Here is a 58,102-nt window from a genome sequence, read left to right on the forward strand (position 1 = left end):
TTTCACTTTATGTTTCTGTGTGGGAGCAAACTGTTGAAATCCATACTTAATGTATACTAAGCTGATCTTCTGTATATTAAGATAATCGAAAATGAATCTTGATGTGAATGGAAGGGGAGGGGGAGTGGGAAAGGGGAGGGTTGTGGGTGGGAGGGACGGTATGGGGGGAAAGCCATTGTAATCCATAAGTCGTACTTTGGAAATTTATATTCATTAAATGAAAGTTTAAAAAAAAATAACTGTAACTCTGTTTTTCAAATAAATAAAACAAATCTTTTTGAAAAAAAAATGTTTAAAGATGAAATACTAAGATTATAAAACAGGGGCTGGCGCCTTGGCTCACTTGGTTAAACCTCTGCCTGCGGTGCCAGCATCCCATGTGGGCGCTGGGTTCTAGTCCTGGTTGCTCCTCTTCCAGTCCAGCTCTCTGCTGTGGGAGGGCAGTGGAGGATGGCCCAAGTGCTTGGGCCCCTGCACCTGCATGGGAGACCAGGAGGAGGCTCCTGGCTTCGGATAGGTGTGGCGCCATCCGTAGCGGCCATTTGGGGAGTGAACCAATGGAATGAAGACCTTTCTCTCTGTCTCCCTCTCTTTCACTGTCTGTAACTCTACTTGTCAAATAAATAAGTAAATAAACAAAATTTTTTAAAAAAGAATAAAACAAATAGAACAGAAAGTATAAAAAGAATACTAGCAGAGAACTCATAAAGAATAAATGACAGGAAAATATGTTCAGCTTCAATGCCAACTAGGAACAAGCAAACTGAAAAATAGTAAGTGTTCATTGAATGATCATATAATTGGCAAGTTTACAAATAGTTGACCTTCTCCACTAACAGCAAGGACTAGGGACTACATTTTAAAATTTTCTTGAAATATAATTTACATACAAGCAAATACACTCATTTTAAGGTCAGTTCAATGAGTTTTAAAATAAAATAAACTTATAACCCACTCAAAATCTGGAAAAATTCCATCACCTCGCAATTTAGTATGAAAATTTACAGGCCAGCGCCACAGCTCAATAGGCTAATCCTCTGCCTGTGGTGCCAGCACACTGGGTTCTAGTCCCAGTCGGGGTGCCAGATTCTGTGCCAGTTGCTCCTCTTCCAGTCCAGCTCTCTGCTGTGGCCTGGGAGTTCAGTGGAGGATGGCCCAAATGCTTGGGCCATGCACCTGCATGGGAGACGAGGAGAAGCACCTGGCTCCTGGTTTCGGATCAGCGTGGTGCACACGCCGCAGTGCGCCAGACGCAGCAGCCACTGGAGGGTGAACCAACGGAAACAGGAAGACCTTTCTCTCTTTCCCTCTCTCTCACTGTCCACTCTGCCTGTCAAAAAAAAAAAAAAAAAAAAGAGAGAGAGAGAGAGAGAAAGAAAAAAAAAGAAAATTTACAATCAAGATTTCATCTCCTGTCACTAAGCTGATTTTTTCCTATTTGAATTCTATCACTGCAGATCAGAATTTTCTGTTTGAATTGTTTTTAGAGTCATTGTTAGGTTACACAAATTAAAAAAAAAAAAAACCAGTGGCAAGCATAGGGCTCTCACTCACTCCTTCCATTCCAGTTATCCTCGATATTAACACCTTGCCTGAGGGTGGGACATTTGTACAAATTATGATCCAGTGCTGACACCTTATTAATTAAAGTCTACAGTTTCCTAAAGGAAACTACGTTTTGTAGATTTGAACGGATGTATAATGATTTGTATTCACCAATTCAGTATCAAAAAGAATAGCTTCACCTCCTAAAAATCCTCCATGGCTTTTAAAGAACTTAGTCTGATTTTTCCAAAGGAGGAAAATTTACTCCCCTACCCTGAAATCCCCTTGGAATTGATATCCTATTTAAAATATAACTTGTTAATGACCTCCTTTTAAATTGTGCAGTATCCAGGTTTTACAGTCTTAAATATGTTTAACTCATCTATGCTCATTTAATTACAATCCAAGTTGCAAATTCAAAAACCTAAAATAGGCACTCGTGAGCATAAAATTCCATTTAGTAACAAGTTAATGTTCAGCCTTTAAAATGATAATATTTCCTTTCCTTCAAAGGATTTCACAAAAATAGAGTAACATCAAAAATGTAAAGTTTATTGATAACTTGCAAAATAGTGAGAAGAGGAAAGAAATACTTCACGAGTGAAGTATCAACTAGTATATAGTTATAAATATTATTTCACTGAATCATGATGTAAATGACAATATACCATTTTTTCTCATTGCAATGATGATTGTCATGAATCTTCACTTTGCAATATTAATCTGTTTTCAAGAAAAATAAAATGAAATGAAAAAAAAAAAACCTAACTCTGGCTCCCTCCCCAAGCTTGAGAGAACAACATTTAGGGCCCCAGGGATGACTTGAGTTCTTGAGTAAATACAAACCAAACTATTCTAACAAAACAAGATGAAAGCTCATTCTAGATTCAGGTCCATTAAAAAGGACAATGCAGAGGCAGGCACTGAGGCATAGTAGGCTAAACCTCTGCCTGTAGTGCCAGCATCCCACATGGGTGACAGTTCATGTCCTGGCTGCTCCACTTCCCATCCAGCTCCCTGCTGTGGCCTGGGAAAGCAGTAGAAGTTGGCCCAAGTGCTTGGGCCCCGCACCTGCATGGGAGACTCAGACGAAGGTCCTAGCTCCTGATTTCAGATCCGCCCAGCTCCAGCCTATGAGGCATCTAGGGAGTGAATCAGGGGATGGGAGACCTTTCTCTCTGCTGCTCAAATAAATAATTTTTTTTAAAAAAAGCACAATGCAGAGAGGAAAACACAAGATAAATTAAAAAGGTTAAGAGACAGAATGATGTGAGTGCTTTATAGAGAGATAAGTAAAAAAAATTTTTTGAACAACAAATCCAGTTTAGAAGTAGCAGGAGACTGAGGTGTTTGGGTCTTAGTCCTTGTTGACGTGGGAGGAGGCAGTATCATTTAAATTGCAGTTATTGTTTTAAAAACATAGATGATAAGTAAGTGGTTTAATAACTTGAGACCAAAGTTTCTATTAAAATATCATAAAATACGCCTCTTCAAGGTGACCTGAAATTCACAAAGAGAAAAAACTTTCCTAGCTGGTCACTGAGAACCCATTCCTGTGTTCAACTACACACTTCTCCTTTCTTACTTACTGAACAATTACATAGTGTTTCATTTAAACAGTTTCAAAAATAAGTCTGTATTAATATTTAAATATCAATAGATAAAATTATGTAATAATCCCAATCATCATGGGCAGAAGATGATTTTCTTTTTACAAATGACTCTGCCCAGGGCTCCCTTCATGTCTTGGTTCCTCAGGCTGTAGATGAAGGGGTTCAGCATGGGAGTCACCACAGTGTACATCATAACCATGACAGTCTCCTTCACAGTAGAATTATTGGCTGATGGGATTAGGTAGAGACCAATAACTGTCCCATAGAACAACGACACCACAGACAGGTGGGAGCCACAGGTGGAGAAGGCCTTACGGATGCCCCGCGCAGAAGGAACCTTGATGATGGAAGACACAATCCTTGCATAGGATGTGATAATGAGTAGGAAAGGGATGACGAGAATGATGCCTCCCATGACAAATATCACCAACTCATTGACATGGGTGTCAGAGCAGGCCAACTTCAGAAGAGCAGACATATCACAGAAAAAGTGGGGGATCACATTATCTGCACAGAAAGACAGCCTGGCCATGAGCAGGGTGTGCAGCAGGGCATGGAACGTGGTCAGCACCCAGGACAGCACCACCAGGCAGAAGCAGAGCTTGGGGCTCATGATGCTGGTGTAGTGCAGGGGGAAGCAGATGGCCACATAGCGGTCGTAGGCCATGGCCACAAGGAGGAAGCTCTCCAGGTCTCCAAAAAACAGGAAGAAGTACATTTGGGCCAGGCATCCTGCATAAGGGATGGATGGGACTTGGCTCTGCATGATCTGCAGCAATTTGGGCATTGTGACAGAGGAGAAGCAGAGGTCAGAGAGGGACAAGTTGCTGAGAAACAAATACATGGGCGTGTGGAGATGAGAGTCCAGGTGAATGAGGACAATGATGAGGAGGTTCCCTATGACTGTGGTCAGGTACATGGCCAGGAACAGGATGTAGAAGAGGTTTTTGTGCTGTGGCTGGATGGGCAGGCCCAGGAGGAGGAACTCTGACGCAGTGGTTTGGTTCTTTCATGTCATGTTGTGTGGCTAGTACCTTTAGGAAGAAATAACAGTGTCCCCTAAAGCTTGAATTTAAAAATCAACATATTTCTATGATACATTATTTATTAAATGTTCTGTCAAAATACTTCCTTTCACTCACATCACAATATCGATGTCTTTACTCTTGATGTATGCAATTACAATCCATAGACATAAATGCCTTATTTCTTCATTTCTTTTTACATGTTACAGTATTCCTTTGTTTCTCAAACATTATTATCTATTTGTTCCTGAGACACAAATTTATTAGTTTACTTTCTGACCACTTGAAAACTATGATTGGCTCCTACTCTGTCTGTTTCTTACCTGTTAATTTTCCTCAAGGTTTTCTAAATATCATTTTCTTTCAACTTTATGTATACCTACAAGCAGAACCATGCCCTCCACTGTATTAGCTTACCATTTAAACACTAGTGTAGATATCTATCTAACCCACAGAACTCTGTATCCCACCGCTCCATGATTATCTTCCTGTGGAGGGATCACAGACATCTTAAGCTCAACAGATCCCAAATGAAACTCAAGTCTTACCTAGTCCCTCTCCCAAACTTCTCCTTCTCCATTCTCACAATCAGTGAAAGGAATCCAGTACCAAATCAAAACTCTGTGAGTTTTATTTCATTCATTTCTCCTCTCATCATCAACTCCAATCTAACATAGCCTATAGATTCTACACTTAGCTCTCTGATCATCCACTCTGTATCCAAACACACGATCCTAGGCCAGGCCGACATCTTAACTGAAATGGATGGTTAAAACAGCTGCTCAATTCATCTCCCTGTTTCTCTGCTTCAGGGCTTTTCTCCTTCAACAATCTTTTTCTCCCATTGTGGTGTTCTTACATCTTTCTCCTGACTAAGTATTTCAGAGGATTCTCATTGCTCTTAAGATAACGGCAAAATTCCTTTCACGGGCAGGAGTGGTGCTCTAGGACCTGACTCTTGCCGACCTCCACACTATCATCTGACCCCACTCTCCAGCAGTGATGGACTTAAAAGTGATCATTTCTTGCCTCCAGCATTTTGCACCTGCTGTTCCTCCTAACTAGCATCTATTCCCTCTGCTCCCTTTCTACCTGATTTACCCCCAGTTATTCTTCTATGTAGATGACATTTACTCAGCTAAACCTTTCATGTCTCACCAGACTTCTTAAGATTTGCTCCTATGTTACCACTGTTCCCAGTACTCATCCCATAGCACTCACGTCCTAGATCACTAGTTTAATCTGACTTCCCCCCAGACTGCAAGCTCCGTGTAGGAAGGCCATGCCATGCCTGCAGTAGAGCTGGCAGCTGGCATGGTACCCAGATAGGACCTATGTTTCATTACTTACTTATATCATTTTCCTTCAAGTTGAGACATACTTATGAATTCCTCAGTCTTCAAAGGCTACAAACTCTCATTAAAGTTAGAATTAATAGTCCTACTAAATCCTCCAGAACTAAAACCAGATTTAAGCATTTGGGGCTAAATTTAGACTATTACTAGGTAGATGTAATTTTGTACCCACAGAAAACATGAGGGTACCTCAGTTATACCATTCATTTCACCAATGCAGATGACTCATTCTAAGCATCCTAATGTTTCTACTGCACACATCATTGGCATTGGCGTGGGAAAAAACAAATACAATTGTGGGCTCGGCATTGTGGTGCAGTGAGTTAAGGCACTGCCTGGGACTTCAGCATCCCAAACGGGAGCATCAGTTCAAGTCCCAGCTGCTCTGCTTTGATACAGCTCCTGCTACTGTGCCTTGGAAGGCAACAGGAGATGACCCAAGTGCTTGGGCCCTTGCCGCCCACATGGTAGTGCCACATGGAGTTCTTGGCTCCTGGCTTTGACCTGACCCAGATCTGGCTGCTGTAGCCATTTAGGGAGTGAACCAGCATATATAAAATCTCTCTCTCTCTCTCTCTCTCTCTCTCTGTGTGTGTGTGTGTGTGAGAGAGAGACACTTTGCCTTTGAAATAAGTAAATAGTTTTTAAAATAAATATGGTAATTTTAGAAATTATTGGAGAAACAGAAAGATAAATGATCATTTCTACCCTCAAGCTCTAAACTGAGTTCTATCTAAGATGTCCAAAGCCCATTGTAATGGTTAATTTAATGTATCAATATGGGTAGGTCCTTGTACCTTGTTTTAGACAAATACCAGTCCAGATGTTACTATGAAGGTATTTTGAAACATGATAAACATTTAAATGAGCAGACTGAGTAAAGCATATTAGCATACATAATGTGGTGAACCTCATAGAATATGTTGAAAGCCTAAGGAGAAAAAGCAGAGGTCCCTTGAAGAACAAAGAATTCTGCCTCCAGACTGCCTTTGGATGCAAGACTAAGGCTGTAACATCAACTTTTCCCTGGATTTCCAGCCTCCTGACCTGCCCTGCATATTCTAGACTTTGCAGTTCCAACAACTGCATGAGATAGAATTCCTGTGCATAAATCTCCCCCACTTGCTCTTGTTCTATCATCTATTATCTATCTACCTACCTATCTCTATCTATCTATCAATCACCCATCTATATGATATGGTTCTGACTTCTGGAGAATGCTGACTTAAATACTGCCCTTTTTGTATCAAAGCTGACTGAGAAATCAGAGGAGGATCATTAAGAGATGTTGGAATATCCTTCAATGAAAATATGTAACTGGTCTCACCTGCTGGGATCTTCATCCTCCTGACAGTCCTTAAGCTGCACTGACAGTTTTACAGTTGGACATTATGTTATGGAATTACACTGGGAAGAAACATTAGGGGAAATCATTCACCAGTTTTCTCAAAAGTAACTGAGTAAAGTAGTCAGACCCAACCTGGTGTCAAAAGTCTAACTAGGAATCACAGACCAGAGATATCCCTTGCAGGTGCTACCACTGATGGTGAAATTAGCTTCACTACCTTCCTCTCCTACACTGGACAAAAGAATAACCTAGGATAGAACTTCTAAAGTGTAATGTCTGTGAAAACCCACCAGGCATTCTGTAACAATGCTGATTCTCATTCTCTAGTTCAGATTGCAGATTTTTTTTTTTTTATTTTTATTTTTTTGACAGGCAGAGTGGACAGTGAGAGAGAGAGACAGAGAGAAAGGTCTTCCTTTGCCGTTGGTTCACCCTCCAATGGCCGCCGCGGCCGGCGCGCTGCGGCCGGCGCACCGTGCTGATCCGATGGCAGGAGCCAGGAGCCAGGTGCTTTTCCTGGTCTCCCATGGGGTGCAGGGCCCAAGCACTTGGGCCATCCTCCACTGCACTCCCTGGCCACAGCAGAGAGCTGGCCTGGAAGAGGGGCAACCAAGACAGAATCCGGCGCCCCGACCGGGACTAGAACCCGGTGTGCCGGCGCCGCTAGACGGAGGATTAGCCTAGTGAGCCGATTGCAGATTTTAAGTGAAGACCCAGATGATGGCAATGCTGCGGTCCATGGACTGCACTTGAGGAGTAAGGTCATACATTGCCTTTAAATTACAATACTGCGTTTTCCCCAGAGCAGTTTAACTACAATTTCTGAATGGAAGTCTGTTCAATGTTTCTTAAAACTATAGATTATTTTTAAATAAAACAAGACTTAATAGCTACTGCATTGAAGCCTACCTCACAGAACCATCGTTGCACTGAAATGATGCAATCCTGTAAGAACACATTGCACAGGAAGTTTTACGTAGGATGATATCTCTAAAACAGTGTAACTGGCCGACCTTAGTCAAAATACTTCCAGATTGCTGGGAAGTCTTGGCAGTCAGAGAAGTGGAGCAGAGGAAAGCTAATCATATCTAAAGAACTATCCAGCAGATCATACAACTCGGAAAACCAAAACCCACAGGTTGGATGGACACTAAGGCCCATTCCCCCTCCTGCCCAACTTACCCAGGCTGTTTGAGGGGGACTCCAGGGCCTGATCCATAATTCTACTCTACTTTATTCATTATGGGCATGTGATGTGACAGCCTCTGTGGTCACCACCAATGTCTGCACCATCCTCTTACATCTCTCGTTCCACTCATCTTAGGCCTAAGGGGACTTGCATCCTGGAGGAGTCCAGATCCAGGAGGAATTCATTAAAGACAAAGGAGCTGCCTGGGACCTCTCTGGGACAGATAGTCTGAGTCCTTCAGGGGAAACTGATTACAGCCACTGGTCGCACCTGACTACTTGGAAGAAGGTGGGGTGGGGAGAAACTTGTCATGGATGCTTGATCATTTCCTGTTTACACCTGGAGGCTAGTCCCGCGTGGCTGCAGCCTACATTTTATGGGTGAAGAAAAATGGTTGGAGAAGCCACAAAGTTAATCAGACTGAGAATGTTCTAAAATATCTCAAGAGTGTCAGAGTTTACACAAGAAGCTTTCAGTGGGCTTTAAGCCAAATACCACCCTGAAAGACACATACTTTGGAAAGATTTCCAGGAGGCAATCTCTCACTAAAACTCAATTCCCCAAAAACACAGCACAGGCGAGGTAAACCCGCCACTAACAGGAGTCAGACTTCTGTGGCCCAACCACATGCATATCTACAGAAAGGACAGAAATAAGAGAAAAGATGAACTCGCCAAGATCCCGCCCGATTCTTCATTAAGTCAAGATGGAAACACACACCCATTTTCCCAAGGGCCCTCTGCACGTCCCCTTCTCTCTGAGGAACTGGATTGTCTGCCTCTGGTGCACATAAGGCAGAATCTTCTTAACACAAGTGCGTGGATTGTTAATACCTCCATGAGTCTGAAAGGACCCCAGGTTCCTCTGCAGCTGTTTTCTAGCATTCGCCAGCCCCTGGATCTGGACTGATTGGAATATTTCATTTCCTCCCTGTGCCTCTGGCCCTCCCACCTCTCCTTCCTGCCTTCTACCACTCTTGGATGAATGGGTTTTGCAATTCTAGTGGTTGTGTTTTGTGCATTTGTTGTTGTTGTTTTTCTGTGAAACACATGCACTGGATGTGGGAGATAAAGGAAAACCTCAGTTGTTCCTGGTCACTCCCTTTATAACGATTACTATTTTGTTTCCTGTAACTCAGGGTAGGTTTTGTCTGTCCCGCTCCACTGGGATAAACGGACAACTAGCCTTAGAGATGGGAGGGGAGGAAGAAAACCCCACAGCCAGATCTGTGGATTTCTGAGGAGTGGGTTTTTTCCTCCCCTTGAAGTGGATAAAACTTTTTTCACTGTTACATTAAAGTTCCCCAGATGTGGGGAAGTGCCAGTTATAGGCAAGTGCCAGCACAACACAGAAGACTCACAGTACTTGTTAGTCACTACTGATTCTTTCTGCTATTTTTTTTTCAAGATTTTATTTATTTATTTGTGAGGTAGAGCTACAGACAGTGAGAAGGAGAAATGGAGAGAAATGTCTTCTGTCTGTTGGCTCATTCCCCAAATGGCTGCAATGGCTGGAGCTGTGCCAATCCGAAGCCAAGAGCCAGGTTCTTCCCCCTGGTCTCCCATATGAGTTCAGGGGCCCAAGGACTTGGGCCATCCTCCACTGCTTTACCAGGCCACAGCAGAGAGCTGGATTGGAAGAGGAGCAGCCAGGACTAGAACCAGCACCCATATGGGATGCCGGTGCCACAGGTGGAGGATTAACCTGCTATGCCATGGCGCAGGTCCCTGTCTGCTATTGTTAAAAAGTATTTATTTATTTATTGAAATCAGAGTTACAGAGAGGCAGAGGCAGAGAGAGAGAGAGAGGTCTTCCATCCACTGGTTTACTTCCCAGATGGCCAAAATGGCTGGAGCTGTGCCAATCCAAAGCCAGGAACCAGGAGCTTCTTCCTAGTCTCCCACGTGGGTGGAGAGGCCCATGGATTTAGGCCATCTTCTGCTGCTTTCCTGGGCCAAAGCAGAGAGCTGGATTGGAAGTGGAGCAGCCTGGAGTCGAACCAGCACCTATATGGGATGCCGGCACTGCAGGCAGCAGCTTTACACGCTACGCCACAGCACTGGACCTTTGCTATTTTGAGAAATATTTGGTGCTGCAATTAGGAACTGGAAGGATAAATTTATTAAATCTGTAAAAACAAAAGTCAAGGCTGGTGCTGTGGCATAGTAGGCTAAACCTCCACCAGTGATGCCAGCATCCCATATGGGCATCGGTTTGAGTCCTGGCTACTCTACTTCTGATCCACCCCTCTGTTGTGACCTGGGAAAGCAGTAGAGGATGGCCCCAGTGTTTGGGCCTCTGCACCCACTGTAGGAGACCTGGACGAAGCTCCTAGCTCCTGCTTTCAAACTGGCCCAGCGCCAACCATTGTGGCCACTGGGGAGTGAGCCAATGGATGGAAGACCTTTCTCTCTCTTTCTCTCAAATAAACAAAAACTTAAAAAGTCACAGACAATGTAAAGCAATTAATAGCTATACCATGAGCAAGTATTGGAAGATTCAATATTTGCATAATATTGGCTACTCTGAACTGTTCTAGTGAGTCAAAATGCCAATAAAACATTTTAGCAGGAATTTTCATGCACAGATTGATGATCTGGTTGTAAAAGTTATAACTAAAGGTAAAGAAACTAAAAAGTAAAATTTATTTTCAAAGAGAAAAAATAGAAGGAGTCACCATGTCTAGTTTCCAGATTATTAAATTACAATTCATAGGAAAGTGTAGTGTCAAAGAAAGGATAGTAATATGCATCAGTATTGAGTGTGTATAAGAGAATGGAGACAGCAGAGACTGATATACCCATGTATCTTCTGTTGATTTGCACCTTCCAAAGATGCAGAAAAGGAAATTCAATGGAATGTACCCTTTTCAACAAATGATGCTGGGAAAATGAATTTCTATAGGCAAAGAAATAGCTTCAATACATACCTCACATTCTTTACAATAATGAATAGAAAATGGATCACAGACCTTAATGTCTGTATGAATGGCAAGAATATTCCCCATCACATCCCCCTACTCTGTGAAGCCAAAGACCCGAGAGGAGAAGCAGGAAACGTGGAGCAGGGCTGAGCTAAGTTACTTTCCAGTTGCATCCGCTAAAGCCAGCTGAACGTGGTGCACAACTGCTTGCTGCAGCTGTGACTGTATAAGAAATGAGACTAAGGGAAGCTAAAACAGTGCCCTAGAAGCATGCAGTTCTCAAGGGATGCATTTTCTGCATGGGGAGGGATAATGACAGTTTCACTGAATTGGAATTTGAGTCCACCTTTCAGACATTATGGGGCCTTTTTTATGTAAACTTTTTTTTGTTTTTTTTTTTATATCTTACATATATTAAATTTTTTTAAACTTTTATTTAATAAATATAAATTTCAAAAGTACAACTTTCGGATTATAGCAGCTTTTTCCCCACATAACCACCCTCCCACCCACAACCATCCCATCTCCCACTCCCTCTCCCATCCTATTCGTCATCAAGATTCATTTTCAATTATCTTTATATACAGAAGATCAACTTAGTATATACTAAGTAAGGATTTCAACAGTTTGCACCTACACAGAAACACAGAGTATAAAGTACTGTTTGAGTACTAGTTATACCGTTAATTCACATAGTACAACACATTAAGGACAGAGATCCTACATGGGGAGTAAGTGCACAGTGACTCCTGTTGTTGACTTAACAAACTGAACTCTTGTTTATGGCATCAGTAATCACCCTAGGCTTTTGTCATGAGCTGCCAAGGCTATGGAAGCCTCTTGAGGTCACCAACTTCGATCTTATTTAGACAAGATAGTCAAAGTGGAAGTTCTCTCCTCCCTTCAGAGAAAGGTACATCCTTCTTTGATGGCCTGTTCTTTCCACTGAGTCCTCACAGAGATCTTTCATTTAGGTCATTTTTTTTTTACATGAAGAGATAGGATTGTATTTAGTGCAAAGAACAGTTAAAGAACATCTAATACAGTACAGGCAAATCTTTCCAACAGAAACTTCAAAAAAAGCCTATTGTTCAATGAGCAAATATGGGGAACATGTTCAGTGTTCTTGGTAATCATGAAAATTCAAGTGAAGTCACTACCTGGTACCACCATACACCAATAAGAAATATAAACAGAAATGCCATGGGACAGGGGATTGGGAAACCCACATTCCATGTAAAAGCACCTGGCTTTGAGTCCTGTGTGCGCTTCAGAGCCAACATTCTAATGCGCACCCTAGGAAGCTGAAGCTGGCTCAAGTACTTGGGTTACCCAGGGGAGACCTGGCTGGGGTTACAGGCTCCTGGCTTTGGTATGGTCCATCCCTGGCTCTTTGAGGTGGGTCAGCAGATGCAAGATGCCCCTCCTTCTTTCCCCTGCTTCTTTTGGTCATTCTGCCTTCCAAATAATATCTTAAAAATTAAATTAAAACAAAGTTAAAATGGCAAGAAGCATGGACATGGAGCACAGTGGTCAGGACACTGCTTGCCTCCCATATCAGAGTTCACGTCCCAGCTCCACTCCCAGTTCAGCTTCTTGTTAATGTGCACCCTGGGAGATAGCAGATAACGGCTCAAGTACTTGGGTCCCTGCTACCCATGAGAGAGGCACAGATTCAGTTTTAGCCTCTTGGCTTTGGCTTGGCCCAGCTTGGATTTGGTGGATATTTGGGAAGAGAACAAGCACAAGGAACATTTGTGTCTCTGTGACTTTAAAATAAAAATTTTGAAGTTTTAAAAATGACAGGAAATACCAAACTTTAGCAAGAATATATAAAAAACCAAAATCTCATATCCTGGTGAAGGTGTTAAAATTGGTACAAACATTTTAGACAACTGTTTGGTAGTAGCTACTTAAGCAGAATAGATAAGCCTACATACCAACAATTCCATTTTTATGGATATACTCCCAATTCATAAGTATATATCAATGACAAATTCCAGAACCTATATACCAGTAACAGTCATAATAGCCCCAACCTTAAGACCACCTACATTCCCATTAAGAATAGAACAATTCCATGAGGTTGTCACTGTGGTGAAATGCCTTATATACTCTCATGGGCTTTTTAGACAGATCCAAATGCCTTAAGGGCTGATTCTGAGGCCAGAGTGCTGTTTAAGACATCTGCCATTCTGTGAGTCTGCTATGTATCCTGCTTCCCATGTTGGATTGTTCTCTCCTTTTTAATTCTATCAGTTAGTAGTAGCAGACACTAGTCTTTTTATGTGATCCCTTTGACGCTTAAGCCTATCATTATGATCAATTATGAACTGAAACTGATCACTTTGACTAGTGAGATGGCATTGGTACATGCCACCCTGATGGGATTAGATTGGAATCCTCTGGCACGTTTCTAACTTATATTTAACAAGAACACTTTTCAGTTAAATTTAAACACCTAAGAATAATTGTGTGTTAATTAAAGAGTTCAACCAATGGTATTAAGTAGAACAAAAAAATACTAAAAGGAATAAAGTAGTAACTTGTTCCTTGACATTCAGGACAAGGGATGATCAAGTCATTGTTTCTCATAGTGTCCATTTCACATCAACAGGTTTCATTTTAGGTGCACAGTCAGTTGTCACTGATCAGGGAGAACATATGATATTTGTCCCTTTGGGACTGGCTTATTTCACTCGGCATGATATTTTCCAGATTCTTCCATTTTGTTGCAGATGACCGGATTTCATTGTTTTTTCCTGCTGTATAGTATTCTGTAGAGTACATATCCCATAATTTCTTTATCCAGTCTACTGTTGATGGCATTTAGGTTGATTCCATGGCTTAGCTATTATGAATTGAGCTGCAATAAACACTGGGGTGCAGGCAACTCTTTTATTTGCCAATTTAATTTCCTTTGGGTAAATTCCAAGGAGTGGGATGGCTGGGTTGTATGGTAGGGTTATATTCAGGTTTCTGAGGAATCTCCAAACAGACTTCCATAGTGGCTTTACCAGTTTGCATTCCCACAAACAGTGGGTTAGTGTCCCTTTTCCCCCATATCCTCGCCAGCATCTGTTGTTGGTAGATTTCTGAATGTGAGCCATTCTAACCGGGGTGAGGTGAAACCTCACTGTGGTTTTGATTTGCATTTCCCTGATTGCTAGTGATCCTGAACATTTTTTCATGTGTCTGTTGGCCATTTGGATTTCCTCCTTTGAAAAATGTCTGTTGAGGTCCTTGGCCCATCTCTTAAGTGGGTTGTTGGTTTTGTTGTTGTGGAGTTTCTTGATCTCTTTGTAGATTCAGGTTATTAACCCTTTATCTGTTGCATAGTTTGCAAATATTTTTTCCCATTCCATTAGTTGCCTCTTCACTTTCCTGACTGTTTCTTTTGCAGTACAGAAACTTCTCAATCTGATGTAATCCCAATTGTTAATTTTGGCTTTGACTGCCTGTGGCCTCCAGGGTCTTTTCCAAGAAGTCCTTGCCTTGCCTATATCTTGCAGGGTTTCTCCAATATTCTCTAATAATTTGATGGTGTTGGGTCATAGATTTAAGTCTTTAATCCATGTTGAGTGGATTTTTGTGTAAGGTGAAAGATAGGGGTCTTGCTTCATGCTTCTGCACGTGGAAATCCAGTTTTCCAGCACCATTTGTTGAATAGACTGTCCTTGCTCCAGGAATTGGTTTTAGATCCTTGATCAAATATAAGTTGGCTGTAGATGTTTGGGTTGATTTCTGGTGTTTCTATTCTGTTCCATTGGTCCATCCATCTGTTTCTGTACCAGTACCATGCTGTTTTGATTATAAAAGCCCTGTAGTATGCCCTGAAATCTGGTAATGTGATGCCTCCAGCTTTGTTTTTGTTGTACAAGATTGCTTTAGCTATTCGAGGTCTCCTGTGCCTCCATATGAATTTCAGCATCATTTTTTCCAGATCTGAGAAGAATGTCTTTGGTATTTTGATTGGTATTTCATAGAGTCTATAAATTGCTTTTGGGAGAATGGACATTTTGATGATATTGATTCTTCCAATCCATGAGCATGGAAGATTCTTCCATTTTTTGGTATCCTCTTCTATTTCTTTAAGATTTTGTAATTCTCATCGTAGAGATCTTTGATGTCCTTGGTTAAGTTTATTCCAAGGTATTTCATTGTTTTTCTGGCTATTGTGAATTGGGTTGATCTTAGAAGTTCTTTCTCAGCCATGGCATTGCCTGTGTATATCCTGCTACTTTGCCAAACTCTTCTATGAGTTCCAATAGTCTCCTAATAGAGTTCACTGGATACCCTAAATAAAGAATCATATCATCTGCAAAGAAGGATAGTTTGACTTCTTCTTTCCCAATTTGTATCCCTTTAATTTCTTTTTCTTGCCTAATGGCTCTGGCTAAAACTTCCAGTACTATATTGAATAGCAGTGGTGAGAATGGGCATCCCTGTCTGGGACCAGATCTCAGTGGAAATGCTTCCAACTTTTCCCCATTCAATAGGATGCTGGCCGTGGGTTTTTCATAAATTGCTTTGATTGTGTTGAGGAATGTTCCTTCTATACCTAATTTGCTTAGAGTTTTATCATGAAAGGGTGTTGTATTTTATCAAATGCTTTCTCTGCGTCTTTGAGATAATCATATGGTTTTTCTTCTGCAGTCTGTTACTGTGGTGTATCACATTGATTGATTTGCAAACCTTGAACCATCTCTGCATACCTTGGATAAATCATGGGGGGCCTTTTTAAAAAAGAATTATTGCTTATTTATTTGAAAGGCAGAGTTACAGAAAGATGAAAGATAGAGAGAAAAAGATCTTCCATCAGCTGGTTCATTCTCCAAATGGTTGTAATGGCTAGGGCTTGGCCAGGCCAAAGCCAGGAGCCTGAAATTTCTTCCAGGCTCCCACATGGGTTCAAGGGCCCAAACACTTGGACCACCTTCCACTGCCTTCTCAGGAGTATTAGCAGTGAGCTGTATTGGAAGTAGAGCAACCAGGACTCGAACCAACATCCATATGGATTCCAGCATCTCAGGCAGAGGCTAACATGCTATGCTATAATGCCAGCCCCTTTGGAGGTCTTTTATAAAACAATATTCAAAAGCAGCATTTCCATTCTGCCTGAGATAACTGATGTTAATTACCAAGGAGAAATTGGGCTGCTGTACCTACAAGAACAGGGAGGACCATGTCTGAAATCCTGGGGAATTTTTTAGATACTACTTAGTATTCCATGTCCATTAAAAAAATTGGTGAAAACTGTAAAAATAACCATGAAATCCAATAAAGATACACTTACTAGGAATAACATTTTCATTCTACCATTACATAAAGATCCTCATCCAGCTGATATTGGACACTGGGAAGGTGTACATGGAGTGGGTACTGAAAAAAGTAATTACAAATGTCACACATGGGCTCCTGATCAACGGCAGGCACAGGAAGAACTTGGGATCAGGGACTAATGGGAGATATTTAGAGAGTGATAGGGATGCTGGTGGTGGTAGGTGTTGTTAAGGTTTTCCTGGGGAGCTAAGGAGCTGAAAGTAGATAAATGGAGTGGGAATCTGGATTTGTCATTTAATCACATCCTGAAGGAGAACTGAATATTACTGGGAAGGTTCATCTTTTCTCTTCTTCCTGTGCTTCTTACATATCTGCATATGGTTGGACCATAGATGGCTGATTCTTGTTAAAGGCGGTTTTTCTCTCATGTAGCACCACTGACAGGGAGTTGGGTTGTAGTGAGAAATACTGACACCCAGGGATCAGTGCCCTTTGTGGTGGTACTCAACCCAAGGGCCACAGATGGCTTATTGTTCACAGGACAAAACCTAAATTCTTGCATGGCTAAGATATCTAGAACATTCATAAGCTGGCCCTCCCTGCTTTTATGGCTTCTCCAACCATTCTTCACCTCCCAAAACACTTGCTCCAGCCACACAGGCTACTCTCTATTCTCTAACAGGAAATGGTTAAGCATCTACCCAGGAACTTCCCTTCACCCTTACCTTTTCCCAAAGTAGTCAGGTGACTATAATCAGTCACCACTCTGAAAGCCTTTGTCCTGAATAAGTCCTGCAATTACTTCGTCTTTAATGAGTTACTCTAGGTTCTGGACTCCTCTGGGATGCAGAGCCCCTTAGGCTCAGGCATGGGTAGAACGAGACATGTAAGAAGGGGTGATGCAGACGTAGGTAATGACTACAGAGGCTGTATGAATGAAGGGCAGCAGGATCTTGGGTCAAGACCCTGGAGTCACCCTCAGACACCCTGAGTAAGTTGGGCAGGAGGGTGAATAAGCTGGTGCCCTAGTGTCCTTCCAACTTAAGGTCTTGGTTTCCCAGCTTGTAATGATGCTTTGTGGGACAGTTCTTCAGTATATCTTTCCTCTTCTCCATCTCTCTGCCTCTCAAGACTGTACTGCCCTGTAGAAATCTTTTTTATTAATGTTGCAGTTATAATTTTTGTTGGTGACAGTGTTCATTAATAATTGTTGTGCAATGCCTTCTCTGTCATATCATTTCAATAGGATGACTGCTCTGTGAGCACCCTTTAATGCAGCTGTTTTAAGCCCTGTCTTTTAGAATCATCTATGTACATTTAAAAATTTTGCACAGGCCTCCCTCAATTTGTAATTCAATATAAATGAAAGGCCTAGTAAAGTAATATTTAATCACTTATAGAGTTTATTTCTCTATTTGGAAGGCAGAGACAGAGAATGCTCCCAGGTGCTGATTCACTCCCTAAATGCTCACAATGACCAAGCCCAAAGCCAGAAGCTGGGAACACAAGCCAGGTCTCCCATGTGGGTTACAGGAACCCAATTACTTGAATTATCGTCGCTACTTCCCAGCATCTGCACTGGAAGGAAACTGGAGTCAGGATCTGGACCTAGGAATCAAACCCAGGTACTCCTATCAGGGATGTGGGCATCTTAACTCAGGACTTTATGGGAGTGATGATTCTAGCTTGATAGAGTTGTTCTGTCTTTAAGCTGGGGAATGGCAGGCAGCTAACAAATGTTAATGACACCTGGATCATATTCAGGTGCCTTACCCATTGTGTGCTCTGCTGAACTCAAGAGGATCCTCACCTGAATGGAGTTCACTGTATAAGGTGAGGTGACTGGCTGCAAACTAATGATCTAGGGTATTGAGTGTTACAGTGTGAGTACAGGCTGGGGTGAAAGTATAGCATCAGGTCTGGAAACACAAGGAAGGTTTAGCTGAGCAAGTGATATGTAATATATACGAATAAGTACAGGTAAGCCAGGTTAAACGGGAGCAGAGGGGAAAGGGTGCTATGTGGAAGGAAAAGCGAGTTCAAAGGTTTGGAAGTAAGAAATTATGTTTAAGTCCATCATTGTTCTAGAGTGGGACGCAAGAGTCATTGTGGGGGCCGGTGCTATAGTGCAGCAGGTTAAAGCCCCAGCCTGTGTTATCAGCAGCCCATATGGGCGTCCATTCGAGTCCTGGTTGCCCCACTTGCTATCCAGCTCTCTGTTACGGCCTGAGAAAGTAGCAGAAGATGGCCCAAATGCTTGGGCCCCTGCACTTACATGGGAGACGCAGAAGAAACCCCTGGCTCCTGGCTTCAGCTCAGCTCAGCTATGGCCGTTGAGGTCATCTGGGGAGTGAAGCAGTGGATGGAAGACCTTTCTCCCTCTCTCTGGCTCTACCTCCCTCTTAACTGTCTTTAAAATAAAATAAATCTTAAAAAAATAAAAAGAATCATTGTGGAGCCAGATGAGAATATGGAGGTAGGCACAAGTATCACAATGAAACATAATTTGTATCCTTCAAAGGGTCTTTGACTTTAAGAGAAGTGAGCACTCACTGAAATGTTAGTAAGAAAAGAAATGATCAGATTTTCACCTTAGAGTTCCCCCCACTGTATGAATGAAACATTCAAGGAGAAGGGCATTGATCAGGAAGGCAAAGATATTAATTCAGAGGCTGTTTCAACAGTCCAGGGGAGAGAACATGCCATCCTGATCTGGCAGTGTGGTGTTGGTGTAAGAAGTAGAATGAGATGAGAGAGTGGAGGAGTAAGAGGGTGGAAAAGTGAAAGGTGAGATCATGAGTTTCCTTTGAGATCTGTTGTGCTTAACATGCCTGTGACACATCCACAGAAGATAATTATTGAGCAACAGGATTCAGAATTACCTGGATGAGAAAGACATTTAAGTCTGATAGTTAAATGATAACCTAAGACATTGAGTAGATGACTTTTTCATGAGGTATACAATTTCTTGGGATATATAATTCACATAGAATTATAAAAGAATGATGTTTACAAAAAGCCCTGAGGAAAACCAACATATAAGATACTGAAAGGGGTGCTGGCATTGTGGTGTAGCAGGTAAAGCCACTGCCTATAATACTGGTATCTTGCATGGGCACCATATCCAGGTGCTCTACTTCTAATCAAGCTCCCTGTTAGTGGCCTGGGGAAAGCAGTAGAAGATGGTCCAATGTTTGGGCCCCTGTCACCCATGTGGGAGACCCAGAGAAAGCTCTTGGCCCTAACTTTGGTCTGGCTCAGCCCTGACTATTGCGGCCATCTAAGGAATGAACCAGTAATTGGAAAGTCTCTGTCTTCTACCACCCTCTGTAACTCAGACTATCAAATAAATATCTTTTTTAAAAACAAGTACTGACAGAGCAGGAGTGAATTACACTTATCAAGGATGCCCAACCAGGTGGGTAAAAGGAAAACTAACATATTTTATGTCTCAGAAGCAAATAGAAAAGTATGTTTTAGAAATGATGGAATATAGTTAACATGTTAAAGAGATGTGAAGAAAATAGGTTGTTTATAATTATATAGATTCTGTGCTCGCTTCGGCAGCATGTATAATTATATAGATTCTAATTACAGAAATTTGAAATTTAGAAATTACTTTCATTGTGACGAGACTGAAAGGAAACATCTTTTCAGATAATGTATCATAGTAATATAATCAATGTAAGTTCAAGTTTTGTTGGACATGGTTATTTCCTCTTAAAGGTACTAGCAACAAACATGATAGGAAACCAAACCACTGTGTCAGAGTTCCTCCTCCTGGGCCTGCCCATCCAGCCACAGCACAAAAACCTCTTCTACGTCCTGTTCCTGGCCATGTACCTGACCACCATGCTGGGGAACCTCCTCATCATTGTCCTCATTCACCTGGACTCTCATCTCCACACGCCCATGTATTTGTTTCTCAGCAACTTGTCCCTCTCTGACCTCTGCTTCTCCTCTGTCACAATGCCCAAATTGCTGCAGATCATGCAGAGCCAAGTCCCATCCATCCACTATGCAGGATGCCTGGCCCAAATGTACTTCTTCCTGTTTTTTGCAGACCTGGAGAGCTTCCTCCTTGTGGCCATGGCCTACGACCGCTATGTGGCCATCTGCTTCCCCCTGCACTACACCAGCATCATGAGCCCCAAGCTCTGCTTCTGCCTGGTGGCGCTGTCCTGGGTGCTGACCACGTTCCATGCCCTGCTGCACACCCTGCTCATGGCCAGGCTGTCTTTCTGTGCAGACAACAGGATCCCCCACTTTTTCTGTGATATGTCTGCTCTTCTGAAGTTGGCCTGCTCTGATACCCATGTCAATGAATTGGTGATATTTGTCATGGGAAGCACATTTCTTGTCATCCCCTTCCTACTCATCACAATGTCCTATATAAGGATTGTGTCTTCCATTATCAAGGTTCCTTCTGCGCGGGGCATCCGTAAGGCCTTCTCCACCTGTGGCTCCCACCTGTCTGTGGTGTCATTGTTCTATGGGACAGTTATTGGTCTCTACCTAATCCCATCAGCCAATAATTCTACTGTGAAAGAGACTGTCATGGCTATGATGTATACTGTGGTGACTCCCATGCTGAACCCCTTCATCTACAGCCTGAGGAACCAAGACATAAAGGGAGCCCTGGGAAGAATTGACTGTGGAAAGAAGACTCTCTTCTCTCTAGGATGGTAACAAGTATTTTTACACAATTTTATCCTTTACGTATACTTAATTGATGCTGAAATATTATTCCAAGTTTTACTGTACCAAGGAACCTCTGTTAAAATGGTGTACTACAATATGCCTGTCCTGTAGTTCAAAAGAGAGTCTCATAGAATGGCGGATGTCCTAAATAGCACTCTGGCCTCAGAATCAGCCCTAAAGGCATTCAGATCTGGCTGAAAAGCCCATGAGAGTATTTCAGGCATGGAAAGCCAAGACACTCTGGCAAAAGATCTCTGTGAGTGAGATCTCAGTGGAAAGAACAGGTCTTCAAAGAAGGAGGTACCTTTCTCTGAAGGGAGGAGAGAACCTCCACTTTGACTATGACCTTGTCTAAACAACATAAGAGTCGGAGAACTCAGAGGGCTTCCATAGCCTTGGAAACTCATGACTGGAGCATAGGGAGATTACTGATGCCATAGACAGGAGTGTCAATTGGTAAAGTCAACAACAGGAGTCACTGTGCACTTACTCCTCATGTAGGATCTCTGTCCTTAATGTGCTGTGCATTGAGATTTAATGCTATAACGAGTACTCAAATAATATATTTCACTTTGTGTTTCTATGGGGGTGCAAACTGTTGAAATCTTTACTTAATGCATACTAAACTGATCCTCTGTAAAAAAAAAAAAGAAACTATCAACTCCCAACTTGACTCTCACTGGGATTAAACATGACAATAGGTCTGATCTGATTTCATCATCATTAAAAAAAATCATCTATTATTTTTCACTTTATGTTTCTGTGTGGGAGCAAACTGTTGAAATCCTTACTTAATGTATACTAAGCTGATCTTCTGTATATTAAGATAATCGAAAATGAATCTTGATGTGAATGGAAGGGGAGAGGGAGTGGGAAAGGGGAGGGTTGTGGGTGGGAGGGACGGTATGGGGGGAAGCCATAGTAATCCATTATTCGTACTTTGGAAACGTATATTCATTAAATAAAAGTTAAAAAAAAAAAAAGAACCACTACTTTAAATAACTCCATGAATACATATATAAACAATAAAATGATTACTAGTCTATGTTTAGATTGAGGGTTTTTTTAACTTCCACGTAAGAGAGGTTGGGTTAGGGGTTTTTCAAATCAAGAGTAAGAAGGCACAAGCTACTAGTGCTACACAGCATAGTGGGGGTGCCTACATAGTTCACAATAACATTTTCATGCCTTTTTAGTAAACAGAAGACAGGAGCTCCAAGGCTCTAATCATAAAGTAAAGACAGGAAAAATTATTTGTCCTGATTTTATTACTATGCGTTGTATACATGCATTTAAATATAACACTGTACATATCACACCATAAATATGTCTAACTGTCATTAACCAAAATTTTAAAGAATGGTTAAGTTTCAAATGCTTGAAAAGACATGCTTTATTATATTATCTGGAATTATGTTTTGAATATTGCATTTTAAATAGTCCTCTGTAATCTTATAGTGCTTGTAATCAATACTAAATAATATCCAAACATCTGAACCTCCAGCCTTCCTTCAATGTCTCCTATATATATCCTTCTTCAAAAGTGCTCACATCATTTTATCTCTTAACTTTCCCCCCATTTTGATTTATTTTCATGTCTACATAGTCTTTTTTGATCCAGCCTGACCTTTAGTTGATCTAACCCTTTGACACAGTGATGTATTTTGTGTCTACTTGTCAATTAACTAATACTCAGGGGCCTTGGAATTTTTGCTTCCCCAGGAATACAGAAAGACACTACAAGCTGGCAAAATTTTCACTTTTTAAGGATGCCTCTTACTTTGGACTTTACAAAAGAAATTCATGTCTGTGTTTTTATTCTACTCTCATGACAACTAGAGCTTTTCAACAGTACTGAAAAACCCACGCAGAACAATTAGGAAATGAAAGAATTGAAAGATATCTGAATTAGAAAAGAAAAGGTGCAATGTCTGTGTTTGCTTAACTGATTTTGTACACAGAAATCCTAAAGACTCCATCAAAAAGCTGTTAAAGCTAATAAATTAATTTGATATAGTAGGATACATTAACATACAGAAACCAGTCATATTTGTATACTGTAACAATGAACTATCTGAAAACAAAATGTTTAAAAATTTCACTTACATTAGCTACAAAAGATATTCAGAAATTAATTTAACCAAAGAAGCAAATATCTTTACATCAAAGATTTAAAACATTAATGAAATATGTTGAAGATAAAAATAAATGGAAAGATATTCCATATTTAGGAATTGGAGTTACTTGTTTAATGTCCACACTATACAGATCAACCTACAGATACAATATAATCTCTAGCAAAATTCAATGTCATTTTCCAAAAGAAAAAATCCTGAAATCAATATGAAACTACTGAAGAAAAGACCCTTAATAGATAAGACAACCTTGTGCAAGAAGAACAAAGCTGAAAACATCATACTATCTGATTTCAAAACATGTTGCAATTATATAGTAATGAATCAGCAAGATATTGTCATAAAACACATACACATTGCCCAATGGCAAAACAAAGAAGCCAGAAATGAACCCACACATTATAGTCAATGGATTTTTAGTAAAGGTGCCAAAACTACACAATGGGAAAAGGACAATATCTTCAATAAATGGTGTTAGAACACTGGAGATTCACATGTAAATAAAACAGAATTGGACTCTTATACAAAAATTAAAGACTTAAACAATTAACAGAGTGAACAATCTAAAGAATAAGAGGAAATATTTACAAACCATGTCTGAAAAAGGGCAATATCCAGAATATATATATATATACACACACATATATATATATAACTCAAAAAACCCAACAGCCAAAAAGAATATGATAATCCAACTAAATCTGGATACTAGATCTAAACAAACATTTGTCAAAGGAACAAATACAAATAGCCAACAAGTACATGAAAAAATGCTATCACTAATCATCAAGGAAACACACGTTAAAACTACAATAAGATATGGCCTCACTCCAGTTAGACTGGCTATTATCAAAAAAAAAAAAATAACAAGTGTTTATGAGAATGTAGAAAAAAATGGAACTCTTACACACTGTAGGTAGGAATGTGAATTAACATAACCAGTACAGAAAAAAAGTATAGATAAATAAAAAGAGTGGCCATATGTATAGTAACCTTACCAGTGAAAATATATCCAAGTGAAACACTCCTATGCCTTTTGCCACACTATTCATAATAGCCAAGAAATTGACACAACCTAAATGTCTGTTAATTCATGAATGGATAAAGAAAATGTGGTACATACAAACAATAGAATACTATTCATATATAACTATATATAATATATATAATATGTATATAATATATATAATAGAATACTATTAATATAAAGGATGAAATCCTGTCACTTGCTACCCTACGAATGAAACTAGAGGACATCATGCTAAGTGAAATAATCTAGGCATAAAAAGGCAAACAAGAGGTAAAAGTTCATGAAAAATGGAGTTAAAATATAATGCTAATTTTCCATGAACCTTTTGAAGTCTCCTTGTATACTGACCTGCATAACTTCATTTACATGGAGAATCCAAAAATATCAAGTTTATAGAGATGTAAAGTAGAGTAGTGGTTATCAGAGCTAGGGAAGGAATAGAAGCTGTTGGAGAAAGGGTACAAAGTTTTATTTAGGTTGGAGGAATAAGCATTTGAAGCCTATTGTACAACAAGGCTAGTAACAATGTTAATAATAACCCAATAGAGGTCAGTGCTGTGGTTCAGCAGGTTAAAGTAAGGGCCTGCCATGCCTCATCCTATTTGGGTGCTGGTTTTGAGTCCCAGCTGCTCCATTTCTGATCAGCTCCCTGCTAATGTGCCTGGGAAAGCAGCAGAGGATGCCCCAAGTGCCTGGGCCCCTGCACCCATGTGGGAGACTCAGAAGAAATTATTGGTTCCTGGCTTCACCCTGGCCCAACCCTAGACACTGTGGCCATTTGAGAGTGAACTAGCAGATGAAGACCTCTCTCTCTCTGTCTAGCCTTCTTTATAATATACCTCTGCCTTTCAAATGAATAAAATAAATCTTTTTAAAAAACACTGATAACGTTAGTTAAGAATAAAGTTATGCAAACTTCAGAAGTACTTAGAGAATGTTTCCATGACAAAAAAGGTAAGTATTAGAGCCAGTATTGTAGTGCAGTGGGTTAAGCTGCACTTGTGATACCAGCATCCCATGTGAGTACCAGTTCAAGTCCCAGGTACTCCGCTTCTTACATCGCTCCCTGCATAAGCACCTGGGAAAGCAGTGGAAGATGGGTCCCTTCCACCCGTGTGGGAAACCCAACTGGAGTTCCAGGCCTGGCCCAACCCAACCATTGCAGCCATTTCAGGCATGAACCAGCAGATGGAAGATCTCTCTCCCTCTCTCTCTATAACTTTGCCTTTCAAATACATAAAATAGATCTTTTTAAAACCAGGTAGAATTTTTGCTTTAATAATTTCATAATGTATATATATATACATATATATATATCAAAACAGCACATTGTACCTATAAACAATGACTATTTCTCATTTAATAATAAAGCAAAATAAATTTTTAAATATTAAAGATCTAGGCAAGATCTATATGATGAAAACACTGGTAAAAGTAATCAAATATTACTCTTGTATAATAAACATACCATGTTCAATGACTGAAAGACTTACTGTTAAGATCTTGATTTTCTAAACTGATCTAGATAGTCAACACAATTCCAATCAAAATTCCAACAGATGTTTTGGTCCACAAATTGATAATTATGTTCCACAGGCAAGAAACTAAAAACCACAATTCACTTCAGAAGAGAAAAACCAAGTAACAGGACTCATAATACCTGGTTTCCAGACTTATCATGAAGCTACAATAAGCAGAAAAATGTGTTATTTAAAAAAGATAGAAATATACATCAGTATGGAGTGTGCAGAAGAGCATGGAGATACAAGAAACTGACCCACTCGTGCATCTTCCATTGGTTTGCACCTTCCAAAGATACAATGAAAATTCAGTGGAACAAATGAAAAGATTGAATTTCCATATGCAAAAAAAGCAAACTTCGCTCTACACCACACACTCAACAATTAGCTCAAATGCATCCTAGATCTGAACATTTGGAGGAGTGCTAAAAGCTTCCCCAATCCCAGAGAAGATGCAAGGAGCACATGGAGAATGATGGAAGTGGGGAGTTGTTGAGTTGTATCTACCAAAGCCAGTCGAAATCGGCACAGAACTGGTTTCTGCAGCTTTGGCTACAGTAAAAGGTACCTGAAAGAACCTCAAACGGTGAACTGGAAATGTGTGGTCCTCAAGACGTGTGCATTTTCTGCCAAGGGTTAAAAGACAGTTTCGTTCAACTGGAAGTTGAACCTGCCCCAAGTCCTTTAGATTCTTAGGTAACACACACACACGCTGGTGGAGGGGTGGTAATTCCGCCTCGGGTAAAGGATATTGACCACCAAGAGAAAGTAAAGCACACATGGGCACACAAGGGCAGCAGGAAGAACCATGCCTGAAATTCGGGGGAATTCTTTGGATGTCACTCAGTAGTTCCATTTCCATTAATGAAACCTACAAGAATCCAGTAAAGGCAAGACCAGTGAAGATGCACATTCTCTGGGAATTAGAATTTCCTATGAGCCATTATGTAAAGATCCTCACCAGCCAATCATGGTTAATGGAAAGATGAACAAGAAATGGGTACTGGAATTATAATTGCCACACATGACTTCATGATCAGTTGCAGGCACACGAAGCAATTGACATTAGGAGGTAACAGGACATGTAGGGAGAGCAGAATGGATGACGGCAGTGGACGATACTTCTGAGGTTTCCCTAGAGAGCTAAGGATATGAAAGGCAGTTAACAGAATGAGAACCTGGGTTTCTCTTTTAATCACGGCCTGAGGCAGAATGTGCAGAATCTGGGAGATTCATCATTTCTCTTGTTCCTGTCCTGCCTGGATTTCTATGTATGATTGATTCAGGAGCGGACTCTTGTTATCAGTTTTTCTCTCTGCTGGGGACTGCCTACAGAGAAGTGGGTTATAGTGAGAGAGCCTGACATTTGGACATCTTTCCAAGCATGGATGTGTCTTTCCTGATGGTACTCCACTCACTGATCACTCATGGCTTCTTCATGTCCATAGGACAAAGCCTAAATTCTTACATGGCTATGGTCTACCTTTTATGTTACATTCTCTTAACAGGCTGGTTAAGCACCCATCACAAACTTCTCTCCATCCCCACCTTTCCCCAAGGTGTAGTCGGGTATGACCCAGGACTGTGCTCACTGCTGTGGGACTCTGGAGAGTCCTGTCCTGGTGAGGTCCTGGGCAATTACTTTGTCCCTAATGAGTTACTCCAGGATGTGGCCTCCTCTGGGACGCAGGGCCCTTTAGGCCCAGGGATGGGGAGAACAAGTATGTAAGAAGCAGCAACGCAGACACTGATCATGAGAGCAAAGGCTGTCCCCTCTGATGCCTGTCGTGAGCAAAGGGAAGCAGATCTGGAGCCCCAGCCCTGAGCCCCCAGCCCTGAGCCACCTTTAGAACCCTGGGTAAGTTGGACAGGATGGTGAATGAGCTGGCAGTGCCTCAGTGTCCCTCCTTAGTTTCCAGGTTGTATGAATCACTTTTCAGCTGTGATAACGTTCCTCTTCTCCATCTCTCTGCCTCCTACAACTGTGCCACACTGTAGAAATACTTTAAGTAATCTTCTCCTAGTACAATTTTTTAAATGATAGTCGCCATTATTCTCACTTACTGTACAATGTATTTTCAGTGAGCATATCATTTCAACATAATAACTCTGTAAAGCAGTCTCTTTTAAACATATTGATTTATTTAATTGAAAGATATTTGCAGAGATAGAAGAGACACAGAGACAGAGAGAGATCTTCCATCTGCTGGCTCATTCCCCAAATAGCTGCAATGGCCAGGGCTCAGCCAAACTGAAGTCAGGAGCAAGAAGCTTGATCCAGGTTTCCCACATGGGTGCAGGGGTCCAAGAACTTGGGCCATCTTCCACTGTTCCCAGACACATTAGCAAGGAGCTGGCTTCAACGTGGAGCAGCTGAGCAAACTGAACACCAAAATGAACACCTGTTCTTTCCTGACTGTCCCACTTTGAATGAAATAAATCTTTAAAAAAAAGGCTCTTCCCACACATGTGGATGGATGCTTCTCCTCTGCTTTCCTAATCAGCTTTGAGAAAAAATGGAATGTGTTAGTGATCCCCAGAAAATATAGCAGAAGTAACAGTGTGTGCATGTACACTCAAAAAGTTGTAGGAAAACAGAAAAATGATTTTATTTTGGTGTAAAAAATTTTAATACATAAACATGTATATTATGAAAATGGGCATGTATTCCAAAAGGTTTTACACCAGAATTAATTCATGCTGTTAGTTCCATATCTCCATGAACTTTTTCAAGTACACTCATATACACATGCACACACATGATTAATTTTAAGGAACTATTTCACATGATTATAGGAGCTGATAAATCTGATATCATTAGGGTAGGTTGGCAAGTGAAGACCCTGGGGAGACCTGATGTTTTAGCCTTGAGTTCAAAGCACTCTGGAGACAGAAACTGTCTTCTTCAGGGGACATCAGACTTTTCTCTTAAAATCTATTGATTCCATTATGCTCAGCACATTGTGGAAAATAATCCACTTTACTCACAATCTAATTATTTCAATGTTAAGCACTTTACAAAATATCTTCACAATACCTACATCAAGTATTTTAGAAAAAACTTGTTACCAAGACCTAGCCACATTATTTTTTTTTGACAGGCAGAATGGACAGTGAGAGACAGACAGAGAGAAAGGTCTTCATTTGCCGTTGGTTCACCCTCCAATGGCCGCCGCGGCTGGTGCACCGTGGCCGGCGCACCACACTGATCCAAAGCCAGGAGCCAGGTGCTTCTCCTGGTCTCCCATGGGGTGCAGGGCCCAGGGACTTGGGCCATCCTCCACTGCACTCCCGGGCCACAGCAGAGAGCTGGACTGGAAGAGGAGCAACCGGGACAGAATCCGGTGCCCCAACCAGGACTAGAACCCGGTGTGCCGGTGCCACAGGCGGAGGATTAGCCTATTGAGCCACGGTGCCAGCCACCAAGACCTAGCCACATTGACGTGTAAAATTATTACATAGGATATGGAACCCTGAAGATCTCAAGTGAACAATTCAGGATAGAAACCATATTTCTTCCTTTAATTCCTCCCATAATTTATTAAATTCTCATATTTATTTTTTCTACATCAAAGTCCATGACATCATGTCCATTTCAGCATCAAGATGTATGGACTCGGTCAACTGTATTGTTAAAAATAGTATATCTGGGCCAGCACCACGGCTCACTAGGCTAATCCTCCGCCTTGTGGCACCGGCACACCGGGTTCTAGTCCCGGTCAGGGCGCCAGATTCTGTCCCGGTTGCCCTTCTTCCAGGCCAGCTCTCTGCTATGGCCTGGGAGTGCAGTGGAGGATGGCCCAGGTCCTTGGGCCCTGCACCCCATGGGAGACCAGGATAAGTACCTGGCTCCTGCCATTGGATCAGTGTGGTGCGCCAGCCGCAGCGCGCTGGCCGCAGCAGCCATTGGAGGGTGAACCAACGGCAAAGGAAGACCTTTCTCTCTGTCTCTCTCTCTCACTGTCCACTCTGCCTGTAAAAAAAAAATAGTATATCTGAGGTTCCCTAATATTTTGTGATACAAAATTGTATCTTAAACTTGGATAGATTGCCAAAAATTCATGCCAAATAGTTAAGGCTAGAGATTTTTAATTTTGAGATGATTTAATAAATGTAGTTATTTTAACATAATGGGGTTTTGCTCCTTTAAAGTTGAAGGAATCCACATCTCAGCCTGAAGAAAAGTGAATGGACATTGTGAAACATCAGGCACTGCACCAAATGCTGGCCGTGCCCCAGTCATCAGGGAAGTCGACTAAACGAGTAATCAAGGGCCTTGACCGCTGCAGGGTGAGTTCAGGATGGGATGGAAGCATAGTAGCAGGCCTCACCAAGTCTGGAGACACAGAAAGGTTTAGTTGAGCAGGGACAGGAAATACACCTGAAGGATGAGCAGGTGAGGGAGGGTGCAAAAGGAATGAAGTGGTAGGCAGGAGGGACAACAAGACGAGGGTGTTTCAGTCCAGCATTGCTGGAGGGTGGGATGCAGGGGTCATTGTGGGGCAAGATGAGAGTGTGCAGCTAGGCAAGGGCGAGGTTATGAAGCAATGTTTGTATCCTTGAAAGGAGTTTTGCCTTTATTTTATGAGGAATGAGAATCTCTCAGACCATTCATCAAAAGAGAGATGATCCTGGGGCTGACTTCATGATGCAGAGGGTTAAGCTGCCACTTGCAATGCTGGCATCTCATATCTGAGTGCTGGATCAAGACTCTATTTCTTCATTTGCAATCCTGCTTCCTGCTAATGTGCCTGGGAGTCAGCAGATGATGATTCAAGTACTTGGGCCGCTGCCACCCGTGTGGGAGACCCAGCTGTAGTCCCAGGCCCCAAGCTTTTGGTTGACCCACTCCCAGTCATTGCAGCCATTTGGAGAGTAAACCAGCAGATGGAAGATCTCTCTCTCTCTCTCTGCCTTTCAAATAAAATAAATTATCTTAAAAAGATAGATGGGCCAGTGCCGCGGCTCAATAGGCTAATCCTCCGCCTGTGGCAACGGCACACTGGATTCTAGTCCCAGTTGTTCCTCTTCCAGTCCAGCTCTCTGCTGTGGCCCGGGAGGGCAGTGGAGGATGGCCCAAGTGCTTGGGCCCTGCACCTGCATGGGAGACCAGGAGAAGCACCTGGCTCCTGGCTTCGGATCAGCGCAGTGCACAGGCCGCAGTGGCCCTTGGAGGGTGAACCAACGGTAAAGGAAGACCTTTCTCTCTGTCTGTCTGTCTCTCACTGTCCACTCTGCCTGTCCAAAAAAAAAAGAGAGAGAGAGAGAGATGATAAGATTTTCATTTATGTTGAGGGAAATAAGCTGGACACACACACAAAAATACTGCGTGTTCTCCCTTTTATGTAGAAGCTAAAATTAAAAAAAAAAATAAAAAATATAAGCCAAAAAGAGAAATGCCTGTTTATCAGTATTGCTGCAAATACAGTTTTGCAAAACTTTGTTTTGTATCTTTGTGAAACCACTGGTTAAGCTACTATAGTTTTAATGATCTGTGATTATTTTAAAATTCACTGGATATGGGGGAAATAGTCATCTTTTCATTTGATTCTTATTTATAGCCACTGCTACATGCCTGCTGAGCTATGGTCTTTTCACTGTATTCGCTGGATCATTAGGCCTTTGACTATGAAGTAATTTTAAAATACAATATCTCAAAAAATAAAGACAGATAGCAAGGTAGAGAAACAGAGAGGGCAGAAGAGAAATGTTATATTCTTAGAATTGTATGTATGAACTGTATTGAATCATTCCTCTTTTTTTAATAACACATTAACATTAGAATTGATGATAATTGTGTTGTAGTAATTTACATGCATTTGCTGTGGCCCTAACAATCTATTAATAAAGTCCTCTAAAATTAAAATAAATAAAAAATTTAAAAATCCATAGGAAAAATGTTTTATCTTAGAATGCCACATGTGAATGAAGCATCTTTAAGGAGAAGGGTATTAAGGCAGAAGACGAGAAGAGTAGAGAGGATTTTTTAATAGTCCAAGTAAGGTAAGATCTGTTTGGTCTAAGATTGTGGTGTTGGGTTGAGGAGTCAATGAATCAGAGTGAGATGAAGTATGAAATCTATGACAGCTATATTGGAACTGATGGTGAGAGAAGGAATGAACGAGAAAAAGCTCACATATTTCTGATCCTAGATTCCTTTCACTGAAATATGAGAGAGTGGAGGAGGAGGTTGGGAGAGGGAAAAGTTGAGATCATGAGTTTCATTTGGGATCTCGAGCTTATGGTGCCCATGAGCCATCCATAGAAAATAATGGGATAGAGTTCTCTGTGTCAGAAAGATGTCTGCACCTGATATTTAAATAGTAATCTAAGACACTGAGTAGAAGGATTTTTCTTGGGAGTATTCATACAATTAAAAGAAAAAAAGGCTTGACGAACTTTAACAAGTAAGAAAGTGACATGGGGCTGGCACCGTGGCACAGTGGGTTAATATTCTGATTGCGGCACCAGTATCCCATGTGGGCGCCAGTTCTAGTCCCAGTTGCTCATCTTTCAATCTGGCTCTCTGCTATGACCTGGGAAGGCAGTAGGGGATGGCCCAAGTGCTTGGGTCCCTGCATCCATGTGGGAGACCCAGAACAGGCTCCTGGATCCTGGATCCTGGCGTCAGATCAGGCGCAGCTCTGGCTGTTGTGGCCATTTGGGAGTGAACCATGGATGGAAGCCCCTAAACTCTGTCTCTCCCTCTCTCTGTAATTCTACTTCTCCAATAAATAAATAAAATCTTTAAGAAAAAGAAAAAAAGTGACAGAACAGTAGCCAATTAAAGTTACTGAGGATAACCAACCAGGAAGATAAAAGTAATGTATTTCATGCCTCAGAAGAAAATAGAAAAGAATGTTTTAGAAAAGATAGAATGTTGTAATTTTAATGAGAAGTAAAGAAAGTCACTTACAATTACAAGCCTCTTTTTTACATGTAAGATTATTATTAGGAGTTAATATTTAATATGTGCTGGACAATTTGCAGATTCCACATAGTTCATAGATACAACTCTATAAGGATATAATCTGATTATAAAACATTGGAGTGTAGATATTATGTTCATTGTGATGATGGTGAAAAAAATAATTTTTTTCAGAACACTTAACAGTCGGCGTACCATAGAAACAATCAATCAAACTTCAACTTTTGATGGACACTACTGCTTCTGCCTAAGGGCTCTAGCAAAACAGAGCATGACTGGAAAGAACCAAACCACTGTCTCAGAGTTCCTCCTCCTAGGCCTGCCCATCCAGCCACAGCACAAAACCCTCTTCTACATCCTGTTCCTGGCCATGTACCTGACCACCATGCTGGGGAACCTCCTCATCATTGTCCTCATTCACCTGGACTCTCATCTCCACACGCCCATGTATTTGTTTCTCAGCAACTTGTCCCTCTCTGACCTCTGCTTCTCCTCTGTCACAATGCCCAAATTGCTGCAGATCATGCAGAGCCAAGTCCCATCCATCCCTTATGCAGGATGCCTGGCCCAAATGTACTTCTACCTGTTTTTTGGAGACCTGGAGAGCTTTCTCCTTGTAGTCATGGCCTACGACCGCTATGTGGCCATCTGCTTCCCCCTGCACTACACCAGCATCATGAGCCCCAAGCTCTGCTTCTGCCTGGTGGCGCTGTCCTGGGTGCTGACCACGTTCCATGCCCTGCTGCACACCCTGCTCATGGCCAGGCTGTCTTTCTGTGCAGACAACAGGATCCCCCACTTTTTCTGTGATATGTCTGCTCTTCTGAAGTTGGCCTGCTCTGACACCCATGTCAATGAGTTGGTGATATTTGTCATGGGTGGACTTGTTATTGTCATCCCCTTCCTACTCATTATCACATCCTATGCAAGGATTGTGTTGTCTATCATCAAGGTTCCTTCTGCGCGGGGCATCCGTAAGGCCTTCTCCACCTGTGGCTCCCACCTGTCTGTGGTGTCGCTGTTCTTTGGCACAATTATTGGTCTCTACCTAATCCCATCAGCCAATAATTCTACTGTGAAGGAGACTGTCACGGCAATGATGTACACTGTGGTGACTCCCATGTTGAACCCCTTCATCTACAGCCTGAGGAACAGAGACATGAAGGGAGCCCTGGGCAGAGTCATTTGTAAAAAGAAAATCCTCTTCTGCCTATGATGGCAGAACTAAAATTTTTACATAATTTATCTCATACATATATACAGATACTAATATTGGAATACTATTCCAGACTCTTTATGTGAATTTCTGTCAAAATGGCACACCACATAATCATTTAATATTAAGAAAGAAAATGTAGCTGAGCAATTTAACTAAGGGAGAGGATCTTCATGACCTGGCTGTCTCTTCCTCTTTATCTTCCTCATCTGGAAAAGCATAGTTTAAAAACTACTGGTTTTCTGGGTTGTGATACAGCAGATTAAGCCAACAACCTGCAGTGCTGGCATCCCATACAGGCACCAGCTTGAGTCCTGGTTGCTCCACTTCTGATCCAGCTCCCGGCTAATGTGCCGGGAAAGCAGTGGAGAAGAGCCCAAATGCAGAGCCCACGGGGGCATCCACATGAGACATCCAGAAGCTTCTCATGGCTCCTGGCTTCAGCCTGGCCCAGTGCTGGCTGTTTCAGCCATTTGGGGAGTGAACAAGTGGATGGAAGATCTCTCTGCCTGCCTGCCTGCCTGCCTGCCTGCCTCTCTCTCTCTCTCTCTCTCTCTCTAGCTCTGCCTTTCAAATAAAATAAATTCTTTTTTAAAAGAATTACTGTTTTAAATCATCTGCATGTCTTACATTCTTAAATTGTTATAGGACTTTTCTTATTTTATCCAGAACACCTCTTTGTTTGTGGCAGTTCTAAGTAGTTCCATATATTCTTTGCTCAGTACTAAATTAGATCAAGTGTGTTAATTATCCCAACCAACCACTAAATGTCTCCTATAAATACCCCCCAAAAGAAAATTTCACAACATTGTATCACTTAAGTACCCTCTACCCCTCCAGATTTATTTTCACATTTACAAAGACTTTCTTGGCCTGGCATGATGTTCAATATATTTTTTCTAATCCTTTACAACAATGGTGTAGTTTGGGTTTATTTAGAATTAACTAACAGCACAAGAAGATTTAAAATTTTCTCTAGTAATGAGAAAAAAGCTAGAGCTGGTACAAATAAGTTCACTTTTTAAGGATGTCTCTCTTCTATTTGATATTTTGACTTTCACAAAATAACTGTTTTTATTCCACCCTCATGACAACTTCAAGGATATTCAGAAGCTACTATCAAGGTAAAATATGCAAAATATGGAGGAGTTCAATGACTGCCCAATCAGTGTGTCAGTTGCTGAGCCTATATAATATCACAAACTATCTGACTCCAGTTTCTTTTCATTCTTTTCCAGTTCAGAAGGAAGATGGGCAACCATTCTTTTTTCAAACAGCTCCATGTATGGCAAAAGTTCCAACCTTAACTTTTTTCCTTTGTCCCACAAGTGAGGGCCTCCAAAGCCATCACCTTCATCCTCTTGTATGTTTTCCTGACCTCCACATCTTGATCTGAAGCCCAGACCTTTCTCCTGAGCTCCCAACTGCCATTTTCATCTGACTAGTGCATATCTCCACTTGAGTTTCCACGGGCAGTTCAATCACATCATGCTCAACATTCAGCTCTTTATGTCCCGTCAAGTGTCCTTAATCCTACATCCTGATTTCTGATGTCACCTTCTACAGGCTTCCTTGATCAACCACTTCTTTACATTTGATTTCATATTTCTTGAAATAATGTACTTTCTATATGGTTGTTAAGGTAACATCAGTTCTGGGGCCGGCACCGCGGTGTAGTAGGTTAAATCCCTGCCTGCGGTGCTGGCATCTCATTTAGGCACTGGTTCCTGTCCTGGATGCTCCTCTTCTAATCCTGCTCTCTGCTTATGGCCTGGGAAAGAAGTGCTTATGCCTCTGCATCCATGCGGGAGACTCAGAAGAAGTCCCTGGCTCCTGCCTTTAGACTGGCTCAGCTCCGGTCATTGCAGCCATTTGGGGAGTGAACCAGGGAATGAAAGACCCCTCTGTCTGTCTCTCCCTCTCTCTGTAACTCTGTCTCTCAAATAAATAAGTAAATTAAAAAAAAAAAAGGTAATGTTGCCAGTGCCGCAGCTCACTAGGCTAATCCTCCGCCTTGCGGCGCCAGCACACCAGGTTCTAGTCTCGGTCGGGGCGCTGGATTCTGTCCTGGTTGCTCCTCTTCCAGGCCAGCTCTCTGCTGAGGCCAGGGAGTGCAGTGGAGGATGGCCCAAGTACTTGGGCCCTACACCCCATGGGAGACCAGGAAAAGCACCTGGCTCCTGGCTCCTGCCATCGGATCAGCGTGGTGCGCCGGCCGCAGTGCACCAGCTGCAGCGGCCATTGGAGGGTGAACCAACGGCAAAAAGGAAGACCTTTCTCTCTGTCTCTCTCTCACTGTCCACTCTGCCTGTCAAAAAAAAAAAGGTAATGTCAGTTCTTATAATTGATAAACTCTGGGGGCTGGCGCTGTGGCACAGTGGGTTAACGCCCTGGCCTGAAGCGCTGGCATCCCAAATGAGCGCCAGTTCAAGACCTGGCTGCTCCACTTCCGATCCAGCTCTCTGCTATGGCCTGGGAAAGCAGTAAAAGATGGCCCAAGTCTTTGTTCCCCTGCAACCACGTGGGAGACCGGGGGAGGCTCCTGGCTCTTGGCTTTGGATAGGCGCAGCTCCGGCCGTTGCAGCCAACTGGGGAGTGAACCATCAGATGGAAGACCTCTCTCTCTCTCTGCCTCTCTTCTCTCTGTGTGTAACTCTGACTTTCAAATAAATAAAGAAATCTTTTAAAAATAATGAATAAACTCTGAAATCTCAGTGGCACAATACAAAAGAATTATCAGTTACAAGATAAAATATTAGCCTTTAAATTAGTTTCCTCTATACCAGAAATACAATGGAAACAAACCTCAACACTGAAAAAACGAGCCTGTTCTCAAGGCCAATTAGATCTGATTAGATTAGATTAGATACAAGAAGGGTTAGTGCTGTGATGCAGCAGGTTAAAGCCCTGGTCTGCAGTGCTGGCATCCCATATGGGCACTGCTTTCGATCCCAGCTTCTCCACTTCTAATCCAGCTCCCTACTAATGTGTCTGAGAAAGCAGTGGAGGATGGTCCAAGTCTTTGGGCCCCTGCACCCATGTGGGAGACCTGGAAGAAGCTCCTGGCTCCTGGCTTCAGATTGGCTCAGCTCCAGTCATGCCATTTGGGGGGGTGAACTAGCAGATGGAAGACCTCTCTCTGTCTCTGTCTCTACCTCCCTCTGTACCGCAACAAATTCTTTACTGAGATACATACAAGAATACCACAATGAAAGGAGATATACAATGGCCATGGAAAGGGTGCCTTTTTTTTTTTTTTTGACAGGCAGAGTAGACAGTGAGAGACAGAGAGAAAGGTCTTCCTTTTCCATTGGTTCACTGCCCCACCACCACCAATAGCTGCTGTGGCCGGTGCCACGCTGCAGCCGGTGCACCACGCTGATCCGATGGCAGGAGCCAGGTGCTTCTCCTGGTCTCCCATGTGAGTGCAGGGCCCAAGGACCTGGGCCATCCTCCACTGCACTCCCAGGCCATAGCAGAGAGCTGGACTGGAAGAGGAGCAACCGGGACAGAATTCGGTGCCCTGACCGGGACTAGAACCCGGGGTGCCGGTGCCTCAGGTGGAGGATTAGCCTATTGAGCCGCAGCGCCAGCCAGGGTGCCTCCTTTTAAACAGATTTTTTGAAGATTAGCCTTGACATAGTAAAATCAGTTTAAAATTATATAATTTGATGATTTTGAAGCTGTAATTTTTTTTTAAACTTTTATTTAATACATATAAATTTCCAAAGTACGACTTATGGATTACAATGGCTTCCCCCCCATACCATCCCTCCCACCCACAACCCTCCCCTTTCCCACTCCCTCTCCCCTTCCATTCACATCAAGATTCATTTTCGATTATCTTAATATACAGAAGATCAGCTTAGTATACATTAAGTATGGATTTCAACAGTTTGCTCCCACACAGAAACATAAAGTGAAAAATAATAGATGATTTTTTTAAATGATGATGAAATCAGATCAGACCTATTGTCATGTTTAATCCCAGTGAGAGTCAAGTTGGGAATTGATAATTTCTTTCTTTTTTTTTTTTTTTTTACAGAGGATCAGTTTAGTATGCATTAAGTAAGGATTTCAACAGTTTGCACCCCCATAGAAACACAAAGTGAAATATATTGTTTGAGTACTCATTATAGCATTAAATCTCAATATACAGCACATTAAGGATAGAGATCCTACATGAGGAGTAAGTGCACAGTGACTCCTGTTGTTGACTTTACCAATTGACACTCCTGTCTATGGCATCAGTAATCTCCCTATGCTCCAGTCATGAGTTTCCAAGGCTATGGAAGCCCTCTGAGTTCTCCGACTCTTATCTTGTTTAGACAAGGTCATAGTCAAAGTGGAGGTTCTCTCCTCCCTTCAGAGAAAGGTACCTCCTTCTTTGATGACCTGTTCTTTCCACTGGGATCTCACTCGCAGAGATCTTTTGCCAGAGTGTCTTGGCTTTCCATGCCTGAAATACTCTCATGGGCTTTTCAGCCAGCTCTGAGTGCCTTTAGGGCTGATTCTGAGGCCAGAGTGCTATTTAGGACATCTGCCATTCTATGAGTCTGCTGAGTATCTCACTTCCCATGTTGGATCACTCTCCCCTTTATTTACTCCATCAGTTAGCGTTAGCAGGTGCTAGACTTGTCTATGTGCTCCCTTTGACTCCCAGTCCCTCCACCATGACCAACTGTGAACTGAAACTGATCACCTGGAACAGTGAGATGGCATTGGTACATGCCACCTCGATGGGATTGAATTGGAATCCCCTGGTATGCTTCCAACTCCACCACTTGGGGCAAGTCAGCCTGAGCATGTCCCAAATTATACATCTCTTCCCTCTCCCATTCCCACCACCATGTTCAACAGGGATCACATTTCAGTTAATTTTCAACACTTAAGAATAACTGTGCATCAATTACAGATCTAAACCAGTCATATTAAGTAGAACAGATAAAAAAACTACTAAGAGGGATAATGTATTAAGTTGTTCATTAACAGTCAGGGCTATGCTGATCAAGCCACCGTTTCCCATAGTGTCCACCTCACTCCAACAGGTTTCCCTCTTGGTGTTCAGTCAGTCATCACCGATCAGGGAGAACATATGGTATTTGTCCCTTTGGGACTGGCTTATTTCACTCAGCATGATGTGTTCCAGATTCCTCCATTTTGTTGCAAATGACTGGATTTCGTTGTTTCTTACTGCGGTATAGTATTCTAAAGAGTACATATCCCATAATTTCTTTATCCAGTCTATCGTTGATGGGCATTTAGGTTGGTTCCAGGTCTTAGCTATTGTGAATTGAGCTGCAATAAACATTAGGGTGCAGACCTCTTTTTTGTTTGCCAATTTAAATTCCTTTGGGTAAATTCCAAGGAGTGGGATGGCTGGGTCGAACGGTAGGGTTATCTTCAGGTTTCTGAGGAATCTCCAGACTGACTTCCATAGTGGCTTGACCAGTTTGCATTCCCACCAACAGTGGGTTAGTGTCCCTTTTTCCCCACATCCTCGCCAGCATCTGTGGTTGGTAGATTTCTGCATGTGAGCCATTCTAACACGGGTGAGGTGAAACCTCATTGTGGTTTTGATTTACATTTCCCTGATTGCTAATGACCTTGAACATTTTTTCATGTGCCTGTTGGCCATTTGGATTTCCTCTTTTGAAAAATGTCTATTGAGGTCCTTGGCCCATCTCTTAAGTGGGTTGTTGGTTTTGTTTTTGTGGAGTTTCTTGATCTCTTTGTAGATTCTGGTTATTAACCTTTTATCTGTTGCATAGTTTGCAAATATTTTTTCCCATTCTGTCGGTTGTCTTTTCACTCTCCTGACTGTTTCTTTTGCAGTACAGAAACTTCTCAATTTGATGCAATCCCAATAGTTGATTTTGGCTTTGACTGCCTGTGCCTCCTGGGTCTTTTCCAGAAATTCTTTGCCTGTGCCAATATCTTGAAGGGTTTCTCCAATGTTCTCTAGTAACTTGATGGTGTCAGGTCGTAGATTTAGGTCTTTAATCCATGTTGAGTGGATTTTTGTGTAAGGTGTAAGGTAGGGGTCTTGCTTCATGATTCTGCACGTGGAAATCCAATTTTCCCAGCACCATTTATTGAATAGACTGTCCTTGCTCCAGGAATTGGTTTTAGATCCTTGATCAAATATAAGTTGGCTGTAGATGTTTGGGTTGATTTCTGGTGTTTCAATTCTGTTCCATTGGTCTATCCATCTGTTTCTGTACCAGTACCATGCTGTTTTAATTACAACTGCCCTGTAGTATGTCCTGAAATCTGGTATTGTGATGCCTCCGGCTTTGTTTTTGTTGTACAAGATTGCTTTAGCTATTCGAGGTCTCTTGTGCCTCCATATAAATTTCAGCACCATTTTTTCCAGATCTGAGAAGAAGGTCTTCGGTATCTTGATTGGTATTGCATTGAATCTGTAAATTGCTTTTGGGAGAATGGACATTTTGATGATATTGATTCTTCCAATCCATGAGCATGGAAGATTTTTCCATTTCTTGGTATCCTCTTCTATTTCTTTCTTTAAGGTTTTGTAATTTTCATCGTAGAGATCTTTAACGTCTTTGGTTAAGTTTATTCCAAGGTATTTGATTGTTTTTGTAGCTATTGTGAATGGGATTGATCTTAGAAGTTCTTCCTCAGCCATGGCATTGTCTGTGTATACAAAGGCTGTTGATTTTTGTGCATTGATTTTATACCCTGCTACTTTGCCAAACTCTTCTATGAGTTCCAATAGTCTCTTAGTAGAGTTCTTTGGGTCCCCTAAATACAGAATCATGTCATCTGCAAAGAGGAATAGTTTGAGTTCTTCCTTCCCAATTTGTATCCCTTTAATTTCTTTTTCTTGCCTAATCGCTCTGGCTAGAACCTCCAGAACTATATTGAATAGCAGTGGTGAGAGTGGGCATCCCTGTCTGGTTCCAGATCTCAGTGGAAATGCTTCCAACTTTTCCCCATTCAATAGGATGTTGGCTGTGGGTTTTTCATAGATTGCTTTGATTGTATTGAGGAATGTTCCTTCCAAACCCAGTTTGCTTAGTGTTTTCATCATGAACGGGTGTTGTATTTTATCAAATGCTTTCTCGGCATCTATTGAGATAATCATATGGTTTTTCTTCCGCAGTCTGTTAATGTGGTGTATCACATTGATTGTCTTGCGCACATTAAACCATCCCTGCATACCAGGGATAAATCCCACTTGGTCTGGGTGGATGATCTTTCTGATGTGTTGTTGCATTCTATTGGCGAGAATTTTATTGAGGATTTTTGCATCTATGTTCATCAGGGATATTGGTCTGTAATTCTCTTTCAATGCTGCATCTTTCTCTGGCTTAGGAATTAAGGTGATGCTGGCTTCATAGAAAGAATTTGGGAGGACTCCCTCTTCTTCGATTGTTCTGAATAGTTTGAGAAGAATTGGAGTTAGTTCTTCTTTAAACGTCTGGTAGAATTCAGCAGTGAATCCATCTGGTCCTGGGCTTTTCTTTGTTGGGAGGGCCTTTATTACTGTTTCAATTTCTGTCTCAGTTATGGGTCTGTTTAGGTTTTCGATGTCTTCCTGGTTCAATTTAGGCAGGTTGCATGTGTCCAGGAATCTATCCATTTCTGATAGGTTTCCCTGTTTGCTGGCATACAAGTCCTTGTAGTAATTTCTGATGATTCTTTTTATTTCTGTGGTGTCTGTTGTTACATTTCCTTTTTCATCTCTGATTTTATTGATTTGGGTCTTTTCTCTTCTTTTTTTAGTTAGTTGGGCCAATGGGGTGTCAATTTTGTTTATTTTTTCAAAAAACCAGCTCCTCGTTTGGCTGATTTTTTGTAATGTTTTTCTTGATTCAATCCTGTTGATTTCTTCTCTGATTTTAATTATTTCTCTTCTCCTACTAGATTTGGGTCTGATTTGCTGTAGGTTTTCTAGATCCTTGAGGTGAATTGAAAGCTCATCTATTTGGTGTCTTTCCAATTTCTTGATGTAGGCACCTATTGATATAAACTTTCCTCTTAACACTGCTTTTGCTGCGTCCCATAAGTTTTGGTATGTTGTGCTGTTATCCTCATTTACTTCCAGAAAGTTTTTGATTTCTCTTTTGATTTCTTCTATGACCCATTGTTCATTCAGGAGCATGTTGTTCAATCTCCATGTGTTTGCGTATGCTCTAGGGATTCCTGAGTTGCTAATTTCCAACTTCATTCCTTTATGGTCTGAGAAGCTGCATGGTATGATTCTAATTCTTTTGAATTTGCTGAGACTTGCTTTATGGCCTAGTATGTGGTCAATCCTAGAGAAGCTTCCATGTACTGCTGAGAAGAATGTAAAATCTTTAGCTGTAGGATTGAAAGTTCTGTATATATCTGTTAGATCCATTTGGGCTATAGTGTCATTTAAATCTACTGTATCCTTGTTGATCTTCTGACCGGATGATCTGTCTATTTCTGAGAGTGGAGTATTGAAGTCCCCCAGTACTACTGTATTGGGGTCTAAGTCTCCCTTTAAGTCCGTTAATAAATCTTTTAGATAAACTGGTGCCCTGTAGTTAGGTGCATATACATTGATAATTGTTATATCTTCCTGTTGAATTGATCCCTTAATCATGATATAGTGTCCCTCTTTGTCTCTCTTAACAGTTTTTGTGGTAAAGTTTATGTTGTCCGATATTAAGATGGCTACGCTCGCTCTTTTTTCATTTCTGTTGGCATGGTATATCTTTTTCCAGCCTTTCACTTTCAGTCTGTATGGATCTTTGTTGGAAAGATGTGTTTCGTGCTCGCTTCGGCAGCACATATACTAAAATTGTTGGAAAGATGTGTTTCTTGTAAGCAGCAAATAGATGGGTTTTGTTCCTTAACCCAATCAGCCAATCGGTGTCTTTTAACTGGACAGTTCAGGCCATTCACGTTCAAAGTGACTAATGATAAGTGGTAACTTTGCCCTGCCATTTGCCAAAGATAAGTTCTAATATATGCTTTGAATTCCCTGTGATCTTTTGCTGTGAGGTTTCCTTCCTTGGTTTCCTTCCTTTACCTTCTTTCATATTGATGACCGTGTTTCTGTGTTTCTGTGTGTAACACATCTTTAAGCATCTTTTGCAGGGCTGGACTTCACAAATGATAGCTTTGCAGGATATAATATTCTGGGCTGGCAGTTGTTCTCTCTTAGTACCTGGGCTATATCTCGCCATTCCCTCCTAGCTTGTAGAGTTTCTGATGAGAAGTCAGCTGTGAGTCTGATTGGAGATCCTCTGAGAGTAATCTGACGTTTCTCTCTTGCACATTTTAGGATCTTTTCTTTATGTTTCACTGTGGAGAGTTTAATTACAACGTGTCGTGGTGAGGATCTCTTTTGGTCGTGTTTATTAGGGGTTCTGTGGGCTTCCTGTACTAGGATTTCTCTGTCCTTCTCCAAACCTGGGAAATTTTCTGCTAATACTTCACTAAAAAGGCCTTCTAATCCTTTCTCCCTCTCCATGCCTTCAGGAACTCCTAGAACCCGAATGTTGGTTTTTTTAATAGTATCCTGAAGATTCCCGACAATATGTTTTAGATTTCTAATTTCCTCTTCTTTTCTTTGGTCTGACTGTATCCTTTCCTGTTCTCTGTCTTCTAAGTCCGATATTCTCTCTTCTGCTTCACCCATTCTGTTTGTAAGGCTCTCTATTGTGTTTTTCATTTGATCTATTGAATTCTTCACTTCAGTCACTATCACAGTTTCCTGTTGTACTAGTTGTTTCGTTTCATTTTGATTCCTCCTTAATATTTCATTTTCACGAGAGAGATTTTCTATCTTGTCCATTAAGGATTTGTGTAGTTCCAGAATTTGTTTTTGAGAACTTCTTAATGTTCTTATCAATTTTTTGAGATCTGCTTCTTGCATTTCTTCTTTTTTTTTTATCTTTTATTAAATGAATATAAATTTCCAAAGTACGACTCATGGGTTACAATGGCTTTCCCCCCCATACCGTCCCTCCCACCCACAACCCTCCCCTTTCCCACTCCCTCTCCCCTTCCATTCACATCAAGATTCATTTTCGATTATCTTAATATACAGAAGATCAGCTTAGTATACCTTAAGTAAGGATTTCAACAGTTTGTTCCCACACAGAAACATAAAGTGAAAAATAATAGATGATTTTTTTTAAATGATGATGAAATCAGATCAGACCTATTGTCATGTTTAATCCCAGTGAGAGTCAAGTTGGGAATTGATAATTTCTTTTTTTTTTTTTTTTTACAGAGGATCAGTTTAGTGTACATTAAGTAAAGATTTCAATCGTTTGCACCCCCATAGAAACACAAAGTGAAATATACTGTTTGAGTACTCGTTATAGCATTAAGCCTCAGTGTACAGCACATTAAGGACAGAGATCCTACATGAGGAGTAAGTGCACAGTGACTCCTGTTGTTGACTTTACCAATTGACACTCCTGTCTATGGCATCAGTAATCTCCCTATGCACCAGTCATGAGTTTCCAAGGCTATGGAAGCCCTCTGAGTTCTCCGACTCTTATCTTGTTTAGACAAGGTCATAGTCAAAGTGGAGGTTCTCTCCTCCCTTCAGAGAAAGGCACCTCCCTCTTTGAAGACCTGTTCTTTCCACTGGGATCTCACTCACAGAGATCTTTTTGCCAGAGTGTCTTGGCTTTCCATGCCTGAAATACTCTCATGGGCTTTTCAGCCAGATCCGAGTGCCTTTAGGGCTGATTCTGAGGCCAGAGTGCTATTTAGGACATCCGCCATTCTATGAGTCTGCTGAGTATCTCACTTCCCATGTTGGATCACTCTCCCCTTTATTTATTCTATCGGTTAGTGTTAGCAGATACTAGACTTCTTCTATGTCATCATCTTCATAATCTTGAATTGGGGTGTCTTTTTCATTTGAGGGCGTCATGGTGACTTCCTTGTTTTTATTACCTCGGTTTTTGCGTTTGTTATTTGGCATATTGGAGATATTTGGTTTCTTCACTGTGGTGCTTTTTCTTGTTATACTATGACTCTAGATTAAGTGGACTATCTGTTTTTGATGGAGCCTTAGGGCTTGAGATGGGTGTGGCCTGAGAGCTCTGTTTGGTGTGCCAAAGGTGACACTCCCAGGTTAGGCTTGGTAAATCTCTCTCTCTTTCTTTTTTTTTTTTTTTTTTTTTTTTTTTTTGATTCAAAAGGGAAGTAATTCCGCACAGCTGAACGAAGTTGGAGGTAGTTAGCAGGCAAATGATATACCCACAGGAGCCAGAGATCGGAAGCTCTTTCCCAAGATCCCCACAGGGAATCTGTTCGGCCCTCAGAGTGGGCTCAAATTCTCCTTCAGCCTCCCACTGGGTTGCCAAAGTTACGGAATTGTAGCGTCTCTGGAGAGTGCTCACGTGAATTCCGTGAGTTCTCTCCCCCACCGTCTCTTTTTTCACAGTCTCAGTTCAGTAGCACCACAAATTTACTAGGTCCTAATCTCCTGTTAATTCGCCCCGCCCAGAGTCAGGTTTTTCTGCTAGGCTCAGGGCCGGTGCAGACCTGAGGTCGCTCTGCTTATGACGTATGTCCAAGATGGCGCCTGCTCTTTGTCTTGCTCGCCCTTGAGAGGTGAGCGGAGAGAGAGAAACCCGTGTCCGTACTAGTCACCCTTTTTTTTTTTCTCTCTCTCTCTCTCTCTTCCAGTTAGCCTTGTGAACTTCCCCCCCGGGGGTCGTTCCCTCTAGTCTCCTCTCTCCGCTTGCCTGCCGGTGTCTCGGGCTATTGAGGTTCGGCTCACCTCGCGTTCCAGCGCTGGTGTGTTGAGTCTGCCGCTGATGTCCCGAACTGTGGGCTCCCACGCTCTCCACGCAGGTCCGCTGTGAGTCACGCGTTCCGGAAGAGTTTCTTCTGCTGTTTCCTCCCCTACTCTTCCTTGAACCTGCAGTATCTCCACTTTTATTAAACTATCTCTCCCCAGACTATCAGTGTGCTCCCTTCCTATTCCGCCATCTTGCCGGAAATCCTTGAAGCTGTAATATTTTAACATCAATTCACATCAAATATATCCAATGAAACCCGAGTCCAATTCCCTATGGAACTGTTTCTGTGCAAACTGACAAGCTGATTCTTAAGTTAAAAGAAAAATGGGTAAAATTTCTAAGAATTATTTGAAAAATAGAACCTGAAAGTTTATTCTTGGTCTGTAAAATATCAATATGTATTTGAAAAAAATCAATATATAGTTGAAATAGTATAATTTATTCAGGAACTGACAAAAATCAAATACAGCGAGAAAAATGTAAAGAAATAGTCCTGTGTCTGTGAGGATCTATTTTATGATGAATACAGCATTTCAATCAATGGAGGAAAGAATATACTACTCAAAAATGACACTGAGAAAAATTGGACGTGGAAAAATAGTAAATGAATTCCTTACACTACATGTAAACATAACTTTTTATAAAGATTTATTTCATTTATTTGAAAGAGTTACAGAGAGAGGTAGAGACAGAGAGAGAGGTCTTCCATCCACTGATTCACTCCCTAGACGGCCTCAACAGCCAGAGCTGTGCCAATCCGAAGCCAGGAGCCAGGAGCTTCGGGTCTCCCACGCGGATGCAGGGGCCCAAGGACTTGGGCCATCTTCTGCTTTCCCAGCCACAGCAGAGAGCTGGATAGGAAGAGGAGCATCCAGGACTAGAATCGGCACCCATATGAGATGCCGGCACTTCAGGCCAGGGTTTTAACCTGCTGCACCACAGCGCCAGCCCCAGTAACTTTAATAGCTTCAAAAGCTAAACAGAAACTACAAATATAAAAATAATATAAAATAATTTATGAGTAGGCTTCAAAAGTTTCATGGAAAATGGGATTAAAATATGATACAAATTTTCAATGAGCTTTTTGAAGCCCCCTCATATATCACACAAAACTCAGGAACTATGTTTAAAAAGTCTGACATATTTGAAACTTATCTGGGACAAAAGATAACATAAATGAATCTGAAAGAGACATAACAGAGTATAGTCTAACAGACACAAGATTAAAATTCAGAACATATTAAAGGCCCCCACCAAAATACAGACAGAATAAACTCTAGAGTTCTATAATACAGTGGGGTGATTATAATTCATAATAATGGGTCCTATGCTATATATATGTGTGTGTGTGTGTGTGTGTGTGTGTGTGTTGAGAGATTGGATTATATCCCATAAAAATGTACACACAGGGGCCAATGCTATGGTTTAGTGGGTAAAGCTACCACCTATAGTACCAGCATCCTATATGAGCACCAGTTCAAGTCCTGGCTGCTCCACTTCTCATCCAGCTCCCTGCTGATGCACCTGGAAAAGCATTGGAGGATGGCCCAAGTGCTTGGGCCCCTGTACCTGCATGGGTGACCCAGAAGAAGCTCCTGGCTCCTGGCTCCTGGCTTCAGCTTGGTACAGTTCCGGCTGCTGCGGCCAACTGAGGAGTGAACCAGCATATGGAAGACCTCTCTCTCTCTCTCTCTCTCTCTCTCTCTCTGCCTCTCCTCTCTCTGTGTAACTCTTTCAAATAAATAAATAAATCTTTTAAAAAGTACCTATATTATATGTTAATCAAAAATGTTTAAAGATGAAATACTAAGATTATAAAACAGGGGCTGGCGCCTTGGCTCACTTGGTTAAACCTCTGCCTGCGGTGCCAGCATCCCATGTGGGCGCTGGGTTCTAGTCCTGGTTGCTCCTCTTCCAGTCCAGCTCTCTGCTGTGGCCTGGGAGGGCAGTGGAGGATGGCCCAAGTGCTTGGGCCCCTGCACCTGCATGGGAGACCAGGAGGAGGCTCCTGGCTTCGGATAGGTGTGGCGCCATCCGTAGCGGCCATTTGGGGAGTGAACCAATGGAATGAAGACCTTTCTCTCTGTCTCTCTCTCTTTCACTGTCTGTAACTCTACTTGTCAAATAAATAAGTAAATAAACAAAATTTTTTAAAAAAGAATAAAACAAATAGAACAGAAAGTATAAAAAGAATACTAGCAGAGAACTCATAAAGAATAAATGACAGGAAAATATGTTCAGCTTCAATGCCAACTAGGAACAAGCAAACTGAAAAATAGTAAGTGTTCATTGAATGATCATATAATTGGCAAGTTTACAAATAGTTGACCTTCTCCACTAACAGCAAGGACTAGGGACTACATTTTAAAATTTTCTTGAAATATAATTTACATACAAGCAAATACACTCATTTTAAGGTCAGTTCAATGAGTTTTAAAATAAAATAAACTTATAACCCACTCAAAATCTGGAAAAATTCCATCACCTCACAATTTAGTATGAAAATTTACAGGCCAGCGCCACAGCTCAATAGGCTAATCCTCCGCCTGTGGTGCCAGCACACTGGGTTCTAGTCCCAGTCGGGGTGCCAGATTCTGTGCCAGTTGCTCCTCTTCCAGTCCAGCTCTCTGCTGTGGCCTGGGAGTTCAGTGGAGGATGGCCCAAATGCTTGGGCCATGCACCTGCATGGGAGACGAGGAGAAGCACCTGGCTCCTGGTTTCGGATCAGCGTGGTGCACACGCCGCAGTGCGCCAGACGCAGCAGCCACTGGAGGGTGAACCAATGGAAAAAGGAAGACCTTTCTCTCTTTCCCTCTCTCTCACTGTCCACTCTGCCTGTCAAAAAAAAAAAAAAGAGAGAGAGAGAGAGAGAAAGAAAAAAAAAGAAAATTTACAATCAAGATTTCATCTTCTGTCACTAAGCTGATTTTTTCCTATTTGAATTCTATCACTGCAGATCAGAATTTTCTGTTTGAATTGTTTTTAGAGTCATTTTTAGGTTACACAAATAAAAAAAAAAAAAAAACCAGTGGCAAGCATAGGGCTCTCACTCACTCCTTCCATTCCAGTTATCCTCGATATTAACACCTTGCCTGAGGGTGGGACATTTGTACAAATTATGATCCAGTGCTGACACCTTATTAATTAAAGTCTACAGTTTCCTAAAGGAAACTACGTTTTGTAGATTTGAATGGATGTATAATGATTTGTATTCACCAATTCAGTATCAAAAAGAATAGCTTCACCTCCTAAAAATCCTCCATGGCTTTTAAAGAACTTAGTCTGATTTTTCCAAAGGAGGAAAATTTACTCCCCCTACCCTGAAATCCCCTTGGAATTGATATCCTATTTAAAATATAACTTGTTAATGACCTCCTTTTAAATTGTGCAGTATCCAGGTTTTACAGTCTTAAATATGTTTAACTCATCTATGCTCATTTAATTACAATCCAAGTTGCAAATTCAAAAACCTAAAATAGGCACTCGTGAGCATAAAATTCCATTTAGTAACAAGTTAATGTTCAGCCTTTAAAATGATAATATTTCCTTTCCTTCAAAGGATCATCACAAAAATAGAGTAACATCAAAAATGTAAAGTTTATTGATAACTTGCAAAATAGTGAGAAGAGGAAAGAAATACTTAACGAGTGAAGTATCAACTAGTATATAGTTATAAATATTATTTCACTGAATCATGATGTAAATGACAATATATCATTTTTTCTCATTGCAATGATGATTGTCATGAATCTTCACTTTGCAATATTAATCTGTTTTCAAGAAAAATAAAATGAAATGAAAAAAAAACCTAACTCTGGCTCCCTCCCCAAGCTTGAGAGAACAACATTTAGGGCCCCAGGGATGACTTAAGTTCTTGGGTAAATACAAACCAAACTATTCTAACAAAACAGGATGAAAGTTCATTCTAGATTCAGGTCCATTAAAAAGGACAATGCAGAGGCAGGCACTGAGGCATAGTAGGCTAAACCTCTGCCTGTAGTGCCAGCATCCCACATGGGTGACAGTTCATGTCCTGGCTGCTCCACTTCCCATCCAGCTCCCTGCTGTGGCCTGGGAAAGCAGTAGAAGTTGGCCCAAGTGCTTGGGCCCTGCACCTGCATGGGAGACTCAGACGAAGGTCCTGGCTCCTGATTTCAGATCCGCCCAGCTCCAGCCTATGAGGCATCTAGGGAGTGAACCAGGGGATGGGAGACCTTTCTCTCTGTTGCTCAAATAAATAATTTTTTTTTAAAAAAAGCACAATGCAGAGAGGAAAACACAGGATAAATTAAAAAGGTTAAGAGACAGAATGATGTGAGTGCTTTATAGAGAGATAAGTAAAAAAAATTTTTTGAACAACAAATCCAGTTTAGAAGCAGCAGGAGACTGAGGTGTTTGGGTCTTAGTCCTTGTTGCCGTGGGAGGAGGCAGTATCATTTAAATTGCAGTTATAGTTTTAAAAACATAGATGATAAGTAAGTGGTTTAATAACTTGAGACCAAAGTTTCTATTAAAATATCATAAAATACGCCTCTTCAAGGTGACCTGAAATTCACAAAGAGAAAAACTTTCCTAGCTGGTCACTGAGAACCCATTCCTGTGTTCAACTACACACTTCTCCTTTCTTACTTACTGAACAATTACATAGTGTTTCATTTAAACAGTTTCAAAAATAAGTCTGTATTAATATTTAAATATCAATAGATAAAATTATGTAATAATCCCAATCATCATGGGCAGAAGATGATTTTCTTTTTACAAATGACTCTGCCCAGGGCTCCCTTCATGTCTTGGTTCCTCAGGCTGTAGATGAAGGGGTTCAGCATGGGAGTCACCACAGTATACATCATAGCCATGACAGTCTCCTTCACAGTAGAATTATTGGCTGATGGGATTAGGTAGAGACCAATAACTGTCCCATAGAACAACGACACCACAGAGAGGTGGGAGCCACAGGTGGAGAAGGCCTTACGGATGCCCCGCGCAGAAGGAACCTTGATGATAGACAACACAATCCTTGCATAGGATGTGATAATGAGTAGGAAAGGGATGACGAGAATGATGCCTCCCATGACAAATATCACCAACTCATTGACATGGGTATCAGAGCAGGCCAACTTCAGAAGAGCAGACATATCACAGAAAAAGTGGGGGATCCTGTTGTCTTCACAGAAAGACAGCCTGGCCATGAGCAGGGTGTGCAGCAGGGCATGGAACGTGGTCAGCACCCAGGACAGTGCCGCCAGGCAGAAGCAGAGCTTGGGGCTCATGATGCTGGTGTAGTGCAGGGGGAAGCAGATGGCCACATAGCGGTCGTAGGCCATGGCCACAAGGAGGAAGCTCTCCAGGTCTGCAAAAAACAGGAAGAAGTACATTTGGGCCAGGCATCCTTCATAGGGGATGGATGGGACTTGGCTCTGCATGATCTGCAGCAATTTGGGCATTGTGACAGAGGAGAAGCAGAGGTCAGAGAGGGACAAGTTGCTGAGAAACAAATACATGGGCGTGTGGAGATGAGAGTCCAGGTGAATGAGGACAATGATGATGAGGTTCCCCAGGATGGTGGTGAGGTACATGGCCAGGAACAGGACGTAGAAGAGATTTTTGTGCTGTGGCTGGATGGGCAGACCCAAGAGGAGAAACTCTGCAATCATAGTTTGGTTCCTTCTTGTCATGTTCTGTCTCCAATATCTTAAAGATGAAATAATAAGTTCCTTAAAAACATGAATAAGAATGGATGTATGTCAGTGATACATAGTCTATTAGATATTCTTCAACGGTTGGTTTCACCTTCAATATTCATAATGGCAGTCTCTATAATCAGAAATATGCCACATCACTAAGTCAAAGACATTTTTCAGGTTTTTTTTTTCACTTCTCAATAGGTCTAACAATATTGATTGTTCCCTTCCTTATAAAATACAATCATCCGTTTAGTTCCTGTGTAATTATGCTGCCACACTGCTTCTCATAACACTTCCCTGAGCATTCATTGTCAAAGACTGTAATTGGCCTCTTTTCTGTTACCTTTTATATTTGTGTTTCCTGGAGCTTTTCTCTAAACATGATTGATATTTCTACAGATACAGCCCTTAAAGAGCTTGCCTATTCCCATGGTATTACTTACCATCTAAACCTCCTGGGTAGATCACTCTATCCTCTTCAGTACTGTATCGCCAACTGCTTGCTGATTATCTCCCCATGGATCTATTAGGATCATCTTTGGCTCAACAGCTCCCAAATGAAACTCATGACTCCCTCGCTCCCTCTCCCAATCTGCTCTTCAGTCCACATCTCAGTAAAATTAAGCCAGGTTCACTTCTCAGATCTGAGTGTTTTCATTCATTCATTCATTCCTCTCACCTAAAACACCTAATCTAAAAAACTCCCTTAGATGGTGCCACTTCACTCTAATTTTTCATCACTTATCCCAACTGCCACTATCTGGACCCAACTGACATCATGTCTCGTCTGCATTCTTGAACCTATTACTTCATCTCCCTGTTTCCATGCTCACTCCTTCACTCCCTTCACATGGTGGCATAAAATAAAAATATGATCATCATTCTTGAAGTTTCATGGATTCTCGCTGTTCTTAAGATAAGGCATAATTCCTTTCAAGGACCACCAAAAGCTGCTTCATGACCTGACCCTTGCTGCCTTCACACTCTCATCTGTCCTCATAATATCTCGTGTCTGACTCTGCAGCATCACTGGACTTAAAGAGTTTTCATGTCCAGAATTTCACGCTTGCTTTTCCTCCTGCCTAGCACCTTCTTCCCTCTGCTCTGTCTTCACATGGCTTACCTCCACTTACTTTTCAGGTATTTTGCATGTCACTCAGGTAAATCTCCCCTGGTTCCCCAGACCTAGGGAGCCCCACTGCTATGTTTCCACAGCATCCTGTACTCCTCCCATAGCACTCAATACCCTTGACCACTGTTTTCTAGCTGACTTTGCTACCAAAAGCTGAGCTCCATGCATCAAATGAAATGTCTAGCTTCATGACTGCTTCAGGGCCAGAATCTGGCCTGGTGCCTGGTTGTGGCAAATAATTCATTCATATTTGTTGATTTTACTTCAGGCTAAGGAATACTGCTATATTCCTCAAACTTTAAAGGTATTAACCTCCTATTTGAGTTAGAATAAGCACTGCTACTAAATCCTCCCAGGAAAAGTACTCATAAGCTTTAACCATATAGCACTAGTTTTTGACACCTATTACAGAATTCCTGGCTGTAACTTCATGCCCATGAAAAATACTAGACTACCCAATCACACTACTCCTTAGCCTTAACAAACAACTGATACGCAGGATCACACTACACTTTTTTCCTTGTGTTTATATCCACGTGATTCAGTGACACTGACTTATATAAATCTGAAAGGTTTAGTAATTTGGGAGAAAAAAGGTGGAATAGGGGCCGGTGCTGTGGCACAGCGGGTTGATGCCCTGGCCTGAAGTGCCAGCATCCCATATGGGCACTGGTTCCAGTCCCAGCTGCTCCTCTCCCAGTCCAGCTCTCTGCTATGGCCTGGGAAAGCAGAAGATGGCCCAAGTCCTTCATACACTGCACCCGCGTGGGAGACCCGGGGGAAGCCCCTGGCTCCTGGCTTTGGATTGGCGCAGCTCTGGCCGTTGCAGCCATCTGGGGAGTGAACTAGTGGATGGGAGACCTCTCTCTCTGTATGTACCTCTCTCTGTAACTCTTTCAAATAAATAAAATAAATCTTTAAAAAAAAGAAAAAAAAGGTGGACTAAAGATAATTCCTACCTTGGAGGTCTCACTCCAGTTCTTCTCCTGATATCTGTATCTCAGAATTCCTCAGAGGTGACTAAGGAAGCTGGAGAGGGACATAAAAGCACATGGGAAGTTCCTTCACTGAAGAGATAACTAAGGCCAGCTGCTGGGATTTTCACTCTGCTGATGCTGTTTAATCTAGACAAATTAATAGCTATTTATACTTAGATATAAAATGCCAATGTTGTAGTTTAAAAGAATCAAGTGAAATTTTATACACCTGATTTCTCAGAGTGTTGCTTTCCTGGAAGATGACATCATTTCTGGCATCAAGGGTCTTGTTTAGGAATCACAAACCAGAGTGACATTACTTGCAAATCCATCCACTGATTGGCCATGAGTTTCAGCTGCTCCCATAATGGTGCCTCTCATCTTCTTCACCTGATTAATTCATAGTTTTCAGTCCATACTGCACTCAAGAATCGCATGAGAGTGCTCCTAAAAATATAATTTATATACAAACCACCTACTTACCCTGTTAAATATTAATTTTTATTCAGTAGACCCAGTGTGGGGCCTAACATTCTATATTTTAAGAGTTCAAATTTACATTTGGTGATGCTAACTCTGCTGCTCTGTGGACCATATTTTAAGTTGTAAGATCATACATTTCAAAAATACAAATTTCTACACTATCCTTCAATAAATGTAAAATTGGAATTTCTAGGAGGCAGCCTATCCAAAGTATTTTAAAGCTTCTTGAGTAAATTTAAATATACAGCTAAGGGTGAAGAACATCTGTATCAAATGCCTACCTCACTGAAATGTCATTATGTTGAAATGACAGGCTCTTGTTAGACTACATGCACAGTAAATAATATGAATATTTTAATTTTAAAGATTGTAACTGGTGAACATTAATCAACATGTATCTACAGTGCAACACAGTCTCAGATAGCAGAGACAGAGAAAAGCGATGTTATCACACCTAAAGAACTATTCAGCAGAGCATCATACAAGTTGGGAAACAATATGGCCCAGGTTGGAAAGACACTAGGGCACCAGCTAATTCACCCTCCTGCCCAGCTTACCCAGGGCGTCTGAAGGAGACTCCAGGGCCCTGACCCGAGATCCTGCTGCCCTTTATTCATTACAGCCCCTGTAGTCATTACCTGTGTCTGCACCACCTCTCCTTACATCTTTCCTTCTATCGGTCTCTGGGCCCAAAGGGCCTGCATCCCAAAGGAGCACAGATCCTGCAGGAACTCATTAAAGACCAAGTAATTTTCCCAGACCTCTCTAGTCCTGAAGTGGTGACTGATTGCAGTTACTAATCACATCTGACTGTACTTTGTTGGGGCGGGAGGGTGAGGATGGAGAGAAGCTCACCATGGATGTTTAACCGTTTCCTGTGTCAGAAATGAATAATAGTCCTGCGCAGCTGGACCACATTTTGGGAGGTGAAGAAGAATGGTTGGAGAAGCCGTAAAAGAAATAATAAACCAGACTGTCAATCTCTAAATAGGTGTATGAAAGTTTAGGCTTTATCCTGTGGTAACAAGAAGCCATCAGAAGAATCTGATAGAATACCACCATGAAAGAGATGTTCTGCATATTTTCCATGGGTGACAATCTCTCACTAAAACCTAATTCCCCATAAACATACCCCAAGGGAGAAATAAATCTATCACTAATAAGGATCACACTTCTATGATCCAACCACATGCAGATACATAGAAAGAACAAGAGTAAGAACTCTCCCAGATCACAGTTAATTCTTCCTGAGGCTAAAACAGAAATCAAAATAGCTCCTCGTGGCTCTATGAAAAACTTATTAGCAGAAAACTGCCATCATCCCAACTATTCTCCATATAAGATTATCTCCTGGTGCCCCTCTTTTCTTACCCTGCAACTGATAATGAGACTATCAATATTTTTAAATTTTATTTATTTATTTGAGATGCATATAAAGACAAAGACAAAGACAGACACAAAGAGCTCCCATGCATAGGTTCAGTCTCCAAATGCCCATAATTGTCAGGATTGAACCAAAGTCAGGAATCAGGAACTCAATCCAGGTCTCCTATATGGAGGAGGGCAGAGACCCCACTACTTGTGCCATTACCTGCTACCACCCAGGGTGCACATTAGCAGAAAACTGCAATCAACAGCAGAGCTGGAACCCCAACGCAGGCACTCGGATTATGAAATCATGGTGTGCCACTGGGGTCTTAACTACTAGGTCAAATGGGGCCCCTAGAGTTCACACTTGTAACTACTTCCACACCTGTTACATGTTCCCTTTCTCATCATTCCAGCTAGATTTAACCATTATTCCTTGGGAATCCAAATCGTCATTGTTATGACTTTTATTGGATTGCAGTAAGTTTTCCATCAACTAAAAGCTCTCCTAGGAGCCAGCATTGTGGCACAGCAGGTTAAGTCACAGCTTATGATGCTGCCATCCCATATTGGAGTGCTGATCTGAGACCCAGCTGCTCTGCTTCCAAATCAGCTCCATGTTAATGTACCTGGGAAGGTAGTAGATGACGGCCCAAATACTTGGGCTCTTCCGCTCACATGGGAGACCCAGATAGACTTCCAAGTTCCTGACTTCAACCTGGCCCCGCCCCTGCTAATGTGGCCATTTGGGGATTGAACCAGTAGATAGAAAAACTCTTTCTCTCCCTCTCATTCTGCCTCTCACATAAATAAATACTTTTTAAAAAAATAACCTCCTGAAATGAGTTGGGTTTCAACTCAAGATGGCGGAATAGGGAGGGAGCACACTGATAATCCAGGAAAAAATATTTTAATAAAAGTGGAGATACTGTAGTTTCACACTTGTAACTCCTTCCACACCTGTTACATGTTCCCTTGCTCATCATTCCAGCTAGAATAGTTAGGGGAAAAAACTGAAGAGGAAACTCTTCCAGAACTAGTGGGACATGGTGAACCTACATGGAGGGCACGGGCACCCATGGCTTGGGACCCTAGCCGCTGAGTCTATGCACCAGCACTGGAAAGGGAGGTGAGGTGAAACCTCAGTAGCCTGAGACACTGGTGGGGAAGTGGCAGGAAGAGCCTAGAGGGAACAAGGCTTGAAGCCCCGTGGGGGAAAGTTCACCAGGCTAACTAGAGGAGAAAAATAATTAAAAAAAAGGGGGGGGGGGACCGGTACGGACATGATTCTCTCCACTCACCTTAAAAAGGCAAGCAAGACAAAGAGCAGGTGCCATTTTGGACACACGTAAAAGCTGTGCCAACTCAGGGCTGCGCCCACCCTCAACCAAGCAGAAAAACCTGACACTGGGGAGGAGAAATAACAGGAGGTTAGGACCTAGTGAATGTGTGGAGCTTATGAACTGAGACTGTGAAAAAAAAACTGAGGGTGTTTGAGAGAACTCACAGAGTGCCTGAGATGTGAGTACTCTTGGGAGAAACCACAAACTCATAACCTTGGCAACCCGGTGGGAGATTGCAGGGGAATCTGAGCTTACACTGAGGACTGAACAGATCTTTGTGTGGTCCTTGGGACAGAGCAGTCGAATATTATACCCACAGGGGCCAGAGCTCAGACAATGACTGCCTTCAATTCTACTCAGCTGTGTGGAATTATTTCCCTTCTGAAGAGAGAGAGAGAGAGAGAGAGAGAGAGGGAGGGAGGGAGGGAGGGAGAAATTTACCACGCCTAACCTGGGTGTGTCACCTTTGGCACACTCTTAACCCTGAAGAACCAAACAGAGCTCTCAGGCCACACCCTTCACAAGCCTCTTAAGATCCATCAAAAGCAGACAGTCCACTTAATCTAGAGCCATAGTATAATGAGAAAAAACACCACAGCAAAAAAAGAAGAAGAAACCAAAGAATATCTCCACAATGCCAAGCAACAAATGCAAAAATTGAGGAAACAAGAACAAGGAAGACATTATGATGCCCCCAAATGAACAAGACATTCCAATTCAAGATTATGAAGATGATGAGATAGAAGAAATGCAAGATATGGATTTCAGAAACTTTATGATAAGAACATTTAGAAGTTCTCAAAAACAAATTCTTGAATTACAGAAATCCTTACTGGACAGGATAGAAAATCTCTCTCATGAAAATGAAATCTTAAAGAGGAATCAAAATGAAATGAAGAAACTAGTAGAACATGAAACTGTGAAAATGAAGAGAAATCAAAATGAACTGAAGAATTCAATAGATCAAATGACAAACTCATTAGAGTCTTAAAAACAGAATCAGTGAAGCAGAAGAGAGAATATCGGACTTAGAAGACAGAGCACAGGCAAGTATACAGTCAAACCAAAGAAAAGAAGAGGAAATTAGAAATCTAAAAAATATTGTTGGGAATCTACAGGATACTATTAAAAAAAACCAACATTCGGGTTCTAGGAGTTCCTAGGCTTGGAGAGAGAGAAAGGATTAGAAGGCCTTTTTAGTGAGATACTAGCAGGAAACTTCCCGGGTTTGGAGAAAGACAGAGACATCCAAGTACAGGAAGCTCATAGACCCGTAATAAACATGACCAAAAGAGATCCTCACCATGATACATTGTAATCAAACTCACCACAGTGAAACATAAAGAAAAGATCATAAAATGTGCAAGAGAGAAACGTCAGATTACTCTCAGAGGATCTCTAATTACACTCACAGCACACTTCTCATCAGAAACCCTATAGGCTAGGAGGGAATGGCGAGATGCAGCCCAGGTATTAAGAGAAAAAAACTGCCGCCCAGAATATTATATCCTGCAAAGCTCTCATTTGTGAATGAAG

The 58,102-nt window shown here is 41.7% G+C and overlaps 4 protein-coding genes across 4 annotated transcripts; 2 read left to right on the forward strand and 2 right to left on the reverse strand.

The window, feature by feature from the left end:
* Nucleotides 1–3,231: 3,231 nt before the first annotated feature.
* On the reverse strand, nucleotides 3,232–4,176 carry LOC138846353 (olfactory receptor-like protein DTMT). The gene is given in 1 exon segment (XM_070061794.2): nucleotides 3,232–4,176. A coding segment is annotated over 1 exon segment (945 nt).
* Nucleotides 4,177–20,022: 15,846 nt separating this feature from the next.
* On the forward strand, nucleotides 20,023–20,970 carry LOC127482569 (olfactory receptor-like protein DTMT). Its single transcript, XM_070060038.1, has one exon. The coding sequence runs from the start codon at nucleotides 20,023–20,025 to the stop codon at nucleotides 20,968–20,970; it is 948 nt and encodes a 315-aa protein (XP_069916139.1).
* Nucleotides 20,971–32,221: 11,251 nt separating this feature from the next.
* On the forward strand, nucleotides 32,222–33,811 carry LOC138845959 (olfactory receptor 1468-like). The gene is made up of 2 exons (XM_070060040.2): nucleotides 32,222–32,238; nucleotides 32,866–33,811. The coding sequence occupies exons 1-2, from the start codon at nucleotides 32,222–32,224 to the stop codon at nucleotides 33,809–33,811; spliced, it is 963 nt and encodes a 320-aa protein (XP_069916141.2).
* Nucleotides 33,812–50,309: 16,498 nt separating this feature from the next.
* On the reverse strand, nucleotides 50,310–51,288 carry LOC100356487 (olfactory receptor 1468). Its single transcript, XM_089317012.1, has one exon. It carries the CDS (start codon nucleotides 51,252–51,254, stop codon nucleotides 50,310–50,312), a length of 945 nt encoding a protein of 314 aa, XP_089173138.1. The 5' UTR covers nucleotides 51,255–51,288.
* Between the last annotated feature and the right edge of the window lie 6,814 nt (nucleotides 51,289–58,102).

Source organism: Oryctolagus cuniculus, chromosome 17 (assembly GCF_051225735.1).
Source record: "Oryctolagus cuniculus isolate XC-2025 breed Fujian yellow rabbit chromosome 17, ASM5122573v1, whole genome shotgun sequence".
Lineage (NCBI taxonomy): Eukaryota > Metazoa > Chordata > Mammalia > Lagomorpha > Leporidae > Oryctolagus > Oryctolagus cuniculus.

Excerpts from the sequence above, each read along its gene's own strand:
- LOC100356487 (XM_089317012.1), bottom strand. The coding sequence starts at position 51,254 with ATGACAAGAAGGAACCAAACTATGATTGCAGAGTTTCTCCTCTTGGGT.
- LOC127482569 (XM_070060038.1), top strand. The coding sequence starts at position 20,023 with ATGATAGGAAACCAAACCACTGTGTCAGAGTTCCTCCTCCTGGGCCTG.